Source organism: Zea mays, chromosome 2 (assembly GCF_902167145.1).
Source record: "Zea mays cultivar B73 chromosome 2, Zm-B73-REFERENCE-NAM-5.0, whole genome shotgun sequence".
In the NCBI taxonomy this organism is placed as follows: domain Eukaryota; kingdom Viridiplantae; phylum Streptophyta; class Magnoliopsida; order Poales; family Poaceae; genus Zea; species Zea mays.
The window spans coordinates 25,063,591-25,135,679 of NC_050097.1; the positions used below are offsets into that span (position 1 = coordinate 25,063,591).

Here is a 72,089-nt window from a genome sequence, read left to right on the forward strand (position 1 = left end):
CATGGTTGAACAACTCCTTGAACCCAATAGGATGACTGCCATTTTGAAATTCCGGTATGTGATACCTTTGACCTTTGTATGGTGCTAGATAACCCTTTCGATTTGGATAACCTCAGTCAACAAGATAGTACTTTCCTTGAGGAGGATGTGGAAACTCATCCTTGTACTTGTTCAACAAAGTGTCTCTCCATATGCGTGTGTCATGAGCTGACCCAGGCCATCCCGCCACCACAAATGTGAACCTCATACTGAAATCACAAATAGCCATAACATTCTGACTACAATATCCATGTCGATTCATATGCACTGCCTGCTCTGATGATGGAACAGTGACTCCGATATGGGTACCATCAATGGCGCCTATACAATTTCTGAAATGAGGCCAAGATCTATGCTCTCGATTTTTTTGGATGCACCACAGTGAAGGTGGGATCTTTAGGTTTGATGTTTTGAGCAGCCAAACAGTTCACACATTGTAAAACATCATTGAACCTCCTACTAACAGTTTCTAAAGAATGGCTAAAATGTGTTTTGCTTGGCGAACTGACTGAGGTGCACCGCACATCCATAAAAACATGATGGGTGCTTCTATCGACATCATCTCATCTGAAGATGTTAAGCCATAACTGTTAACCAACACCTCATGCAAATTGTAAAACACTGGCCTTCTCATTCGGAACATATTATAACAACTCTCTAGATCTCTAAGTTGTCGTTGAACCCACTCATAATATGTCTCTTCGGGCACTTTTCTTGGTTTGTTTTGAGATGAAGATGCCCCATAATCAATCATTGCATATGCTGCAATTGCAGCAGCTTCATACATCCAATCACTTGATTCACTTGAACTACTTGCCTCACTTGACTCACTTAAATCCATCTGTCATACATATTACAAAAGCATTACATACACCAAAATTAGGTCAACATTCAAAGTTATTACAACACAAATGATAATCTCAAGTTCCAATGCAAAGTTGTTACAACACACATGATAATTTGGAGATACAATGCAAGAAACAATACAAAGGTAGTATTATCTAGCGGTTCTTCCTCTCTCCCATGTTCTCTTAAGCCATGCAAGGTTTTAAGAGTGACAAACACATCTCTGTACTCCTTTTTGATAAGGAGTTGTGTGGCATAAAAATGTTCATCACTTCCTTCACCTGCCCCAGCCTCAATAACTGATTCCAACATTTCTGCTATTTCTTGCCTAATATAATCATTATGTGAAGAGGTTGCAGAAGACTTGCTTGAACTAGCTTTTTCCACAAATGAATCAACAAAACCTTTGAACGGCAAGTCTCTAAAATTCTTCTTTGTTTTCTTAATTGGGGAATTCTGGGCAGCACCTCTTTTCCTGGAGGGTTTGTCACCCGGACTTGGAAGCACCTCCTCTACATCATTATCATTACCATTGAACTCCTCATTTGCATCTGGAGCCATAGCATATACATTGGTACAGGACGCACCACTAAACATGATTTCAAGGTCTTCTTCATTCTCCAATGGGGCAAGTGAAAGGGAATTAGGCTTACACCTAGTTCCTATATAATTTTGGTGGTTGAATTGCCCAACACAAATAATTGGACTAACTAGTTTGTTCTAGTGTATAAGTTATACAAGTGCAAAAGGTTCACACTTAGCCAATAAAAAGACCAAGAGTTGGATTCAACAAAAGAGCAAAGGGGTCAACCGAAGGCACCTCTGGTCTGGCACACCGGACTGTCCGGTGTGCCACCGGACAATGTCCGGTGCACCACCGGACATGTCCGGTGCACCAGAGGACTTCAACGCAAACTCACCACCTTCGGGAATTTCCAGAGGCCACTCCGCTATAATTCACTGGACTGTCCGGTGTACACCGGACATGTCCGGTGCTCCAAGGAAGAGCGGTCTCAGGAACTCGCCAGCCTCGGGTTTTTCACTTCTGCTGCTCCGCTAAAATTCACCGGACTGTCCGGTGTACACCGGACTGTCCGGTGCAACCTCGGGGCAACGGCTACTTCGCGCCAACGGTCACCTGCAGGCGCATTTAATGCGCGCCAGAAGCGCGCAGTCGTCAGGCACGCGGGAGCAGGCGCACTGGACACTCTACAGTGCATGTCCGGTGCGCCACCGGACATCAAGGCGGGCCCAGAAGTCAGAAGCTCCAACGGTCGGAATCCAACGGAACTGGTGACGTGGCTGGGGCACCGGACTGTTCCGGTGTGCACCGGACTGTCCGGTGCGCCATCGAACAGACGGCCTCCACCAACGGTCAAGTTGGTGGTTGGGGCTATAAATACCCCAACCACCCCACCATTCATTGCATCCAAGTTTTCCAGCTTCCAACCACTATACAAGAGCTAGCATTCATTGCAAAGCACACCAAAAGAGATCAAATCCTCTCCCAACCCCACACAAAGCATTAGTGATTAGAGAGAGTGATTTGTAATGTTCATTTGAGCTCTTGCGCTTGGATCGCTTCTTTTCTTTCGCATTCTTTCTTGTGTTCAACACTCAATTGTAATCAAGGCAAGAGGCACCAATTGTGTGGTGGCCCTTGCGGGGAAGTTTTATTCCCGGCTTTGATTTGAGAAGAGAAGCTCACTCGGTCCGAGGGATCGTTTGAGAGAGGGAAGGGTTGAAAGAGACCCGGCCTTTGTGGCCTCCTCAACGGGGAGTAGGTTTGCGAGAACCGAACCTCGGTAAAACAAATCCGCGTGTCACACTCTTCATTTGCTTGCGATTTGTTTTGCACCCTCTCTCGCGGACTCGTTTACATTTCTAACGCTAACCCGACTTGTAGTTGTGTTTATATTTGTAAATTTCAGTTTCGCCCTATTCACCCCCCTCTAGGCGACTATCAATTGGTATCGGAGCCCGGTGCTTCATTAGAGCATAACCGCTCGAAGTGATGTCGGGAGATCACGCCAAGAAGGAGATGGAGACCGGCGACAAGCCCACTACAAACCAAGGGAGCACTTCATCGGAAGAGTCCCGCACCAAGAGGAAGGAGAAGAAGAAGGACTCCTCCAAACGGAAGGAGAAAAGATCTTCTTCCTCACACCACAAGGAGAAGAAGGAGAAATCTTCTTCCCACAAGTCGCATCGGAAAGGAGACAAGCACAAAAGGATGAGGAAGGTGGTCTACTACGAGACTGACACTTCATCAACATCTACCTCTGACTCTGATGCGCCGTCCGTAACTTCTAAGCGCCAAGAGCGCAAGAAGTTTAGTAAGATTCCCTTACACTATCCCCGTACCACTACAAGAAACTGGTTAAAGAACGTGGGTGAAAAACCGTCGAACTTAATGTAATAGGCCGTCGAACTTACCATAAGAACGTGGGTTTACCCACGAATATAGCCGTCGGCGATTTTTGGACGAACTTAAAGAAGTAAGTTCGACGGCCCCCACGTTCTTAAGGTTAAGAACGTGGGTACCGTCGAACTTAACATTAAGAACGTGGGTACCGTCGAACTTAAGGTTAAGAACGTGGGTTTTTAAGTTCGACGGGGGCCGTCGAATTTTTTCCCATAAGTTCGACGGCACCCACGTTCTTAACCTTAAGTTCGACGGGTGAGAGCACCTAGAGGGGGGGGTGAATAGGTGATCCTGTAAAAACTTCAAACTTAAGCCACAAAAACTTGTTAAGTGTTAGCACAATTATTGCCAAGTGGCTAAGGTGAAGTCTCAACAATCTCAACAAAACACAGTACCACAAGAGAATCAAGCACAGAGTGACACAGTGGTTTTATCCCGTGGTTCGGCCAAGACCAACGCTTGCCTACTCCACGTTGTGGCGTCCCAACGGACGAGGGTTGCAATCAACCCCTCTCAAGCGGTCCAAAGACCCACTTGAATACCACGGTGTTTTGTTTTCCTTTCACTATCCCGTTTGCAAGGAATCTCCACAAATTGGAGTCTCTTGCCCTTACAAGTATATGATCACAAATGAAACACTGAGTAAGGGAGGGAAGCAACACACACAAATCCACAGCAAAAACGCACACACACGGCCAAGAATCGAGCTCACAAGACTATCTCAGAGTTCTCACTTAGAACAGAGCTCGAATCACTTAGAAACACAAACGAATGCGCACAGACTTAGTGTGGATGATCAAGAATGCTCAAAGGTTGCTTGTGTGTCTCCTCCATGCGCCTAGGGGCTCCTTTTATAGCCCCAAGGCAGCTAGGAGCCGTTGAGAGCAAATCCGGAAGGCCATCCTTGCCTTCTGTCGTCGGGGGCACCGGACAGTCCGGTGCACACCGGACACTGTCCGGTGCCCGATTTGTTTCCTTAAACGGCGAAGACGACCGTTGCAGACCGTTGGCAGATCTGGCGCTGTTGGCGCACCGGACATGTCCGGTGCACACCGGACAGTCCGGTGCCGTCTTCCGACCGTTGGCTCGGCCACGTGTCCCGCGCGGATTGCGCGGCCGACCGTTGGCCCTGGCCGACCGTTGGCTCACCGGACAGTCCGGTGCACACCGGACAGTCCGGTGAATTTTAGCCGAAGTCGCCGGCCAATTTCCCGAGAGCGGCCAGTTCGAGTCGCGCCAGCCTGGCGCACCGGACACTGTCCGGTGCACACCGGACAGTCCGGTGCTCCAGACCGAGCTGGGTCTTGGCAGCACACAGCCAAGTCCCTTCTCCTTTTCTCTATTCTTCTTCTTTCTGTTTCTAACACTTAGACAAATATATTAGTACTTAAAACCAATGTACTAAGACTTAGAAACATACCTTTACTTCATGATTTTCACCTTGTTCATCCATGTACATAAATTCCCAATTAAGCACATGTGTTGGCACTCAATCACCAAAATACATAGAAATGGCCCAAGGGCACATTTCCCTTTCAATCTCCCCCTTTTTGGTGATTTATGCCAACACAACATAAAGCAACTAGAACAAGTGCAAAATCACTTTAAATAAAAACTCAAATTGGTTTTATTCAATTTTGGCATATATGGATCATCCTTTGCCACCACTTGGTTTGTTTTTGCAAATCAAACTCAAATCTCTATCTCTAAGTCAAACACACATGTTGAAGTATAAAGAGAGTCATTCCAAAAGAGATTGATCAAAGATTTCAAAAACTCCCCCTATTTCCCATAATCAATACTTCTCCCCACAAGAAGCCAACTTTTGACAAGAGAGACAATAAAAGCTTTTGACACAACAAAAACTCTATTCTACTATTTTCAAAATCTCTCAAGTGGTAGCTGATCCATTTATCGCTTTGGCCTTTATTTTCTCCCCCTTTGGCATCAAGCACCAAAACGGGATCAATCTTGGCCTTTTAACCTCATTGCCTCACCAAAATCTTCACTTAAGAGCAAATGGCAATAAGATTTCATGATATGAACTTGGAATTAGTTACCCTCTCATCGGAGTGCAGTGGAAGTCTTTCATGGTCCAAGCCCACCTTTTCCCTTTCAATCCTCCTTCGAGACTAAATTATCAAACTCAAGCACATGGTTAGTCTCAAAGGGTCAAGTTGTAACACATCTCCCCCTACACATGTGCATCACTTTGCAACGGACTTGTGAGGTCCAGGGAGTGTTTGTACAACTTGAGCACCATAATAAGCAACATAATGCAAAAAGGAACATGATCAAAAGCATAACTACATGTATGCTACAATTCAATCCAGGTTCCGCGAATCTAAGACATTTAGCTCACTACGCAGCCTGCAAAAGGTCTTCTCATCTAGAGGCTTGGTAAAGATATCGGCTAGCTGGTTCTCGGTGCTAACATGAAACACTTCGATATCTCCCTTTTGCTGGTGGTCTCTCAAAAAGTGATGCCGGATGTCTATGTGCTTTGTGCGGCTGTGTTCAACAGGATTTTCCGCCATGCGGATAGCACTCTCATTATCACATAGGAGTGGGACTTTGCTCAGATTGTAGCCAAAGTCCCTGAGGGTTTGCCTCATCCAAAGTAGTTGCGCGCAACACTGTCCTGCGGCAACATACTCGGCCTCAGCGGTGGATAGGGCAACGGAAGTTTGTTTCTTAGAGTTCCATGACACCAGGGACCTTCCTAAGAATTGGCACGTCCCCGATGTACTCTTCCTATCGACCTTACATCCAGCATAGTCGGAGTCTGAGTATCCAACTAAGTCAAAGGTAGACCCCTTTGGATACCAGAGTCCGAAGCAAGGCGTAGCAACTAAATATCTAAGAATTCGCTTCACCGCCACTAGGTGACATTCCTTAGGATCGGATTGAAATCTAGCACACATGCATACGCTAAGCATAATATCCGGTCTACTAGCACATAAGTAAAGCAAAGAACCTATCATTGACCGGTATGCTTTTTGATCAACGGACTTACCTCCTTTGTTGAGGTCGGTGTGTCCGTCGGTCCCCATTGGCGTCTTTGCGGGCTTGGCGTCCTTCATCCCAAACCGCTTTAGCAGATCTTGCGTGTACTTCGTTTGGGAGATGAAGGTGCCTTCCTTGAGTTGCTTCACTTGGAACCCAAGGAAGTAGTTCAACTCGCCCATCATCGACATCTCGAATTTCTGCGTCATCACCCTGCTAAACTCTTCACAAGACTTTTGATTAGTAGAACCAAATATTATGTCATCGACATAAATTTGGCACACAAACAAATCACCATCACATGTCTTTGTAAAAAGAGTTGGATCGGCCTTCCCAACCTTGAAAGCATTAGCAAGTAAAAAGTCTCTAAGGCATTCATACCATACTCTTGGGGCTTGCTTAAGTCCATAGAGCGCCTTAGAGAGCTTACACACGTGGTCGGGGTACCGTTCATCCTCGAAGCCAGGGGGTTGCTCCACGTACACCTCCTCCTTGATTGGCCCGTTGAGGAAGGTGCTCTTCACATCCATTTGAAACAACCGGAAAGAATGGTGAGCGGCATATGCTAGCAAGATACGAATTGATTCTAGCCTAGCCACTGGAGCAAAAGTCTCCTCGAAATCCAAACCTGCGACTTGGGCATAACCTTTTGCCACAAGTCGAGCCTTGTTCCTCGTCACCACCCCGTGCTCGTCCTGTTTGTTGCGGAACACCCACTTGGTTCCCACAACATTTTGCTTCGGACGAGGCACCAGTGTCCAAACTTCATTGCGCTTGAAGTTGTTTAACTCCTCTTGCATGGCCAACACCCAGTCCGGATCTAGCAAGGCCTCTTCTACCCTGAAAGGCTCAATAGAAGAGACAAAGGAGTAATGCTCACAAAAATTAACTAATCGAGATCGAGTAGTTACTCCCTTGCTAATGTCACCCAGAATTTGTTCGACGGGATGATCCCTTTGAATCATCGCTCGAACTTGAGTTGGAGGTGTCGGTTGCGCTTCTTCCTCTATCACTTGATCATCTTGTGCTCCCCCTTGATCAAGCGCCTCCACTTGAGGTACCTGTTCGTCATCTTTGGTTGGGGGTTGCACCATAGTTGAGGAAGAAGGTTGATCTCGTTCATCTTGTTCCTGTGGCCGTACTTCTCCAATCGCCATGGTCCGTATAGCGGCCGTCGGAACATCTTCTTCATCTACATCATCACAATCAACAACTTGCTCTCTTGGAGAGCCATTAGTCTCATCAAATACAACGTCGCTAGAGACTTCAACCAAACCCGATGATTTGTTGAAGACTCTATACGCCTTTGTATTTGAGTCATAACCTAATAAAAACCCTTCTACAGCTTTGGGAGCAAACTTAGAATTTCTACCCTTCTTTACTAGAATGTAGCACTTGCTCCCAAATACACGAAAGTAAGATACATTGGGTTTGTTACCGGTTAGAAGCTCATACGACGTCTTCTTGAGGAGGCGATGAAGGTAGACCCTGTTGATGGCATGGCAAGCAGTGTTCACGGCTTCCGTCCAAAAGCACTCGGGGGTCTTGAATTCTCCTAGCATCGTCCTCGCCATGTCAATGAGCGTCCTGTTCTTCCTCTCTACCACACCATTTTGCTGTGGTGTGTAGGGAGCGGAGAACTCGTGCTTGATCCCTTCTTCTTCAAGGAACTCCTCCACTTGAAGGTTCTTGAATTCGGACCCGTTGTCGCTCCTTATCTTTTTCACTTTGAGCTCAAACTCATTTTGAGCCCTCCTGAGGAAGCGCTTGAGGGTCCCTTGGGTTTCAGACTTATCCTGCAAAAAGAACACCCAAGTGAAGCGGGAAAAATCATCAACAATAACTAAGCCATACTTACTTCCCCCTATGCTTAGGTAGGCGACGGGTCCGAAGAGGTCCATATGCAGTAGCTCCAGGGGTCTTGACGTGGTCATCACATTCTTGTTGTGATGCGCTCCTCCCACCTGTTTACCTGCCTGACAAGCTGCACAAGGTCTATCTTTTTCGAAATGTACATTTGTTAGACCTATCACATGTTCTCCCTTTAGAAGCTTGTGGAGGTTCTTCATCCCCACATGTGCTAAGCGGCGATGCCATAGCCAGCCCATGCAAGTCTTAGCCATTAAGCATGCATCTAGACCGGCCTCTTCTTTTGCAAAATCAACTAAATAAAGTTTGTCGTCTAGTACACCCTTAAAAGCTAGTGAACCATCACATCTTCTAAAGACAGACACATCTACATTTGTAAATAAACAATTATATCCCATTTGACATAATTGACTGACAGATAGCAAATTATATCCAAGACTCTCCACTAAGAATACATTTGATATAGAATGCTCATTTGAAATTGCAATTTTACCTAGCCCTTTTACCTTGCCTTGATTCCCATCACCGAATATAATTGAATCTTGGGAATCCTTATTTTTGACGTAGGAGGTGAACATCTTCTTCTCCCCCGTCATATGGTTTGTGCATCCGCTGTCAATAATCCAGCTTGAACCCCCGGATGCATAAACCTGCAAGGCAAATTTAGGCTTGGGTCTTAGGTACCCAACTCATGTTGGGTCCTGCAAGGTTAGCACAAATGTCCTTAGGGACCCAAATGCAAGTCCTGTCTCCCTTGCATTTTGCCCCTAACTTCCTAGCAACTATTTTCCTATCCTTTCTATAAATAGCAAAGGAAGTGTTTAAAGCACAATAAATTATAGAAGGTTCATTCACTACTTTCCTAGGAGCATGAATAACATTCTTTCTAGGCACATGAGCAATATTTCTCCTAGGCATATCCCTATCATGCTTATAAGAAGAACTAGAGGCAAACATGGCATGAGAATCATAAACATGTGAATCAAAATCATTATAAGCATTTCTAGCATTTCTCCTATCATAATACATAAAAGCATGGTTCTTTTTAACATTACTAGCCATAGGGGCCTTCCCTTTCTCCTTGACGAAGATGGGAGCCTTATGGCTTGTTAAGTTCTTGGCCTCTCTCTTGAAGCCAAGACCATCCTTAATTGAGGGGTGTCTACCAACCGTATAGGCATCCCTTGCAAATTTTATTTTATCAACTTCATTCTTGCTAGTCTTAAGTTGGGCATTAAGACTAGCCACTTCCTTATTTAATTTGGAAATTAAAACTAGATGTTCACTACAGGCATCAACATCGAAATCCTTACACCTAGTGCAAATCTTAACATGTTCTACACAAGAATTAGATTTATTTGCTACTTCTAACTTAGCATTTAAATCATTGTTAAAACCTTGTAAAGTAGAAATGGTTTCATGACAAGTAGATAGTTCATAAGAAAGCATTTCATTTCTTTTTACTTCTAAAGCATATGATTTTTGTGCCTCTACAAATTTATCATGTTCATCATACAATAAATCCTCCTGCTTTTCTAAAAGCCTATCCTTTTCATTCAATGCATCAATCAATTCATTGATTTTATCTATCTTAGATCTATCTAAGCCCTTGAACAAGCATGAATAATCTATGTCATCATCACTAGACTCACTATCACTAGAAGAAGCATAAGTGGAGTCTTGAGTACTCACCTTCTTCTCCCTTGCCATAAGACATGTGAGACGCTCGTTGGGGAAGAGAGCCGATTTGTTGAAGGCAGTGGCGGCGAGTCCTTCGTTGTCGGAGTCGGAGGAGGAGCAATCCGAGTCCCACTCCTTTCCTAGATGCGCCTCGCCCTTTGCCTTCTTGTATTGCTTCTTCTTTTCTCTTTTGTTCCCCTTTTCCTGGTCACTTTCATTATCGGGACAGTTAGCGATAAAATGACCAAGCTTACCGCATTTGAAGCATGAGCGCTTCCCCTTGGTCTTGGTCTTGCTTGGCTGCCCCTTGCGACCATTTAGCGCCGTCTTGAATCTCTTGATGATGAGAGCCATCTCTTCATCGTTGAGTCCGGCCGCCTCAATTTGTGCCACCTTGCTAGGTAGCGCCTCCTTGCTTCGTGTTGCCTTGAGAGCGAGAGGTTGCGGCTCGTTGATCGGACCATTCAAGGCGTCGTCCACATATCTCGCCTCCTTGATCATCATTCGCCCGCTAACAAATTTCCCAAGAACTTCTTCGGGCGACATCTTGGTGTACCTGGGATTTTCACGTATATTGTTCACCAAGTGAGGATCAAGAACGGTAAATGACCTTAGCATTAGGCGGACGACGTCGTGGTCCGTCCATCGCGTGCTCCCGTAGCTTCTTATCTTGTTGATAAGGGTCTTGAGCCGATTGTATGTTTGCGTTGGCTCCTCGCCCCTTATCATTGCGAACCGTCCAAGCTCGCCCTCCACTAACTCCATCTTGGTGAGTAAGGTGACGTCGTTCCCCTCATGAGAAATCTTGAGGGTGTCCCAGATTTGCTTGGCGTTATCCAAGCCGCTCACCTTATGGTATTCATTCCTGCACAAGGAAGCTAGAAGAACAGTAGTAGCTTGTGCATTCTTATGAATTTGTTCATTAATGAACATGGGACTATCTGAACTATCAAAATGCATTCCACTCTCTACAATCTCCCATATACTAGGATGGAGAGAGAATAGGTGACTACGCATTTTGTGGCTCCAAAATCCGTAGTCCTCTCCATCAAAGTGTGGGGGCTTGCCGAGTGGAATGGAGAGCAAATGAGAATGTGAACTTTGCGGAATACGAGAGTAATCAAAAGAAAAGTTCGAATTAACCGGTTTTCTTCTCTCGTAGTCGTTGTGGTCCTCGTCCTTTTGGGAAGAAGTAGACTCGTCGCTGTCGTAGTAGACGATCTCCTTGATGCGCCTGGTCTTCTTCTTCTTCCCTTCCTTCCGTCTTTGGCCCGAGCCGGAGTCGGTAGGCTTATCGTCCTTCGGCTCGTTGACGAAGGATTCCTTCTCTTTGTCGTTGATCACTATACCCTTCCCCTTAGGATCCATCTCTTCGGGCGGTTAGTCCCTTTGTGAAGAGAACGGCTCTGATACCAATTGAGAGCACCTAGAGGGGGGGGGTGAATAGGTGATCCTGTAAAAACTTCAAACTTAAGCCACAAAAACTTGTTAAGTGTTAGCACAATTATTGCCAAGTGGCTAAGGTGAAGTCTCAACAATCTCAACAAAACACAGTACCACAAGAGAATCAAGCACAGAGTGACACAGTGGTTTTATCCCGTGGTTCGGCCAAGACCAACGCTTGCCTACTCCACGTTGTGGCGTCCCAACGGACGAGGGTTGCAATCAACCCCTCTCAAGCGGTCCAAAGACCCACTTGAATACCACGGTGTTTTGTTTTCCTTTCACTATCCCGTTTGCAAGGAATCTCCACAAATTGGAGTCTCTTGCCCTTACAAGTATATGATCACAAATGAAACACAGAGTAAGGGAGGGAAGCAACACACACAAATCCACAGCAAAAACGCACACACACGGCCAAGAATCGAGCTCACAAGACTATCTCAGAGTTCTCACTTAGAACAGAGCTCGAATCACTTAGAAACACAAACGAATGCGCACAGACTTAGTGTGGATGATCAAGAATGCTCAAAGGTTGCTTGTGTGTCTCCTCCATGCGCCTAGGGGCTCCTTTTATAGCCCCAAGGCAGCTAGGAGCCGTTGAGAGCAAATCCGGAAGGCCATCCTTGCCTTCTGTCGTCGGGGGCACCGGACAGTCCGGTGCACACCGGACACTGTCCGGTGCCCGATTTGTTTCCTTAAACGGCGAAGACGACCGTTGCAGACCGTTGGCAGATCTGGCGCTGTTGGCGCACCGGACATGTCCGGTGCACACCGGACAGTCCGGTGCCGTCTTCCGACCGTTGGCTCGGCCACGTGTCCCGCGCGGATTGCGCGGCCGACCGTTGGCCCTGGCCGACCGTTGGCTCACCGGACAGTCCGGTGCACACCGGACAGTCCGGTGAATTTTAGCCGAAGTCGCCGGCCAATTTCCCGAGAGCGGCCAGTTCGAGTCGCGCCAGCCTGGCGCACCGGACACTGTCCGGTGCACACCGGACAGTCCGGTGCTCCAGACCGAGCTGGGTCTTGGCAGCACACAGCCAAGTCCCTTCTCCTTTTCTCTATTCTTCTTCTTTCTGTTTCTAACACTTAGACAAATATATTAGTACTTAAAACCAATGTACTAAGACTTAGAAACATACCTTTACTTCATGATTTTCACCTTGTTCATCCATGTACATAAATTCCCAATTAAGCACATGTGTTGGCACTCAATCACCAAAATACATAGAAATGGCCCAAGGGCACATTTCCCTTTCAACGGGGCCACGTGGCCGTCGAATTTATGGGTCCTACGTGGGTCGGCAAGGGCTGCCCATTAAGTTCGACGGTACCCACGTTCTTAACCTTAAGAACGTGGGTACCCACGTTCTTAACCCTTTTCCAGAAAAAAATAAAAAATACAGAAATGAAAAATTAGACACACATAATAACATATCATGCAACACAGAATATCACATACAATACAGATTTCAAACACATGGATATATATACATATCACAAATTCACACAAGTCCAAATACATAAGTTCACAAATTCACACAAGTCCAAATACATAAGTTCACAAATTCACATAAGTCTAAATACATAAGTTCATATCCATAGTTCTCATTTTTAGTTCACAAGTTCAAACATTAGCTCCATCGCTCACGATCAGGACATCGGATTGTTGTTCGTAGCTCCACCACTAGAATTGAGACATCTGTCCGCAAAGTCAGCGTGAGGGGGAGGAGTCACTTGATGAGAGCCGGAATCCTACAAAATAAACCAAAATTCTCATAAATATACAACTGACATTAAATCACATGTACACCAAGATATAGGAAAGCATGATAAACATAGCATCCTTTTCTAAATAAATATAGGAAAGCATTAAATCACATGTACACCAAAATTCTCATAAACCAAAATGAGCAGCCCTCGGATGCATTCAAAGTGTAGAGCCAAGCTAATGTATGGCTGACATCCTCGACAGTTTTATCGCCTCTTCGCCAACCTGAACATCATGCTGATAATCACCTAATCTATCGCACAGCGGCATCCAAGAACAATAAAGAACAGGGAATGAGCTACTGGGCTTCAGATCTAATGATCCATTAGTACGGACAGTGTTGACTGTTGACAGACAGGAGCAGGACTGAACAAAAAATAAGACAGTACCGTTTTTTTTTGTATCTCAAATGCTGGACCAGGACCATTGTCCGTACTAAGACCAGCATTTGTATCTAAAAAAAGGACTGTTGACAGACAGGAGCAGGACTGAACCATCCAAAACTGATACATGATCAGCAAAACGATCACCAGCATTGCCGGAAAAGAACTACGATAGGACTTTGAGTTGAGTACATTATCTTCTCCTTTTTCTTTTCCTTCAAAAAGGAAAGTCGAAAGAACCTGCTAATCAATAATCGCCTTTACGAGAAGCGTGTAGAATTATAGTTCATGATTTCAGCAGAGCATAGAGTAGAGTAGCAGTCAGCAGGAGCTGGCGTTGACAGCTGGATGCAGAGAAATAGCAGACGTCGGCTGCAGACCACGACGTCTGGACACAGAGAAGCAGCAGCACTACAGCAGACGTCGGCTGGACATAGAGAAGCGGCAGCACTGCAGCAGACCACGTCATCAGAAGATTAAAATGCTACAGTCATCAGAAGATTAAAATGTGAACCTAGACAGAAGCAGGGAAGAAACAAGGACCTTTTCCACACTTGGTAGCCTTTTGCAAACATGGGTAGTTATTATGACGATTGTAATCCCAAACAGACATGGGTAGTTATTATGACGCCCATTGCAAATTGAGCATTCCAAATTGAGCATTGAACTTATGAGAGTGACAGGACGAAGGAGAGATGTCAGCGTGGATCATACCATGGAGCATGTTGGACACGCTTCCCCGGCTGTAGTAATCGTACACGAGCAACTTCTCGTCCTTGAGCCACAGGAGCCATCCTAGAGCTTTGTCCTACTGCTGGAGCCTAAATAAGAAGGCACAAGTGTAGTCAGGAAAAAATATCCACGTGTGCGCAATTAAAGAAAGTTAGGAGGGTAAGTTTATTCCTTGTACAGACAATTGCACGAGGTGGAGCAGTGGTCATCTGTGCCTGTTGGTACTTTAGAATGGTCCAGTTAAAAACATAATCAAACTGAAAACCTGCCCAATGGATAACATAATTCCGATTTAGCATTTTTGCTACACTGAGAAATGCATACATGGTTTATCATTAAATGAAATATTGGGTGTATTAAACCAACCTTCCCGAATATTGGGTGTATTAAATGCAATTTTCCTTTCGCTAATCTTTTCATACTTTTGTTTTTTGTTCCCAGCTTTCAGGCCCTGCCATGGAAGGCTGACAGTAGGCAAACCATGTATTAACCCAGACATATCAGAAAATGAGAGGTGAAATGGTGAATCATGTTACAGTAAACAACCTTCCTCGCAAGAAGTACATCAGTACATATCCAAGAGATTCCATGTCATCCCTCTGGCTTTGTTCTGCGAGAAGACATCAATTATAATATAGAAATGAAATGTCATGGAAAGGTAAGAGAAGTTTTTCAGGAATCCAGAAACAGCATGCCTGGAAACTAGCTACCACCAATTGAATTAAACCTACCAATTCCAAGGTGGGTATTTACACTTGCATATCTTGTTGTTCCAGTCAAGTTCTTGTTCTCTCTACAATTACATGGACAACACTGAAGGTTCAGATATTTTAAATCGAGGTGCTGTCTCAAATCATGCTAAGAGAACATTTTCCAGATATTTGAATTTCTAGTGGTACATGGAACAATATCAAACATGGGCATAATATAATTATGGACCTGGTGTGGCAGCATCAGAAATTACAGAAGTAGAATATATTGTTGGTGACACTACGGACCAAGTACAGTTATTTTACGGTAAAGGCAGAAATAAACAAGACGTTGCACATCAATTTCATTCAAATTTCACACACACAGCATGCTTACCTGTATGGAATGTGCTGGTGTGTTGATGTATCTCTGTACTTCTTTGCAAGTCCAAAATCGATAACATAAACCTATACAGAGATTAAAATCAGTTATTAATGTGTGTACCTACTAATAGACCCATAAATAAATGTAGATTGAGGGAATATAGCTAATCAACCTGGTTTTCTCTTTTCCCGAGACCCATGAGAACAATGCTAATCAATGACATTTGGTGGAAATATAAAATTCAGGAAATAAACTCACTTTCTCAAACACTGCATCTCTGATACGATCCAAAATTGCAGATTTATTCGAAAGTGCACGGCTAAGAAGACTGCGAGTAAAAGCATATCGGCGCTCCTTGGTCACTGTGCAGATGACTAATATGCTGGAGACTTAGGAACAGAGGGAGTACATCACAAGATTTAGTGTTTCCTATAAAAAGAAAGAATCCTCTTATTGACATGCTTCACTAGGATCCCATCATTAGCAATCAAACTGATATTTTGCAGTTGACTTGAAAAGTTTTGGACGATAGTCAAATGAAGAACTTCATACAATGCATAAGAAACTACAGAGCAGAAGCATGGTAAAAATAGCCATAAAAGCTTTCCTGTCTACGGTGCGCTAAGAGTTTAGCATCAAAGAGATGTGTTACGACAAAAGAAACTGACCTGTCATAGCTTCTGTCATAATCAGGATCCTTGCGCTCTAGCTCACGATCTCTGAAAATTGCAAACCTATTGTTCTGCTTGTTTCTATTGACTGCATGCTCCTTATCAATCTTGATTCTATTTGACCTGCTGCTAGCTGAAGTGGTAGTCAGGCTCCTCTCAAGAGTAATTTCGGCCCCTTGACCTATTCTATTGCTTGGGTTCAACTCCAAGGAAGTGGACCTATCCTATTCTGTTGTTAAATATCCGCGCTCGTGCCTTGTTGTATTCCTCTTTTCTTTCTTCGACGCTTTTTTGGAGGTTGTCTCTAGAAGAGTGAGCACTTGAGCTGTTCATGCCATGGAAATTCTTTTGAGGTCTCTGCTTAATAGCTACTTTCGCCACAGAGATGTCTTCTTGTGGCAGATTAACTGGAATATCTGCAAGGCGGACAGCAGGCAGTCGACAGTCGAATGTTGTCTTACGAAGGATGATACGTGAACCAGTTCCATCAGGCAAACTGTTGTCTGGTATGGCAATGGACTGCAGGAAGTAATGTTGCGCCAGGCGATGTGCAGCAAGACGCAGATACGAAGTTGGAAGGCCATTGAATTCATACTCTGTACGACTAGGGTCATGAATGAACTTCAAAATTTCTTGCTCCATTCTTAGCACTGCAGAAAGGAATAGACTGGAGTCAAATACAAGGACTAGGCGTATTTTGTCGATTAATATTAAAGCATTAGGCAATGGAACAGTAAAATGTAAAGTTCCAGTTGGTGATAATTGGGTTAAATAGTAGAACCACGCGACCATCAGATGCACAAGCTGCTTGGAACAAACACTTGCAATTCATAATTTTTCGAACGGGGTTTTACTATCTGATGGCTGTACAAAATCTCTTATCCTATGGGACCAGCATGTTTGCACAAATGAAAAGGACATAAATTGTATGGAAAACACCAGTCACATTTTCCAGATACCTCACTATAGTAGCAAGCCATAAGGGATGAAGTACATAAAAATACCACACAGTATATAAGTAAGACCAAGAATACATGTACCCTATGAATAAAGCAGCTAGCCGCCTGGGCACATCTCAAAACAAGCAAGGAACACTCTGCACGAATTCTAAGCTAACCTTTTTGTCGCCTAATCAAGTTAGTAGAATCACATAACAAACAAATGGAATGGTAAACTAACTGCGGAGGAGGCGTTAATTTTACCAGAAAGCCTCTCCCTTGGCTTCTCGAGGGCCTCTCGTAGGAACTGATCGACCTGGGCTACCAGGCCCTCGCACACATCTGAGGGAGCCGAAGGAGCGCCCTGCGGCTGTAGTGTGGGCGGCGGCTGGGGCGGGTCCTGGCCGTCAGCGAAGTCCGGCGAAGACGACATGCGTCGCGCGGAGAGGATGAGCCGGCTCAAGGGCCCGTCTATGTCGGCCGTCTCCCACGAGTCCGGCACAGCGGCTGCGGCATCCTTGGCTGCGGGCTCCGTGTCTTTACGTGCGCGTGCGATCCGGAGCTAGAGAGCGGAGAAGCTGGAGCTAGAAACGAGGGCGGCCATGGGGCCGGGCCGCCGGGATCTGGAGGAGGAACCGCAGCTAGGGTGGAGGTGGCGGCGCGCGGTCTGGCGGACGCGCGTGGTGGAGGTGGAGGTGGAGGAGTGGGGGCGCGGTGGAGGAGCGGGCTAGCGGCGGGCGCGGTGGAGGAGCGGCTGGCGGCGGGCGCGGTGGAGGAGCGGTGGCGGCGGGAGCGTGGGCTGGCGGCGGCGCTGTGGAGGAGCAGGGACCGGCGGCGCGCGCGTAGGCGGGATAGAAGATAGACGCGTGGGTCGCTAGGGATTTAGTTTGGGTTAAATTCGACGGTGTCGACGTGGCCCACGAACTTAAATTAAGAACGTGGGTACCAACGTTCCTAATACTATAAGTTCGACGGTTTTATCTATGGCGCACGAATTTAAACTAAAAACGTGGGTACTCACGTTTTTCAACAAACCCATGAACTTAACTCAATTAAGAACGTCGGTACCCACGTTCTTAAGTTAACCCACGAACATTTATTAGTTTCTTGTAGTGTACATCTAGACATACTCCATTGCTTTCCGTTCCATTAGGCAAACCGCCAACTTTTGATGGCGAAGATTATGCTAGGTGGAGTGATTTAATGAAATTTCATCTAACCTCACTCCACAAAAGTATATGGAATGTTGTTGAGTTTGGAGCACAGGTACCTTCTGTAGGGGATGAGGATTATGATACGGACGAAGTGGCCCAAATCGAGCACTTCAACTCCCAAGCCACAACCATACTCTTGGCCTCTCTAAATAGAGAGGAATACAACAAGGTGCAAGGGTTGAAGAATGCAAAGGAAATTTGGGACCTCCTCAAGACCGCGCACGAGGGTGATGAACTAACAAAGATCACCAAGCGAGAAACGATCGAGGGGGAGCTCGGTCGCTTTCGACTTCGCCAAGGGGAAGAGCCACAAGACATGTACAACCGGCTCAAGACTTTGGTGAACCAAGTGCGCAACCTCGGGAGCAAGAAGTGGGATGACCACGAGGTGGTTAAGGTTATTCTTAGATCACTCATTTTCCTTAACCCCACTCAAGTTCAATTAATTCGTGGTAATCCTAGATATACTCAAATGACCCCCGAGGAAGTTATCGGGAATTTTGTGAGCTTTGAATGTATGATCAAGGGCTCCAAGAAGATCAACGAGCTTGATGAAACCTCCACGTCCGAAGCACAACCGGTGGCATTTAAGGCGACGGAGGAGAAGAAGGAGGAGTCTACACCGAGTAGACAACCAATTGACGCCTCCAAGCTCGACAATGAGGAGATGGCTTTAATCATCAAAAGCTTTCGCCAAATCCTCAAGCAACGGAAGGGGAAGGATTACAAATCCCGTTCCAAGAAGGTTTGCTACAAGTGTGGTAAGCCCGGTCACTTTATCGCTAAATGTCCATTATCAAGTGACAGTGACAGGGATAACGACAAGAAGGGAAAGAGGAAAGAAAAGAAGAGGTACCACAAGAAGAGGGGCGGCGATGCCCACGTGTGCCGCGAGTGGGACTCCGACGAGAGCTCCACCGACTCCTCCTCTGATGAGGACGCCGCCAACATCGCCGTCACCAAGGGACTCCTCTTCCCAAACGTCGGCCACAAGTGCCTCATGGCAAAGGACGGCAAAAGGAAGAAGGTAAAATCAAGATCCTCCACTAAATATGAAACCTCTAGTGATGAGGATGATGCTAGCAATGAGGAGGATAACTTGCGCGCTCTTTTTGCCAACCTTAACATGGAACAAAAGGAAAAACTAAATGAGCTAATTAGTGCCATCCATGAAAAGGATGACCTCTTGGACTCCCAAGAGGACTTCCTAATCAAGGAAAATAAAAAGCATGTTAAGGTTAAAAATGCTTACGCTCTAGAAGTAGAAAAATGTCAAAAACTATCTAGTGAGCTAAGCACTTGCCATGAGATGATTGACAACCTGAGACATGAAAATGCTAGATTAAATGCTAAGGTTGATTCTCATGTTTGTGATGTTTCAATTCCCAATCCTAGAGATAATAATGATGATTTGCTTGCTAGGATAGAAGAATTAAACATTTCTCTTGCTAGCCTTAGAGTAGAAAATGAAAATTTAATTGCTAAGGCTAAAGAACTAGATGTTTGCAATATTACAATTTCCGATCTTAGAAATAATAATGATATCTTGCGTGCTAAGATCGTTGAACTTAATTCATGCAAACCCTCTACATCTAGTGTTCAACATGTTTCCATTTGTACTAGATGTAGAGATGTTGATATTGATGCTATTCATGATCACATGACTTTGATTAAACAACAAAATGATCATATAGCAATATTAGATGCAAAAATTGCCGAGCATAACTTAGAAAATGAAAAGTTTAAATTTGCTAGAAGTATGCTCTATAATGGGAGACACCCTGGCATTAAGGATGGCATTGGCTACCAAAGGGGAGACAATGTCAAACTTAGTGCCCCTCCTAAAAAATTGTCAAACTTTGTTAAGGGCAAGGCTCCCATGCCTCAGGATAACGAGGGTTACATTTTATACCCTGCCGGTTATCCTGAGAGCAAAATTAGGAGAACTCATTCTAGGAAGTCTCACTCTGGCCCTAATCATGCTTTTATGTATAAGGGTGAGACATCTAGTTCTAGGCAACCAACCCGTGCTAAGTTGCCTAAGAAGAAGACTCCTAATGCATCAAATGATCATGACATTTCATTTAAAACTTTTGATGCATCTTATGTTTTGACTAATAAATCCGGCAAGGTAGTTGCAAAATTTGTTGGGGGCAAACACAAGGGCTCCAAGACTTGTGTTTGGGTACCCAAAGTTCTTGTTTCTAATGCCAAAGGACCCAAAACTGTTTGGGTACCTAAAGTCAAGAACTAAAAGTGTTTTGTAGGTTTATGCATCCGGGGGCTCAAGTTGGATACTCGACAGCGGGTGCACAAACCACATGACAGGGGAGAAAAAGATGTTCTCCTCATATGAGAAAAACCAAGATCCCCAACGAGCTATCACATTCGGGGATGGAAATCAAGGTTTGGTCAAAGGATTGGGTAAAATTGCTATATCACCTGACCATACTATTTCCAATGTTTTTCTTGTAGATTCTTTAGATTACAATTTGCTTTCTGTATCCCAATTATGTCAAATGGGCTACAACTGTCTATTCACTGATGTAGGTGTCACTGTCTTTAGAAGAAGTGATGATTCAATAGCATTTAAGGGAGTGTTAGAGGGTCAGCTATACTTGGTAGATTTTGATAGAGCTGAACTCGACACTTGCTTAATTGCTAAGACTAACTTGGGTTGGCTCTGGCACCGCCGACTAGCTCATGTTGGGATGAAGAATCTTCATAAGCTTCTAAAGGGAGAACACATTTTAGGATTAACAAATGTTCATTTTGAGAAAGACAGGATTTGTAGCGCATGTCAAGCCGGGAAGCAAGTTGGAACCCAACATCCACACAAGAACATCATGACGACCGACAGGCCGCTTGAGCTACTCCACATGGATCTATTCGGCCCGATTGCTTACATAAGCATCGGCGGGAGTAAGTATTGTCTTGTAATAGTGGATGATTATTCTCGCTTCACTTGGGTGTTCTTTTTGCAGGACAAATCTCATACCCAAGAAACCTTAAAGGGATTCTTAAGACGGGCTCAAAATGAGTTCGGCTTAAGGATCAAGAAAATTAGAAGCGACAATGGGACGGAGTTCAAGAACTCTCAAATTGAAGGCTTTCTTGAGGAGGAGGGCATCAAGCATGAGTTCTCTTCTCCCTACACTCCACAACAAAATGGTGTAGTGGAGAGGAAAAATCGAACTCTATTGGACATGGCAAGAACCATGCTTGATGAGTACAAGACACCGAATCGGTTTTGGGCCGAAGCGGTCAACACCGCTTGCTACGCCATCAACCGGTTATACCTTCACCGAATCCTCAAGAAGACATCCTATGAACTCCTAACCGGTAAAAAGCCCAACATTTCATATTTTAGAGTTTTTGGTAGCAAATGCTTTATTCTTGTTAAGAGAGGTAGAAAATCTAAATTTGCTCCTAAAACTGTAGAAGGCTTTTTACTAGGATATGATTCAAACACAAGGGCATATAGAGTCTTTAACAAGTCCTCAGGACTAGTTGAAGTTTCTTGTGACGTTGTGTTTGATGAAACTAACGGCTCTCAAGTAGAGCAAGTTGATCTTGATGAGATAGGTGAAGAACAGGCTCCATGCATAGCGCTAAGAAACATGTCCATTGGGGATGTGTGTCCTAAGGAATCCGAAGAGCCTCCACATACACAAGATCAACCATCCTCCTCCACGCTAGCATCTCCACCGACTCAAAATGAGGATGAAGCTCAAGTTGATGAAGTAGAAGATCAAGCAAATGAGCCACCTCAAGATGACGGCAATGATCAAGGGGGAGATGCAAATGATCAAGACAAGGAGGATGAAGAGCAAAGGCCGCCACACCCAAGAGTGCACCAAGCAATACAACGAGATCACCCCGTCGACACCATCCTCGGCGACATTCATAAGGGGGTAACCACTCGATCTCGGGTTGCACATTTTTGTGAACATTACTCTTTTGTCTCCTCTATTGAGCCACACAGGGTAGAGGAAGCACTCCAAGATGCGGATTGGGTGATGGCGATGCAAGAGGAGCTCAACAACTTCACTAGAAACGAGGTATGGCATTTAGTTCCACGTCCTAATCAAAATGTTGTAGGAACCAAGTGGGTCTTCCGCAACAAGCAAGACGAGCATGGTGTGGTGACAAGGAACAAAGCTCGACTTGTGGCCAAGGGATACTCCCAAGTCGAAGGTTTGGATTTCGGTGAAACCTATGCACCCGTAGCTAGGCTTGAGTCAATTCGCATATTATTAGCCTATGCTACTTACCATGGCTTTAAGCTTTATCAAATGGACGTGAAAAGTGCCTTCCTCAATGGACCAATCAAGGAAGAGGTCTATGTTGAGCAACCTCCCGGCTTTGAAGACAGTGAGTATCCTAACCATGTCTATAAGCTCTCTAAGGCGCTTTATGGGCTCAAGCAAGCCCCAAGAGCATGGTATGAATGCCTTAGAGATTTTCTTATTGCTAATGGATTCAAAGTCGGAAAAGCCGATCCTACACTCTTTACTAAAACTCTTGAAAATGACTTGTTTGTATGCCAAATTTATGTTGATGATATTATATTTGGGTCTACTAACGAGTCTACATGTAAAGAGTTTGGTAGGATTATGACACAGAAAATCGAGATGTCTATGATGGGGGAGTTGAAGTATTTCTTAGGATTCCAAGTAAAGCAACTCCAAGAGGGCACCTTCATTAGCCAAACGAAGTACACTCAAGACATTCTAAACAAGTTTGGGATGAAGGATGCCAAGCCCATCAAGACACCCATGGGAACCAATGGGCATCTCGACCTCGACACGGGAGGTAAGTCCGTGGATCAAAAGGTATACCGGTCGATGATTGGTTCATTGCTTTATTTATGTGCATCTCGACCGGACATTATGTTTTCCGTTTGCATGTGTGCAAGATTCCAAGCCGACCCTAAGGAATCACACCTTACGGCCGTAAAACGAATCTTGAGATATTTGGCTTATACACCTAAGTTTGGGCTTTGGTACCCTCGGGGATCCACATTTGATTTGATTGGTTATTCGGATGCCGATTAGGCAGGGTGTAAGATTATAGAAAGAGCACATCGGGGACTTGCCAGTTCTTGGGAAGATCCTTGGTATCTTGGGCTTCAAAGAAGCAAAATTCGGTCGCTCTTTCTACCGCCGAAGCCGAATATATTGCCGCAGGCCATTGTTGCGCGCAATTGCTTTGGATGAGGCAAACCTTGCGGGACTACGGTTACAAATTAACCAAAGTCCCTTTGCTATGTGATAATGAGGGTGCAATTAAAATGGCCGACAATCCCGTCGAGCATAGCCGCACTAAACACATAGCCATTCGGTATCATTTTCTTAGGGATCACCAGCAAAAGGGGGATATCGAGATTTCATACATTAACACTAAAGATTAATTAGCCGATATCTTTACCAAGCCACTTGATGAACAAACTTTTACCAAACTTAGGCATGAGCTCAATATTCTTGATTCTAGAAATTTCTTTTGCTAACTTCCACACATAGCTCATAAATATACCTTTGATCATATCTATTTTGTATATTGCTATGACTAATGTGTTTTCAAGAGTTTTTCAAACCAAGTCATAGGTATATTGAAAGGGAATTGGAGTCTTCGGCGAAGACAAAGGCTTCCACTACACTCCACTACTCTTCCTTCGCCGTCACTCCAAGCATCTCTCCAACTTTGGTATACTCTTCATTCCTTTATTTTATGACCAAAGGAGGAGAAAATACTTCGATGGGCTCTAATGATTCCGTTTTTGGCGATTCATGCCAAAGGGGGAGAAAGGTTGAGCCCAAAGCAAAAGGACCGCACCACCACCAATTTCAAAAACTTAGTGTTTTCCAAGAGTATTTTTCAATTGGTATCTTATTGAGTTCAAAAGGGGGAGAAAATAGTTTTTTAATTTGAATCATCAAAACCCTCTTGAACACTAAGAGGATGATTTCATTTAGGGGGAGTTTTGTTTAGTCAAAAGAAAGGCATTTGAAACAGGGGGAGAAAATTTCAAAACTTGAAAATGCCTTGCAAACTCTTATTCATTTACCTTTGACTATTTGCAAAAGAACTTTGAAAAGATTTACAAAAGATTTTTGCAAAAACAAAACATGTGGTGCAAACGTGGTCCAAAATGTTAAAAATGAAGAAACAATCCATGCATATCTTGTAAGTATTTATATTGGCTCAATTCCAAGCAACCTTTGCACTTACATCATACAAACTAGTTCAATTATGCACTTCTACATTTGCTTTGGTTTGTGTTGGCATCAATCACCAAAAAGGGGGAGATTGAAAGGGAATTAGGCTTACACCTAGTTCCTATATAATTTTGGTGGTTGAATTGCCCAACACAAATAATTGGACTAACTAGTTTGTTCTAGTGTATAAGTTATACAAGTGCAAAAGGTTCACACTTAGCCAATAAAAGACCAAGAGTTGGATTCAACAAAAGAGCAAAGGGGTCAACCGAAGGCACCTCTGGTCTGGCACACCGGACTGTCCGGTGTGCCACCGGACAATGTCCGGTGCACCAGAGGACTTCAACGTAAACTCACCACCTTCGGGAATTTCCAGAGGCCACTCCGCTATAATTCACCGGACTGTCCGGTGTACACCGGACATGTCCGGTGCTCCAAGGAAGAGCGGTCTCAGGAACTCGCCAGCCTCGGGTTTTTCACTTCTGCTGCTCCGCTAAAATTCACCGGACTGTCCGGTGTACACCGGACTGTCCGGTGCAACCTCGGGGCAACGACTACTTCGCGCCAACGGTCACCTGCAGGCGCATTTAATGCGCGCCAGAAGCGCGCAGTCGTCAGGCACGCGGGAGCAGGCGCACCGGACACTCTACAGTGCATGTCCGGTGCGCCACCGGACATCAAGGCGGGCCCAGAAGTCAGAAGCTCCAACGGTCGGAATCCAACGGAACTGGTGACGTGGCTGGGGCACCGGACTGTCCGGTGTGCACCGGACTGTCCGGTGCGCCATCGAACAGACGGCCTCCACCAACGGTCAAGTTGGTGGTTGGGGCTATAAATACCCCAACCACCCCACCATTCATTGCATCCAAGTTTTCCAGCTTCCAACCACTATACAAGAGCTAGCATTCATTGCAAAGCACACCAAAAGAGATCAAATCCTCTCCCAACCCCACACAAAGCATTAGTGATTAGAGAGAGTGATTTGTAGTGTTCATTTGAGCTCTTGCGCTTGGATCGCTTCTTTTCTTTCGCATTCTTTCTTGTGTTCAACACTCAATTGTAATCAAGGCAAGAGGCACCAATTGTGTGGTGGCCCTTGCGAGGAAGTTTTATTCCCGGCTTTGATTTGAGAAGAGAAGCTCACTCGGTCCGAGGGATCGTTTGAGAGAGGGAAGGGTTGAAAGAGACTCGGCCTTTGTGGCCTCCTCAACGGGGAGTAGGTTTGCAAGAACCGAACCTCGGTAAAACAAATCCGCGTGTCACACTCTTCATTTGCTTGCGATTTGTTTTGCACCCTCTCTCGCGGACTCGTTTACATTTCTAACGCTAACCCGGCTTGTAGTTGTGTTTATATTTGTAAATTTCAGTTTCGCCCTATTCACCCCCCCTCTAGGCGACTATCAGCAAGTCTAAACTTTTTGGCTTGTGGCATAGCCTGCAACACAACAACAATATTAATTCATATAATCATGTGACACATGTTATATATTAGAATCCAATATAAGTTGCATACCTGAATTTTTTTCTTCCCACCATTCATTACTAGCTGCAATTGACCTAGTCCTTGGGTCTCTTCTTAACCTAGATGCACTAAGGAGTAATGTCTTCCATGTTGTAAATTCAGATTTCAGTGCATCCCAACGACTTTTCATTTGAACACGAGTGTAGTTTCTACCTGTCTGTTCATTAAACTTGGTAACAAGATTGGCGTAACTGAAAGTCGCCTAGAGGGGGGTGGATAGGCGGAAACTGGAATTTACAACTTTAAGCACACTACAAGCCGGGGTTAGCGTTAGAACAAATGTCAAGTCCGAAAGATAGGGGAAAACAAATCAACTGAGAAAACAAAGATCACAATGAAAACACAAGAGTAAGGTTGGGGAGCAACACACACAAATCCGCAGCATACACACGCACACAAGCTAAGACTTGAGCTCAAAATAAAGCACAAAGAGTTTATGACTAGAACGGAGCTCAAATCACTAACACGATTGATCAAGTGCGCGGAGACGGAGTGTGGAAGACTTAGAATGCTTAGTGAATGCTTGGGTGACTCCTCCATGCGCCTAGGGGTCCCTTTTATAGCCCCAAGACAGCTAGGAGCCATTGGAGGCCAACAAGGAAGGTTATCCTTGCCTTCTGTCGGGTGGTGCACCGGACAGTCCGGTGCACCACCGGACAATCACTGTAGCATGTCTGGTGCGGATCTCCTTCCTAATTTGGCGCAGATGACAGTTGCAGCGCCATGGCAGTTGGCACACCGGACACTGTCCGGTGCACACCAGACAGTCTGATGCCCCCTACCGACCGTTGGTGCGGGCCACGCGTCGCCCGCGGATTGCGCGACCGACCGCTGCGTTGGCGGCCATTGGCTTACCGGACAGTCCGGTGCACCACCAGACAGTCCGGTGAATTATAGTCGTACGCCGCCAAATTCTCCCGAGAGCGGCCTGTTCACCGGAGTTCAGCCTGGCGCACCGGACACTGTCCGGTGTGCCAGACCGAGCTGGACTATAGCTATACTCAGCCAAATCTTTTGTGCTTTTTCCTTTTCCTGTTTCTAGCACTTCGACACAATATGTTAGTACTCAAAACAATGTACTAAGTCTAGAAACGTACCTTGTTATATGATTTGCATCTTTTGCTTGTTTGGCACATAATATTTCACTCACTATGTGTTGGACACTTAATCACTAAAACATTATAGAAATGGCCCAAGGGCACATTTCCCTTTCACAACTTCTCCAGCATTTTTTCATCACGCACCCCCTGGCGGAAGGCGGTGATGATGGAAGCGTCAGAGATACGGGGTATAGTCCCTCGTACCCTGGTGAAGCGGGAGATGAAGGTCCGGAGAGTTTCCCCGGGCTCCTGCCTCACTGCATGGAGGTGAGCCTCCACACCATGTCGCTGGTAAGCACTGGCGAAGTTTGCTGCGAACCTCGCGCAGAGCCCTTCCCAGGAGTAGATTGATCCTGGGGTAAGGTTCATGAGCCAAGTCCGGGCAGGCCCAGACAAGGCAACATGAAAATATGTTGCCATCACGGTGGTGTCTCCACCTGCTACCGTAATGGCGGTGACGTACACCTACAAGAATTCTGACGAGTTAGACGTATCGTCGTACTTTTTCGGCAGGTGCGGCCGAAACTTGGGGGGGCAGGTTGCCGCGCGGAGATGATCCGCGAGCGCGGCGCAGCCCATGCCGGCCAATGGGACACCCGCCTGGATCCGGGCACCCGCTGGGGTCTGCGGTGCTACCGCAGCAAAATCTTGATCGAGGTTGCGACCCTCGATGTTTCGTCGGCGCTCCCGCGCCCTCTCCAGGGAGACTCGGGCATCCTCTCTTGCACGCCTGCGGTTGAGCTCTACCCAGAGGTCGTCAGTCTGTGCACCCCTCACCGAGGGTGAGCGCATAGATGCTGTCGCCTCATGTTGGCGCCGGGATGACCGCGGCCTCGACCTGGTCGAGCTGGAGTGCGCCATGCCGAGCAGTCGGTCGACGTCGTCATGCCACTGCTTCATGGCCCCTGGTGCGGCCGTGGAGCTTGGGGGGTGGCGCAGCAACTCCCTGGCCGCAGACAACGCCCCCGGAGCCTCCCTTGACGGAGTCCGGGATGTCTGCGCAGCTGTATGCTGCTGCGCAGCGTGCACAGCAGCAGTGCTCGACACTGGGCGGTTGGGAACCTGTGGCGTGGAAGAAGCAGCTTCTTCCTCCACCAGGAAATCTACCGAAGTCTCGGCGCGGTGCTCAACGATTTGCACCATCATGTTGAGCAAGAAAACAAGCAAAAACCTAAAGCCTAAGCCCCTACCTGGCGCGCCAAATGTCGGAGAGGAAATCTCCGGCCGGGTGGCGGAATGCACCCGCCCTAAATCCTAAGATGAGGAGGGGCCTAAGCGTTTTGCCTGTCTTCTAAGTGATGGACGAACACAAGAACACACAAAGGGTTTTGAAAGGGAAATAGGCTTACACCTTTTCCTATATGAATTTTGGTGGTTGAATTGCCCAACACAAATAATTGAACTAACTAGTTTGCTCTAGATTATAAGTTTTACAGGTGCCAAAGGTTCAACACAAACCAATAAAAAGTCCATGAAAGGGTTCAAAGAAAAAGAGCAAAAGACAACCCAAAGGCAGCATTGGTCTGGCGCACCGGACTGTCCGGTGTGCCACCGGACAGTGTCCGGTGCACCAGGTAGTTCCAATCTGAACTTGCCACCTTCGGGAATTTAGGGAGGCCGCTCCGCTATAATTCATCGGACTGTCCGGTGTTGCACCGGACTGTCCGGTGTGCCAGCGGAGCAAGTACTTCGCACAAACGGTCGTCTGCAGAGGAACAGTGAAAGTGAACAGTGCACGCCTGCGCGCAGAAGTCAGAGCAGCGCCAGAAGACGCACCAGACAGTGAATAGTGACTGTCCGGTGGCCCACATGTCAGAAGCTCCAACGGTCGGAACCCAACGGCCTGGTGACGTGGCTGGCGCACCGGACAGTGTCCGGTGGCGTACCGGACTGTCCGGTGCGCCATACGACAGAAGCCCTCACCAACGGTTCTTTTGGTGGTTGGGGGATAGTGGTTGGGGCTATAAATCCCCACAACCACCACACTTCAATGGATCCAAGCTTTCAGCATTCAAACCTCATACAAGAGCTCTAGACTTCATTCCAAGACACAAACAAAGAGATCAAATCCTCTCCCAAGTCCAAAGTTCATTCCAATCAAATAGTGACTAGCAAGAGAGACAATTGTGTTCATTTGAGTTCTTGCACTTGGATTGCTTTTCTTATTCCTTCTTTCTTGTTTCTAACTCAATTATAATCAAGGCAAGAGACACCAATTGTGTGGTGGTCTTGTAGAGACTTAGTGTCCCGATTAATTGAGAAGAGAAGCTCACTCGGTCCAGGTGACGGTTTGAGAGAGGGAAAGGGTTGAAAGAGACCTGGTCTTTGTGACCACCTCAAGTCCTCAACGGGGAGTAGGTTTGCAAGAATCGAACCTCGGTAAAACAAATCACCGTGTCATTCGCCTTATTTGCTTGTGATTTGTTTTCGCCCTCTCTTTCGGACTCGATTATATTTCTAACGCTAATCCCGGCTTGTAGTTGTGCTTAAACTTTATAAATTTCAGATTTGCCTATTCACCCCCCCTCTAGGCGACTTTCAATTGGTATCAGATCCTGGTACTTCATTAGAGCCTAACCACTCGAAGTGATGTCGGGAGCATCCGCCATGAGGGAGATCGGGACCGGCGACAAGTCCGCAAGCTCGGGGAGAACACACTCAAGGGAGTCCGCCCACAAGCACAAGGAGGAATCCTCTTCCTCCATCAAGTCCCAAGGAAGGGTGACAAGAAGAAGAAGATGAAGAAGGTGGTCTACTACGAGACCGACTCTTCGTCACCTTCCTCCTCCGACTCGGAATCGGCATCCGCCACTTCTAAGCGCCATGAGCGCAAGAAGTATAGTAAGATGCCCCTTCGCTACCCTCGTATTTCAAAACGCGCTCCATTACTTTCTGTCCCATTAGGCAAACCACCTATGTTTGAAGTTGAAGATTATTCTATGTGGAGTGATAAAATGAGGCATCATCTAACCTCACTCCACAAAAGCATATGGGATATTGTTGAGTATGGAGCGCAGGTACCAAAGAAAGGGGACAAGGATTATGATTCGGAGGAGGTCGAACAAATCCAACACTTCAACTCCCAAGCCACTACTATACTCCTCGCCTCTCTAAGTCGAGAGGAGAATAAGGTGCAAGGGTTGAAGAGTGCAAAGGAGATTTGGGACGTGCTCAAGACCGCGCACGAAGGAGACGAGGTGACCAAGATCACCAAGCGGGAGACGATCGAGGGGGAGCTCGGTCGCTTCATGCTTCACCAAGGGGAGGAACCACAAGCCATGTACAACCGGCTCAAAACCTTGGTGAACCAAGTGCGCAACCTCGGGAGCACCAAATGGGATGACCATGAAATGGTCAAGGTTATTCTTAGATCACTCGTTTTTCTTAACCCTACACAAGTACAATTAATTCGTGGTGATCCAAGATATAAACTAATGTCTCCCGAGGAAGTAATAGGAAAGTTTGTGAGCTTTGAACTAATGATCAAAGGCTCCAAACAAATCATCGAGCGAGGCGCCACCTCAACACCCGAGGTACAACCCGTCGCATTCAAGGCGACGGAAGAAGAAAAGAAGGACTCTACACCAAGTAGGGTCCCCATCGACACCTCCAAGCTCGACAACGAGGAAATAGCGCTCATCATCAAGAGCTTCCGCCAAATCCTCAAGCAAAGGAGGGGGAAGGATTACAAGCCCCGCTCCAAGAAGGTTTGCTACAAATGTGGTAAGCCCGGTCACTTTATAGCAAAATGTCCTATTTCTAGTGACAGTGACAGGGCGACGACAAGAGGGGAAAGAAGAAGGAGAAGAAGAGATACTACAAGAAGAAGGGCGCGATGCCCATGTTTGCCGGGAGTGGGACTCCGACGAGAGCTCCACCGACTCCTCCTCGGACGAGGACGCCGCCAACATCGCCGTCAACAAAGGACTTCTCTTCTCCAACGTCGGTCACAAGTGCCTTATGGCAAAGGACGGCAAGAAGAAGAAGGTAAAATCTAGATCCTCCACTAAGTATGCAACATTCAGTGATGAGCTAGCTCTAGTGATAATGAGGATGATTTATTTACACTTTTTGCCAACCTAAACATGCAACAAAAGGAGAAATTAAATGAATTAATTAGTGCTATTCATGATAAGGATGAACTCTTGGATAGCCAAGAGAACTTCCTTATTAAAGAAAATAAAAAGCATGTTAAGGTTAAAAATGCTTATGCTCAGGAAGTAGAAAAATGTGAAAAATTAACTAGTGAGCTTAGCATTTGCCATGACACTATCTCCAACCTTAGAATTGAGAATGCCAATTTGATTGCTAAGGTTGAGAAGTCAAATATTTGTGATGATTCAATTACCAATCTTAGAAATGATAATGCTAGTCTAATTGCTAAGATTGAAAAAATGAATGCCTCTCTTTCTAGCCTTAAGATTGAAAATGAAAAATTAATTACTAAGGCTAAAGATTTAGATGTTTGCAATACTTCTATTTCCAATCTTAGAGATGAGAATGTCATTTTACATGCTAAGATTGTTGAATTAAATACTTGCAAACCCTCTACATCTATCGTTGAGCATGTTACTATTTGTACTAGATGTAGAGACATTAATGTTGATGCTATCCATGATCACCTAGTTTAATTAAACAACAAAATGATCACATAGCTCAACTTAGTGCTAAAATCAATGAGTGTGACTTAGAAAATGAAAAAATTAAATTTGCTAGAAGCATGCTCTATAGTGGGAGACGCCCAGGCATTAAGGATGGCATTGGCTTCCAACAAGGAAACAATGTCAAGCTTAATGCCCCTCCTAAAAGATTGTCTAATTTTGTTAAGGGCAAAGCTCCCATGGTTCAGGATAACGAGGGTTACATTTTATACCCTGCCGGTTATCCCGAGCACAAAATGAGGAGAATTCACTCTAGGAAGTCTCACTCTGGCTCTCATCATGCTTTCATGTATAAGAGTGAGGCATCTAGTTCTAGGCAATCAACCCATGCTAAATTGCCTAAGAAGAAAACTCCTATTGCATCAAATGAACCTAACATTTCATTTAAGACTTTTGATGCGTTATATGTTTTAACTAACAAATCAGGCAAAGTAGTTGCCAAATATGTTGGGGGCAAACACAAGGGGTCAAAGACTTGTGTTTGGGTACCCAGGGTGCTTGTTTCTAATGTCAAAGGACCCAAGACCGTTTGGGTACCTAAGAACAAGGACTAAACTTGTTTTGTAGGTTTATGCATCCGGGGGCTCAAGTTGGATCATCGACAGCGGATGCACAAACCACATGACTGGGGAGAAAAGAATGTTCTCCTCCTACGAGAAAAACCAAGATCCCCAAAGAGCTATCACATTCGGGGATGGAAATCAAGGTTTGGTCAAAGGATTGGGTAAAATTGCTATATCACCTGACCATTCCATTTCCAATGTTTTTCTTGTAGATTCTTTAGATTACAATTTGCTTTCTGTTTCTCAATTATGCAAAATGGGTTACAACTGTCTTTTTACGAATATAGGTGTTACTGTCTTTAGAAGAAGTGATGATTCAGTAGCATTTAAGGGAGTGTTAGAGGGTCAACTATACTTAGTTGATTTTAATAGAGCTGAACTCGACACTTGCTTAATTGCTAAGACTAACATGGGTTGGCTCTGGAATCGCCGACTAGCCCACGTTGGGATGAAGAATCTTCACAAGCTTCTAAAGGGAGAGCACATTTTGGGACTAACCAATGTTCATTTTGAGAAAGACAGGGTTTGTAGCGCATGTCAAGCAGGGAAGCAAGTTGGTGTTCATCATCCACACAAGAACATCATGACGACTGACAGGCCACTTGAGCTACTCCACATGGACCTATTCGGCCCGATAGCTTACATAAGCATCGGCGGGAGTAAGTACTGTCTAGTTATTATGGATGATTATTCTCGCTTCACTTGGGTGTTCTTTTTGCAGGAAAAATCACAAACCCAAGATACCTTAAAGGGATTCTTGAGACGAGCTCAAAATGAGTTCGGCTTAAGGATCAAGAAGATAAGAAGCGACAATGGGACGGAGTTCAAGAATTCTCAAATTGAAGGCTTTCTTGAGGAGGAGGGCATCAAGCATGAGTTATCTTCTCCCTACACGCCACAACAAAATGGTGTAGTGGAGAGGAAGAATAGAACTCTATTGGACATGGCAAGGACCATGCTTGATGAGTACAAGACTTCGGATCGGTTTTGGGCCGAGGCGGTCAACACCGCTTGCTACGCCATCAACCAGTTATATCTACACCGAATCCTCAAGAAGACATCATACGAACTCCTCACCGGTAAAAAGCCCAATGTTTCATATTTTAGAGTCTTTGGTAGCAAATGTTTTATTCTTGTTAAAAGAGGTAGAAAATCTAAATTTGCCCCTAAGGCTGTAGAAGGCTTTTTACTAGGATATGATTCAAACACAAGGGCATATAGAGTCTTTAACAAGTCCACTGGACTAGTTGAAATTTCTTGTGACATTGTGTTTGATGAGACTAACGGCTCTCAAGTAGAGCAAGTTGATCTTGATGAGCTAGATGATGAAGAGGCTCTGTGCGTCGCACTAAGGAACATGTCCATTGGGGATGTGTGTCCTAAGGAATCCGAAGAGCCCACTAATGCACAAGATCAACAACCTTCATCTTCCTCCATGCAAGCATCTCCACCAACTCAAGATAAGGATCAAGCTCAAGATGATGATGATGATGAAGATCAAGAGGAGCCACCTCAAGAGGAGGACAATGATCAAGGGGGATATGCCCATGATCAAGACAAGGAAGATGATGATGGTCCAAGACCGCCACACCCAAGAGTCCACCAAGCAATCCAACGAGATCACCCCGTGAACACCATCCTCGGCGATATTCATAAGGGGGTAACCACTTGATCTCGTGTTGCTCATTTTTGTGAACATTACTCTTTTGTTTCCTCTATTGAGCCACACAGGGTAAAGGAAGCACTTCAAGATTCGAATTGGGTGCTGGCGATGCAAGAGGAACTCAACAACTTCACGAGGAATGAGGTATGGCATCTTGTTCCACGTCCTAACCAAAATGTTGTAGAAACCAAATGAGTCTTCCGCAACAAACAAGATGAGCATGGTGTGGTGACAAGGAACAAAGCCCGACTTGTAGCCAAGGGGTATTCACAAGTCGAAGGTTTGGATTTTGGTGAAACCTATGCACCCGTAGCTAGGCTTGAGTCGATTCGTATATTACTTGCCTATGCTACTTACCATGGCTTTAAGCTTTATCAAATGGACGTGAAGAGTGCCTTCCTCAATGGACCAATCAAGGAAGAGGTCTATGTTGAGCAACCTCTCGGCTTTGAAGATAGTGAGTACTCTAACCATGTCTATAAACTCTCTAAGGCGCTTTATGGGCTCAAGCAAGCCCCAAGAGCATGGTATAAATGCCTAAGAGATTTTCTTATAGCTAATGGCTTCAAAGTCGGAAAAGCCGATCCTACTCTCTTTACTAAAACTATTGAAAATGATTTGTTTGTATGCCAAATTTATGTTGATGATATCATATTTGGGTCTACTAACAAATCTACTTGTGAAGAGTTTAGTAGGATAACGGTTCAAAAATTCGAGATGTCAATGATGGGGGAGTTGAAGTATTTCTTAGGATTCCAAGTCAAGCAGCTTCAAGAAGGCACCTTCATTAGCCAAACGAAGTACATTCAAGATATTCTTAGCAAGTTTGGGATGAAGGATGCCAAGCCCATCAAGACACCCATGGGAACAAATGGGCATCTCGACCTCGACACGGGAGGTAAATCCGCAGATCAAAAGGTATACCGGTCAATGATAGGTTCTTTACTCTATTTATATGCTTCACGACCGGACATTATGCTTTCCGTATGCATGTGTGCAAGATTCTAAGACGATCCTAAGGAAGTTCACCTTAGGGTCGTAAAACGAATCTTGAGATATTTAGTTTATACTCCTAAGGGGGATATCGAGATTGCATATGTTAGCACCAAAGATCAATTAGCCGATATCTTTACCAAGCCATTAGATGAGAAAACCTTTACCAAACTTAGGCATGAGCTAAATATTCTTGATTCTAGGAATTTTGATTGATATTTTGCACACATAGCTCATTTATATACCTTTGATCACATCTCTTTCATGTGCTATGACTAATGTGTTTTCAAGTGTATTATATGCTAAGTCATAGATTGAAAGGGAAATGGAGTTCTTCGCCGAAGACAAGGCTTCCACTCCACTCCATCGACTTATTAATCCTTCGCCATCGCTCCACACCGCTCTCCAATTTGGTATAATCTTCACTCCTATATTATTTACCAAAGGGGAGAAAGTTTGAACAAGGGCTTATATTTCACTCACAAGTATCCGTTTTTGGCGATTCATGCCAAAGGGGGAGAAAGTATTAGCCCAAAGCAAAAGGACCGCACCACCACCAATTTCAAAAATGTAGTCTTTCAAATTTGTGTTAAGAGAAGATTTTTCAATTGGTATCTTATTTTTGATATAATTTCAAATTGGTATAACCTCTTCAAAAATTTATATCTAAAAACCCTCTTGAACACTAAGTGGAGAATTTCTTTGAGGGGGAGTTTTGTTTAGTCAAAGGAAAAGCATTTGAAACAGGGGGAGAAAATTTCATATCTTGAAAATGCTTCTCAAAATCTTATTCACATACCTTTGACTATTTGCAAAAAGACTTTGAAAAAGAATTTCCAAAACTTTGCAAAACAAAACAAGTGGTGCAAGCGTGGTCCAAAATTTTAAATAAGAAGAAAACCATCCATGCATATCTAGTAGAAATACTTATTGGTTTCATTCCAAGCAAACTTTGCACTTACCTTATGCAAACTAGTTCAATTCTGCACTTTTATATTTGCTTTGGTTTGTGTTGGCATCAATCACCAAAAAGGGGGAGATTGAAAGGGAAATAGGTTTACACCTTTTCCTATATGAATTTTGGTGGTTGAATTGCCCAACACAAATAATTGAACTAACTAGTTTGCTCTAGATTATAAGTTTTACAGGTGCCAAAGGTTCAACATAAACCAATAAAAAGTCCAAGAAAGAGTTCAAATAAAAAGAGCAAAGGACAACCCAAAGGCAGCCCTGGTCTGGCGCACCGGACTGTCCGGTGCACCAGGGAGTTCCAATCCGAACTTGCCACCTTCGGGAATTTGGGGAGGCCGCTCCGCTATAATTCACCGGACTGTTCGGTGTGCCAGCGGAGCAACGGCTACTTCGCGCCAACGATCGTCTGCAGAGGAACAGTGAAAGTGAACAGTGCGCGCCTGCGCGCGCAGAAGTCAGAGCAGCGCCAGAAGACGCACCGGACTGTCTGGTGGCCCACATGTCAGAAGCTCCAATGGTCGGAACCCAACGACCTGGTGACGTGGCTGGCGCACCGGACAGTGTCCGGTGGCGCAACGGACTGTCCGGTGCGCCATACGACAGAAGCCCTCACCAACGGTTCTTTTGGTGGTTGGGGCTATAAATCCCCCCAACCACCACACTTCAATGGATCCAAGCTTTCAGCATTCAAACCTCATACAAGAGGACTTCATTCTAAGACACAAACAAAGAGATCAAATCCTCTCCCAAGTCCAAAGTCCATTCCAATCAAATAGTGACTAGTGAAAGAGACAATTGTGTTCATTTGAGTTCTTACACTTAGATTGCTTTTCTTCTTCCTTCTTTCTTGTTTCTAACTCAATTGTAATCAAGGCAAGAGACACCAATTGTGTGGTGGTCCTTATAGGGACTTAGTGTCCCGATTAATTGAGAAGAGAAGCTCACTCGGTCTAGGTGACCGTTTGAGAGAGGGAAATGGTTGAAAGAGACCTGGTCTTTGTGACCACCTCAACGGGGAGTAGGTTTGCAAGAACCGAACCTCGGTAAAACAAATCACCGTGTCATTCACCTTATTTGCTTGTGATTTGTTTCGCCCTCTCTTTCGGACTCGATTATATTTCTAACGCTAACCCCGACTTATAGTTGTGCTTAAACTTTATAAATTTCAGATTTGCCTATTCATCCCCCCTCTAGGCGACTTTCAGGTTTAGAGTGGTTCGGGCCGCCGGAGCGTAATACCCTACTCCACTGTGATGTATTGAGCTTGAGAGCTTGTATGAACTTGTGAGCCTGAGCTGGATCTAAGTGAGCTTGTAACGTTGCGTGCCTCCCCTTTTATAGCTCAAGGGGGGCACGTATAAGGGTGCTGAGCCCCGACATGCGGGCCTAGGGACATAACGGATGTAATACTTGGAACAACTAATGCCCGTTGCCAGTGCAATCTTCTTGTGCCCTGATATCCGCGGTCTGCGTAGCATTGGCGTGCAGCGAAAGCTTCCCTAACTACGTACGAGTGATGATGAGCACAGTGTATGCCGCAGCACGAGCGTACTGTCCGCCACCGGAGTGGACGGGCACGTCGCCTGCAGGATGGCCTGGACGCCACCCGTCAACAGAGAGGATAGGGCTCATTTAATGCTGAGGCGGCACATCGCTTGTCAGTGGAGTAGACGGGGCACATTTAATGCTGAGGCGGCATATCACCTGCCAGTTTGACAGGCGACGCGCCTCACCCGTAATAAATGCCGAATTTTTTGTATTTTGTCTCTTTCTCTGAAAAAAATTCACGTTTAGACCTTAAAAAAATTTAATGTCATTTTTGGACCCTTTGCTCGGCGCCATACGCTATGGCGCCGAGGTAACACATCTCGGCGCCATAGGCTATGGCGCCGAGGTACGTGCTGCGCTGGCACAACCCAGACAACGTGGCGCTGACGTGGCACCGAGCTCGGCGCCAAGATCTATGACGCCGAGCTCGGATGTATAACAGTAAAGCTTGTCTAGCTTAGTTGGTAGAGTGCAACACTTTTAACCTTGAGGTTGTGGGTTCGAGTCCATGGTGGACGTTCAATATTTTTGTCTTTGTCAATAATTTGTTTTTTTGTTGTCCATATTTTTCGTTTTTGTTGTCTTTGTCACTGGTAATGTAAGATTAACACAGTCATTTGTTTATGATATAAATATTTTTAACATTTTAAATGGTGTACTTCAGTTTTTAGTATATTATTTAATGTTTAAAATCACTTGTAATTAGCGAGAGGACGGAATCACCTAATTGACACTGTACACAGCTTTTGTTTCGTTTGAGAGGACGGAATCACCAAGAATGTAGTTGATGTATGCTTCAGAGTTCATCATGTGAAGGTCCAGCACTTAGCGCTCTAGAAAGTCTCCTTGTTGTAGATTAGCAGTAATTGTCTTACCTTGCCTGAATTCGCTGATTTACGCCCGCATTCGGTCATGGACTGTGACTGACAGACTGATGCGGTCTGTGATTTGCGCCAGCCTGAAGATGATGCATCTGTTAATTTCCAAGATCTTTTATAGATATATGTACTTGCTCCGACGTTATGAAAAAAAACTTCTTTTGGCCTGGGCAGGGCAGAGTCAGTACCAGTATTACGAATCACGAATCATATCTAAAAGCGAAGCATGCAAAGACCAAGCCGCGTCCTGGTGCAGTGTTTTATTTTAAGCCAAACCTGACGCTTTGCCTGGCAAGTAGATCGGCGAATCGGATCTCTGTATCGGTAGCGTGCCGTGAACGGTGGCATGCTGCCAGAAACGTTTAATTTCTCCAAAACTGAGAATAAGACTCTATTTAATTAACGGAGATGAAATATGAGCGGTAGTCTTCTAGTCTGACCAAAAGAAAAGTCTGCTTTTGCCCGCGTCAAGTTATGTTAACCAATGGATTTAATGACGAGATAGGTGGAGAGATTATTATGAGTCTAAAATACTAATCCCACCACAACCTACTATGCGTACTTCTACGGAGTTAGTAGAAAAATCAGTCACAAAAACCCAGCATTTGTTTTTGTCCAAATAAACAAAAAAATCTAGATGATAAATAAATCTGGATGGACAAAACACCGACATAAACGAAAAATCTGGCAAAAAAATAAATTAGTGACAGACAAAAAATATTAATTAAAACCCCGACATGGGGCTCGAACCCACAACCACAAGTTTAAAAGCCTTACACTCTACCGACTAAGCTAGACAGCATTTGTGATTGCACAGCCAAGCTCGGCGCCAAGATCTATGGCGCCGAGCTTGGTGCCACGTCGACGCCACAACGTTCGGGTTGCGCCAGCGCAGCACGTACCTCGGCGTCATAGCCTATGGCGCCGAGCTGTGTTACCTCGGCGCTATGGGTTATGGCGCCGAGCAAAGGGTCCAAAAATGACATTAAAATTTTCTAGGGTCCGAACGTGATTTTTCTTTCGAGAAAGGGTCAGAATGAAAAAAATTCGGTAATAAATGCGGGCGGCCCAGAGGCCTTACGTCCAGCTCCGCCCGTTGGCTTACGTCACAGACGGCTGGCCACGTGGCAGCGTCGGGTCTCCGCCTGAGCGGGGAGCAGGAACGTACGCAATATGGTCCGGACACGTGTTGGCTCCGGACCCCCGCCTGGCCTTGAACAAGGTCCGGGTACTCCTTCTCTTAGAATCCCGGGACCTTGTTGTGAGCGGCCTAGGCCCCACACAGGGAGGTCCGGGACCCGTCTTGGGGGTCCGGTCTGTACTTCACGGAGGTCCTGGACTCTGCCCGGAGGTTCAGGCTGTGTATCCAGGGGTCTGGCACTTTCCCGTGGGGTTCGGACCCACTGTTGACGCTATGGAGTATATTGTCTTTCTTGGCCACGTGGCGGCCCTGGAGCTGTCCACGTGGTGAGGCAGGTACTGTTCGCCACGCGACTAAGGATAGTCGCATGGACACCACACCTTCATACTGTAGTAACGGGCACCCCTATTCCAGGGTTCTGACAAGGCCCTACAACCAAAAAAACGAAACTACCAAACAAGATTACGATAGGTCTTGAGCTTTCAGAAGTCAAAATATTGATTCTGTCCCTTAAAATATCTCAGCTAAAAAGCCAGATAAATCTCTTTTTCATGCCTATATTTTATAAACTATTGGTAGGACTTTTCATCTGTTTTTATATCATAGCTTGTGAATATTTTTAATTTTTTTTTCAAATTTAAGGCTTATTCTTGTTTTTAACTTAACCTTTAAATATAAGATTTACTTTGTACTTTAGTGTATGTATACCAAATCATGTTTGAAATATAAACATATTATTGAACTATCAAAATTGTTTGATCCAAATACTTTGATCAAACACTATATATGTAAATTTTAGATGACATACCCTATAGTCAAAGCCATTGATCGAAGAGTCAGCGCATATATATAAGAGTCATGGTTAGACTCGTTAGCTTCTTGGAGACGAGTAGGTCGAGGAAAAGAATTCATGGGGGTAAATGATGATGAACTCGCCACGTTTCTGATTACCACATAAAAATATATACGATTCTGTGAGCACTTGATAAATCCAATATAGGTTTAAACTATATTCTAGTCTATCTGTGAACAAGAACACCTATCCGATTACAACTCCTCATCTTATGAGATATCTTTTAACAACTGCCACTGGAATGCAAATGATATTTTGTTTGCACATTGATATGTGAACAAGCGAACATTGTAGGTTGCTACTGAGTTGTTGATACTGATATTAGAACGTATGACTAGCTGCAAGTGTTTTATGCACGGTTCTGACGTGTTCTTGCATATAACATAGGTTGCCGGCTTGGTCTCCTTCGTGCTGAATAGACTGAGGCTATCTCTAGCAGGTCCTCTATCCCATCTCCTATCTTATTTCCTATTTAAAACTTTTTTATGTAAACAGTGTCAAACAATGTAATTTACAGTTCCGCGTCCCCTATTTTGCACGCCCTATTGCAGACAGTCTTTTCGCTTCTTGGTCGTGCAACTGGAATTGTCAGAAACAATTGAGAAAGACAAGAAACTTGGTCAAGAGGTAGAGGAAGAGGAATATGTGTTGCTACTTGCTAGAGTTGGGCGACTGTATTTACTCAGACATATCATCAGTCATCAGGTGCTCCGTTTGTACTCTCTGTAAGTTGGTTCTTCTCCGGTCTACATCTCTGCAATTAACTTGTTATGTCGTACATCCAGAATTTTTGTTCACCGCCTTTATGTTAGGCTATTAAATTGTGAAAAACATTTTTTCAGGGTTTGGATACACCGACGCCTACCTTGATATTAGGCAATGGTCTGATGATTAAGTCATGTTCTGGTAATGTTCTCTGTTCTCTGTATAGTGTGTATCGTGTCTTTGGTTATTTGTGGCCTATGGGTTGTAGCAGGTGGTGTAGATCCTTTGTAACTAGCTGCAAAGACTGTTCTCTTTTTTCTCAATTTCATGAACACGCAGTCTATGTAATTCTCTCATCTAATTTTCTAAGATCCAAACTTTAGATCAAGTCTTTGTTACACACACCAGTTTGATTGTGTTGCCACTCTTCAAGATCAAATCAAGTACTTGTTTGAGCTGAATTGTTGGTGATATCAAGTACATATTTGTCAAAAAATCTTAACTGCACCTTGTGCCTTTGAAAACTTTAACAGGACAAGATGGAAAGAAGATGGATGTGGCACCCACAAGTGATTATAGTTCGTTTAGTACCGCACATGCATTAAGTGTTGATCAGCTATTTCGTTGCCGATGACAGCAGCTGCTTATTTTGTCGCACTGCACTTGTAGCCTTTCAGTTATGCTGACAACTTTCTTCTTTGTAAAAAGAGGGGAAAAAACTTGAAACTTCCCAATTTGAATGTTTGATGTTTCAGGCTCTAACCCGCTTACAAAGTGTGCTAGCGCTAGTGTTAATGCCTTGTTTGATGGTGTTAGGGGGTGGCAGCCCAGGGCATGAAGGCCACAGGGATAGGTTCAAGATTAGAATTAGTGGATAAATATTAGATTAGCTAAGATTGAGTTAGTTATTTAGGGGGCAAGTCTTCCTACCTATATAAAAATGTGTTGTACCTCTTTAAAGGGATCAATGAATGAATCAATGGAGAAGAATTAGTCTCATATCTCTCTAATAGTCTAGTCCCCGAAGCCAAGTCCATTCGGCTATCTTTCTGGTGCTGTTTATCCTCCTATGAACTAAGATCCATAACAGCTGACATATTAGAGAATATGTAGAACTGTTGCCACATGTTATATATTCTCTTAAAGTGGTAAGCAACATTGAAAATCCCCTCCCTCTCCATATCTTACGTTTTGCAGATATTCTGTGCAGCTTGTTAAATTTTCTTGAAGTGAATTTGTTGCTGTGTTGGTGATGCTGTTTCCCGAAGATTTTCAAATGACCCTTTCATATGAGATGGCATCTTTTGCACTCTAGAACACCCATTCTATTACTGAATCCATTCACAAGAGTAGGATTGAACCAGTGGATGTAATTTTTTCTTGTGGTTGTACTGACTGTCAGCCATGCTATAATCAATTCAACCCATTCTTTTTTAGGGAACCTCGTGTGTGCAGAGTCTGTAAACCTCCATTGTTTGACTTGATTCAGTTTCTTTTTTTATACCTATGTGTAGATCCATTCACTGTTTCTCCTCTTCTGTCAGAAGCTCAACCAAAACCTCTTTAGTAATGGGACGACACCTTCTGTTGAAAATACGGACGACCCAACCAGCAGCACTAAGGAAGCTAAGCTCCTTCAGAAGAGGTGAACCATTTTGCAAACGTCCAAAAGATCCTCAGATTCCGGCCAGTCAACGCAGAGTGTCCGCAGCATTTGGCGTACGTATCAGCACGAGGGCAAGGAAGCACCTTTATAAGCCATCTTGTTCATCAATCAAGGCCTTCAGTGTATAGTAAGCCAGTCAGGCAATTGACCCTGCAAACTTGCCGAGTCCGCGTAGCAGCCCCTTGCAGCCTTGCTCGATCTGATCACGCTATTATATTTGTCTGTTGGTCTTGTTGTTTCTCTCTAGAGAACATATCTGGTGCACATGAAACATTGGTACACATGGTGCACATATTAAATCATCATCACTTATTTTAGATTTAACGTTTCTAGCTGTTTGATATATTTTGCTAAGGACACCCTCCAACATGGTGGTGCGTAATGGTAGAAGATGTTATTTGTAAATTGAATGATCAACTAGAGGCATTAGATCTAAAATGAGTGGTGATGATTTAATATGTGTACCATATGCACCAATTTTCCATGTGCACCATATATGTCTTTTCTCTCTAAGCATTCCTTGTGTGTTACTCCCTTTGCCCCTAAATTAAATTTTGTTTTATCTTATTAATATATTCATAAATTAATTAATGTATATGTTTGATTTATTATTATTTATTTAAATATAGATATAAAAATTGAGGTCTAAAACGAATACTATTTTAGAATGGATGGATTATTTTTTAATCTATGCAATATGGAAGGCACGGAGATTCGTGTAAGACTGCTGGAACAAGTTAGGCCTAAAGGCCCGGCCCTGTAGGCAGTAGTACCTTCTACTCTCTGCAATGCGCCAATGCCATCCTGTACTTGGGTTGAAAGGCATGGCCATGCCTGACCTCCAAAGCTTTGGTGCCACTAGCTATTAGTCTAAATTGTCCTCGTGAAGCGGAATCAAACAGATCTCAAACTCTGAGTTCGCAAGTCGCTAGCTGTACCCGTGCCACTTGCAGCATAGAATTATGTACGAAGAAAAAGATGACGGCCTGCCGTGAACGTGGAGGCGACTCTAAAATAAGCCCCAGACTAGAGGTGCTTGAGTAAACCATTTCTTCTTGTGCCAAGAATCGAACCACGGCGGTGCGAGCGCTAAAAGGCCACATTTGGAGGAGCCCTCGGGCCAGATCTGCATATGCAGGTCGCAACGCGGTAGTAGTAGCTACCACCAGCCGCCGCAGTTGTTGGCGAGCAAGGAGGCCGGAGGTGGCGGCGGGGTGGAGATTATGGAGTCGGTGAAGATGAGGACGGCAATGGCGACGAAGCGGGAGTACAGGAGGATGGAGGCGGGCGAGGAGGGGGAGGAGCTGGGGGAGGCGGAGTGGGCGCGCCGCGCCGAGGCGCAGAGGCAGCGGCGCAGGCGAGGCCAGCGCTACGCCTTCAGCTGCGCGCTCTTCGCGTCCCTGAACGCCATCCTCCTCGGTTACGGTCAGTCCATATGCTTCTTCCTCCTCTGCGTGCTCCTCACAGCTTCCCTGCCTCGCTCTCCTCCTGCCAAACTGCCACCGTTTCCTTTCCGTTTCTATCCCGGGCCATGGGGAGTGGAGCGAAGGAGGGACGACGTTCATTTTTCTTTTTTCGCGCGCTGGGATCCAACGAATAGATCATGGAATAGGATGATCCTCTTGCTTCTTACCTGCAAACCAATTAACCCATTCGAATGAAACCATCCATTTCTGATTTCTGGTGTGATGATCGGTGACTTGATGACCTCTTGAGTCGGTTTGGACACCCGACTCGTCAAAAAGGAGCCACATTGGCCGATTGGCGCATAGGGAGGGGTCCAATCCAAACAACAAGCTCCAAAGTCCAAACAGGCTAGCTGCCGTGTGTTTGACCCGTTCGCTGCCTCCAGCTGCTATTAACCTTGCGCTAGCGCTAACAACTAGACTAGTAGCTTCACCAGACTGCTTTTGACGTACTGCAGCCAGCTGTGTTCGGCAAATTCCGCGAGAGGCGAAGTTTCTGACAACGATGCGCTGAATCGTACAGTATTATGGAACGGGAAGTTTGGCGACATCTACTGCCATGACGTGGACCAGGGAGCTTTCTGATTTTTTTTTTTGCCGTTCGTACTTGAGGATTGATTAGTCCAAACCACCATGTCTTTGCTTAGACTTGGAATGAAAGCGACGTCATCAGGAGACAACTGCAAAAAATTATATTAGCGGTTGTCATGTTCTATCAGGGAAAACCACAAATACACAAACCCAAGTTACTGGTACACAATACACTATCTATCTGATCTGTCTCTCTTGCGTTGCCATCCGGTAGATCTTAAGCCGCTAAACCATCTCGTTTTCCAGAATCAAGCATCGTCATTTATCCCTTGATAACAATTTTGCCCATGCGGCAGTGAAGGACGACGGGGGAGGTGGTAACACGGCACCTGGTCCAAGTGGACCAAGTCGTGCTTCCAACATTTTTCTACGTCAAAACCGAGTATGAGCCAGACAAAATCACCCAATGCCGACGTTAACCTCGTAAAGATCTCCAAATTCAAGCTTGGTCCCTGCTACTCTGCTGTATCGTGCAAAAAAAAAAGGTATAGCAATGTTTTACGCGTCTATAAATGAAAACGATGACCTTTTTCTGAAAAAATAAAATAACACCTACCCCTAACGCAAACGCGAGAGCGAAACGGAACACCATTGTTGGAAATAAAATAAAAGAACACCACATCGACATCCTCTCACCTCCCTCGCACTCCATTGGATTTGGGGGAGCTCGGGGGGCGCGGGCCACTGATGATCCCCGGAACGAGCACCGATCCGTGGCGAGGAAACTCCACCGGGTAGCCGGCCCGGGAGCGCGGGGCACGGCGATGGCGGGCGCCGGGGCAGCGGCCAATGGCGGCAGGAACAAGTACGCGGTTCTCGATCGGAGCGAGGAGCGACAGACGGACGCTAGGACGGAGCGGCGGAGGAGGCCGTTGGCGCCCGAGAGCGAGAGGGGGAGAAGGGAGCGGTTCGTGTACGCCTGCGCGGTCTTCGCCTCCCTCAACGCCGTCCTGCTCGGCTACGGTGAGTTCGCGGCGCGCGCCACGGGCATCCAAGCTTCCGGTTAAAAATGGCACCTTTTTTTCTTCTTGGCAATTAATTTATTTTCACCTAGCCCGTGGAATCGTAGCGTGATTCTGAGTTTCGGACAGCGATAGCAATTTGCTGCCTGGTCTGATGGAAACGCCTTTCATGCCTTCCACGGAGGCAGCAGCTAGATTCGTTCTTACGCTGCTAGCAACTATAGGTGGCGCTTTTGGAGATTGCAAGCAACAACCTTTCACATAACCTCCTGAGCTTGTCCTTTCCTCTATGTTTCACAAGCGCTGTAGGATCTTGGCTTCTCCGAGTTCTGGACTTGTGGTTGTGCAAACCAGCTTTTGAAACCACGCTAACTGAGTTTTCCATGACTTGCTGACAATCTGGACGCTTAGAAATCAATTCTTCTCGCCGTGTCACGTTTTGGTGATCAACGATTCGTGTTTTTGTCTGCAGATGTTGGCGTAATGAGTGGCGCGATCATCTACATGCAGAAAGACCTCCACATAACCGAGTTTCAGCAAGAAATCCTAGTAGGCTGTCTGAGCGTGGTCTCACTCTTGGGAAGCCTATCAGGGGGGCGAACATCTGACGCAATTGGCAGAAAATGGACAATGGGCCTCGGTGCAATTGTGTTCCAGATAGGCGCGACCATCATGACGTTTGCTCCATCATTCACTGTGCTTATGATAGGGAGGCTCCTTGCTGGGGTTGGCATTGGCTTTGGTGCCATGGTATCTGGAGTGTACATTGCTGAGATCTCCCCCGCAGGTGCCCGAGGGACGCTCACATCCCTTCCTGAGATCTGCATCAATTTTGGGATCCTTCTTGGCTACGTTTCCAATTATGCCTTCTCAGGCCTTTCTGAGCACATCAATTGGAGGATTATGCTTGGTGTCGGTATCCTCCCATCAGTCTTCATTGGCTTTGCGCTTTTCGTGATCCCGGAGTCCCCTAGGTGGTTGATGATGGAGAAGAGAGTTTCAGAAGCAAGGGCAGTGCTGCTGCAGATTAGCGAGTCTGAAGCTGAAGCTGAAGAACGGCTGGCTGAGATCGAGGAAGCCGCAGGTCTGATGAAATCAATGAAATCTGAGGACAAAGAAGTGTGGAGGGAACTTTTGAACCCGTCTCCCGCCGTCCGTCGGATGCTGTACGCTGGTTGCGGTATTCAGTTGTTCCAACAGATCACAGGAATTGATGCTACTGTCTATTACAGCCCAACAATTTTCAAAGATGCTGGCATCAAGTCTGATCAGGAGCTTCTCGCTGCAACTGTTGCTGTGGGTTTCACTAAGACAGTGTTCATCTTGGTTGCAATTTTCCTAATTGATAGAGTTGGACGGAAGCCACTTCTTTATGTGAGCACCATTGGCATGACCATCTGCTTATTTCTCTTGGGGGTTGCACTTACACTGCAAAACCATGCGGTGGGGCTTATGTCTCCACGTGTTGGTATCGACCTAGCAATTTTCGCAGTTTGTGGCAACGTGGCATTCTTTTCAATTGGCATGGGACCAATATGTTGGGTCTTGTCCTCAGAGGTATTTCCTTTAAGATTACGAGCTCAAGGGTCAGCGCTTGGTCAAGTAGGTGGTAGAGTGAGCAGTGGTTTGGTTTCCATGTCATTCCTTTCTATGGCCCGTGCTATATCAGTGGCAGGAATGTTCTTCGTCTTTGCTGCAATATCCACTATCTCTGTACTGTTTGTGTACTTTTGTGTGCCAGAAACAAAAGGGAAAACACTGGAGCAGATCGAAATGATGTTTGAAAGTGGGGACGAATGGGGAGGAGGTGAAATTGAGCTTGAGGATACACAGCATTTAATACCGAGTATCAAGAAGTCTGTGCCTCTTGGTTGATATTTGTAGCATCAATAAAATTCTTATTAGCTCCATGTTTCAATGACGAGCCAACCAAACCAGCTGGATTCTGAACTTTGGTTTCGAGTGATCTGGCCACACTGAGCCACGACCGATCTGATAAAAGATAAGCTTGATAGACATAGGTGCAACGTAGAAGATTAATTGTGATGTTAGTTCAAAATGTCAATGATTTTACTGGGAGGCGGTCTGTAATGTATGATCTTACATCTCTTGTACCTTCTTACATCTCTCGTACCTCCCAGCGGAAGAATATACTCGCAGAAAAGTTTTCTACTGTGCATTTTTTTATAACACTAAAATGAGTATTAGATGCTATTTGGAGAATGATGTTTGCATGGTATCTGATGTTCCAAGCTTCCAACCCATCTGTAACGAAAATAGACCTTATGAGACATTAACTTTGAATTTTGGTGTTTGGTGTTGACATTACCATTTGTACTAATATTGTTTGCTATAATACAAGATATAATAAAATGAATGTAAGTTGGACATGATGCAATAATATAATAAACTGCAATAAAAATAGTTATATAATAAGCTGCAATAAAAAAATAGTTATATAATAAACTGCAATAGAAAATAGTCGTATAACTTTCTCACCGACCTTGTTGAAGATCACTTTGAAATAGTTATATGACTTTCTCACCGGCATGGCTTAATGCATATGCTCATAATAAGAATGGACATGATGCAATCTATACTATTATATTAAAAATCTAATGTGGGTACATGGTGTTACCATGGTTTCACCATCTCCACACCCAATGCTTGCAAAAAATAGTGCACGCACTCGAACTCACACTCCCCTACTGCCGGGGACCATAATTAGGGGTACCCTCAAGGCTCCTAATTCTCAGCTGGTAACCCCCATCAGCATAAAGCTGCAAAGGCCTGATGGGTGCGATCAAGTCAGGGATCAGTCCATTCGAGGGACTCGATCACGCCTCGCCCGAGCCTAGCCTCGGACAAGGGCAGCCGACCCCGGAGGATCTCCGCCTCGCCCGAGGCCCCCCTCCAGCGGCGAACACGTTCCCGGCTCGCCCGAGGCCCTGTCTTCGCCGAGAAGCAACCTCGACCAAATCGCAGGAGCATTTAATGCAAAGGTGGCCTGACACCTTTATCCTGACGCGCGTCACTCAGCTGATAGAGCCGAAGTGACCGTCGTCACTTCGCCGCTCCACTGACCGGTCTGACAGAAAGACAGCGCCGCCTGCGCCGCTCCAACTGCGGTGCCACTTGACAGAGTGAGGCTGACAGGCAGTCAGACCCGGCCGCACGCACCATAGGAAACTCCGCTCCGCCCGACCCAGGGCTCGGACTCGGGCTAAGCCCCGGAAGACGGCGAACTCCGCTCCGCCCGACCCAGGGCTCGGACTCGGGCTAAGCCCCGGAAGACGGCAAACTCCGCTCCGCCCGACCCAGGGCTCGGATTCGGGCTAAGCCCCGGAAGACGGCGAACTCCGCTCCGCCCGACCCAGGGCTCGGACTTGGGCTCAGCCCCGGAAGACGGCGAACTCCGCTCCGCCCGACCCAGGGCTCGCACTTGGGCTCAGCCCCAGAACGAACTCCGCTTCGCCCGACCCCAGGACTCAAATTCCGCCCTGGCCTCAGCCAACGGCCTCCGCCTCGCCTGACCTAGGGGCTCGGACTCGGCCTCGGCCACGGAAGACGGACTCGACCTCGACCTCGGAGGAGCCTCCACATCGCCCAACCTAGGGCGCGGACCGGCCACGTCAACAGGAGGCGCCATCATTACCCTACTCCAAGCTGACTCAGGCTACGGGAAACAAGACCGGCGTCCCATCTGGCTCGCTCCGCCAGATAGGTGATGATGGCGCCCCGCACGCTCCCTGACGATGGCGGCTCTCGGCCCCCTTATGGAAGCAAGAGGACGTCAGCAAGGACTCGACGGCCCCGACAGCTGTCCCTCCGCCAGGCTCCAGCGCTCCTCCGACGGCCACGACATCACACAAACCGGGCGCCAAAATCTCTCCGGCCACCACGATGGCGTGTACTTAGGGCGCTAGCTCTCCTCCGCTAGACACGTAGCACTCTGCTACACCCCCCATTGTACACCTGGATCCTCTCCTTGCGCCTATAGAAGGAAGGACCAGGGCCCTCTTAGAGGGGGTTGGCCGCACGGGGACAAGGACGAGACGGGCGCTCGCGTGAGGCCGCTCGCTCCCTCCCCCGTGTGGACGGTTGTAACCCCCTACTGCAAGCGCACCCGACCTGGGCGCGGGACGAACACGAAGGCCGCGGGATTTCCACCTCTCTCACGCCCATCTCCGGCCACCTCACTTCCCCCCTTCGCGCTCGGCCTCGCGTCGACCCATCTGGGCTGGGGCACGCGGCGACACTTCACTCGTCGGCTCAGGGACCCCCCGGTCTCGAAACGCCGACAGTTGGCGCGCCAGGTAGGGGCCTGCTGCGTGTTGACGAACAGCTTCCCGTCAAGCTCCAGATGGGTAGTCTCCAGCAACCTCTCCGGCCCGGGACGGTGCTCCGTTTCGGGAGCCTTGAGTTCATGTCCCTCGACGGCAGCTACGACATGATACTCTTTCCACCGCCGGGCGACAGCGACAATGGCGGCCGACAGTCCGCCCGCCGACGGCGGGATCGACGACGTCTTCCCCGCGTGGTAGAAGAACAACCTTCGAGCTCGCCCCGTCCTCTTCCCTGTCGACAGAGGAGGAGGAGGCGGGGCAACCAAGGCCAAGCAGGAGGAGGCGCCTCGTCGGCTGTCGAGCGAGTCGACAACGCCAGCACTCCAACGGGGGGGGGGGCGCCGGGCATCGGCCTCGCGCTTGAGACGAAGACGAGCGTTGTCTCCCCGCGACACGTCAATCCCGAGCAAACGGACGACGCCAGCACGCTCGCGAAAGGCTTGCTGGGTGTCACCCTCGTACCTGAGACGACGGTGCAGTCAGTCCCCGACGTGACCTCATCACCGCCCGTCGACCAAGAGGTACCGACCGATTCCCATCCCACGCCTTTCGGATTTAGCCTCGACCCGCCTAGCGGCTCCGCTTTGGCGGACGCTTTTGTAGAGGCGAACCCGAACCCTCTGGGGTCTCGTATGCGGTCTTGGGACCAGCTGACGGACGTCTCGACCTACGGACCCTCTGGGTCCGAGGAAGACGACGAGCCCAACTTCTGTTGGGATTTCTCCGGACTTGGCGACCCCAGTGCCATGCGGGACTTCATGATCGGATGCGACTACTGCCTTTCCGACTGTTCCGACAGTAGCCGCAGCCTCGGCGACGAGGACTGCGGCCCGAGCCGCGAATGTTTCCACGTCGATCTAGGGGGTCCCTCTGAAGGCAACCATCTCGGCATGCCGGAGGACGGTGATCTCCCTAGGCCGGTGCCTCGCGTTGACATCCCGCGGGAGCTAGCTGTGGTCCCCGTTCCGGCGGGGGGTCACGACCCACAACTCGAGCAAATCCGCGGGGTGCAGGCCAGGCTCGACGAGGGAGCAGGAGCGCTTGAGCCAATCCGCCGGGACGTCGGGCAGGCATGGGCGGGCCAACCTCCGGCCGGAGAAATGCGTCATCTACCCCAGGGCTTCCAGCACCGCATCGCCGACGATGTCAGGGTCAGGCCGCCACCCGCATCCAGTGGGGTCGGCCAGAACCTGGCTGCAGCAGCAATGCTCCTCCGCGCGATGCCAGAGCCATCAACCACCGAGGGCGGCGAATCCAGGGAGAGCTCAAGGATCTCCTGGAAGGCGCCGCAGTCCGGCGGGCCGAGAGCTCCGCCTCCCGAAGGCAGGGGTACCCCTCGGAACATCATGTCGCGACTTCCCGATTCATGCGGGAAGCCTCGGTCTACACCGGGTGCACGCGCAACACAGCGCCTGTGGCCCCGGGTCGCCTCGGCAACGAGCACCATCACCGCGATCGTCGGGCCCACCTCGACGAGAGGGTGCGCCGAGGCTACCACCCCAGGCGTGGGGGACGCTACGACAGCGGGGAGGATCAGAGTCCCTCGCCCGAACCACCCAGTCCGCAGGCCTTCAGCCGGGCCATACGACGGGTGCCACACCCGGTTTCAGAAGGCAAACCGAATGCGAACCATGTACGTGCCAGGATCAGTTATTCACGTACACAGCAGTTACATAACATGGACATCATCACACAGTGCTCAAAATAGTATTAAGAAGGGAAATAGTCGATTACATCATACGTCTGAGACGTCCATATAGTCCTTACAATAAATCAAAGTGCGGAAAAGAAACGTAGATAAACGCGGCCTTCACAGGCAGCCGACTGGGGGTTGCCGCTAACCCACTCCTAGAACTCGTCGTAGTCTTGGAACTCCTGGAAGTCTCCTTCCACAGCTTCATCTTCGCCTGAGCAGTGGTTGCAATGCTGACAACCTGGGGGGGGGGGGGTTTGGTGTGTAGAGCAAGGGTGAGTACACATCAACATACTCAGCAAGTATCCTGTTTGGCTGTAGTGGACTAGCTTTATGTGGGGATAAGTCAAGCAGTTGCTTTTAGTTGGTCAGATTATTACTTACTAGTAGAAAGCCAAGTTTTAGCATTAACCCAAGTTATTAACCCGATGTACCCTTTCCAAACGGAAAGAATACCACTTACCAGCACCATAGTCATAACCAAAACCATCGATCTCATAACCACCTGTACCAAAGTATCTCTAATCAAGTACCACTAATCACTGGAGCTCCCTTGGCCGCTCATAACCGTGAGCACGGCTGATATATCAGTTTTCAAACACTCTGCAGAGGTTGTGCACTTTACCCACAAGCCGTGATTCCCATTCTGCCCGGAGATCATGACTCTCCATTGATCACTACCAAGGTGACCCAGCAGGGCATCACTACGTAGCCTTTACAAAGATTCCCCGGGGCTGTAGCCACCCGTTAGGTTTCCTAAATGTACCGCACTCCTCCCCAAGGGACAAATCAACCTTGGCAGAGCGAGCCGCATACACCGAGCCCCATTGACGGCACGACGGCTAAGTGAACTACACCCCGGATCCTCTAATTATTCAGCTAAGGGCACCCCATTCTACCCTCATGGTTGCACTGTTTTCCCGGGCGGTCATCCATAGAACAGGTCCTTACGGAGAGGCACTCGAGAAACCGCTCGAGCCCCCTTGAAGGTCACAAGTACAACATCATAATCAGATTATTATTTACTAATAGAAAGCCAAGTTTTAGCATTAACCCAAGTTATTAACCCGATGTACCCTTTCCAAACGGAAAGAATACCACTTACCAGCACCATAGTCATAACCAAAACCATCAATCTCATTGCCACCTGTAAACCAAAAGGTCTCTTATCAAGTACCACTAATCACTGGAGCTCCCTTGGCCGCTCATAACCGCGAGCACGACTGATATATCAGTTTTCAAACACTCTGCAGAGGTTGTGCACTTTACCCACAAGTCGTGATTCCCTCTTGCCTCGGGCCGATCAAACCCTTAAACACTACCAAGGTGAATAGGCAGGGTTTCACTACGTAGCCTTTACAAAGATTCCTCGGGGCTGTAGCCGCCCGTTAGGTTTCCTAAATGCACCGCACTCCTCCCCAAGGGGCGAACCCAAACTTGGCAGAGCGAGCCGCATACACCGAGCCCCATTGACGGCACGACGGCTAAGCGAACTACACCCCGGTTCCTCTAATTATTCAGCTAAGGGCACCCCATTCCACCCTCATGGTTGCACTGTTTTCCCGGGCGGTCATCCATAGAACAGGTCCTTACGGAGAGGCACTCGAGAAACCGCTCGAGCCCCCTTAAAGCCACAAGTACAACATCATAATAAGAGAAGGGAAAACAGTGTATCATAGATAATCTCATCATGTTCATTGATTAGAGTTAAGCAATAGCATAAAGCTAACAATAATAATCCAACCCAAATAGGTAAACAAGGACATGGATAACAAAAGCTAGTCAATCCTTAGGTATAAAGGTGTAATGCGGGAGGTGAATTAAGTAATGAATAGGACAGAGATAGGTCAAAGGACACTTGCCTCCACCAACCGACTGCTGCTCAGGGGCTTCTCCTGTGAGTTCCTCGGGCTCTTCGACCGGATCGTTCTCTATGCGAGCGCAAACATACATACATTCATCCATTCAAATTGGGAAACAAACAGTACATCATACAAGGGAACAAATAAAGTGACCATGCATCAAGTATGACATTCGATATCGCATTCATTATGGTTAGAAAGAAACGGGAAAAGGTCTCGCGAGGGGGGGTTAAAGCTTATGCACTAATGATTAGTTACATTTGGTTCTAACAAAAGAATTTAGTTATATGCACTAATGGAAACCTAGTCATTTTTAGTTGACCAACATTGAACTGGATAAACAATTAATTATATGAACTAACTAGTGTAATAGAATTCTAAATTAAGTTTCCTACTTCAATAATCATGATCAATGATTAACCTGCCTAAAATAAAATATATAACAGTAATGAAAGAAAATAAAATAAAATAAAATAAATAAAAAAAGGGGGCGGTTGAACCGGCCCAGGGGCGGTTGAACCGGCCAGGGGGCGGTTGAACCGGCCTGGACAGGGGCGGGGGCGGCCGAGCTGGCGGGGGGGTAGGCGGCCGAACTGGCGGGGCGCAGGGGCAGGGGGCGGCCGAGCCGGCCAGGGGGCGGGGCAGGGCGCGCAGGGGCGGCGGCGGCCGAGCCGGCCATGGGCGGCCGAGCTGGGCGGCGGGCGGCCGGACCGGGGCGCAGGGGCGGCCGAGCGGCGGGGCCGAGCCGGGTAGGGGGAAGGGGAGGGGGGATGGGGGAGGGAGGAGAGGGGGAGGGGTACCTCACCGGGGACGGGGACGGGGCGGCCGAGCTGCAGGGGGCGGCGGCTGGGGTGGGGAAGAGGGAGAATGAGAGGGAGGGAGAGGGATTGGGGGAATTGGGGGGGAAAAGGGAGGGGCGGCTGGGCCAATGGGCCCAAAGGGGGGCGCGGGGGGGCGGCTGGGCCGGCCGGGGCGGCCCACGGCGCGGGCGCGGGAGGGAGAAAAAGGGAGAAGAGAGAGAAAGAAAAAGAAAAAGAAAAAGAAAGAAAAGATTTTTTTCTCCTTTTCGAAATCCGATCTTTCTAGATGAATGCACTTACATCTCTAAGCAATCAAAGAATTCATAGTTCGGCATGGTGCATCAAACAACATAAAGTACTTTGGGGTTTTTCTTTACACGGGAAATCCAAGCCGAACTCCGCTATAACTTTGGAAAGATCAAGGTTTAGCGAGGGAACGAGAAAAGAAAAGGGTAACGCCTGAATTTGGTAAGAGAAAAGAAGAAAAAATTCTACCCCCAAATTCAGGGCGTTACAAACCTATCCCCCTTAAAAGAATCTCGCCCTCGAGATTCAGGGTTGGCTAGCAAAGAGCTCAGGGTATTTAGCCATCAGATCATCTTCACGCTCCCAGGTTGCTTCTTCCTCAGAGTGATGATTCCATTTGACCTTGCACATTCGGATGGTCTTCCTTCGGGTGAATCTGTCTGCAACCTCAAGGATTTGCACTGGCTTCTCAACGTAGGTCAAGTCCTCTTGGACCTCAAGATCTTCCACTGGCAACTGCTCTTCTGGCACACACAAGCACTTCTTCAACTGAGACACATGAAAGACATCGTGCACAACAGACAAATTCTCTGGCAAACTGAGCTGATAGGCCACTTCTCCACGTCTTGCAAGAATCTGATACGGACCAATGTAGCGGGGTGCTAGCTTGCCTCTCACTCTGAATCTTCTGACTCCTCTGATCGGTGACACCTTCAGATAGACAAAGTTTCCGACTTCGAAACTCAGCTCTCTTCTTCTTGTGTCTGCATAGCTTCGCTGCCTCGATTGCGCTATCTTTAGATTCTCTCGGACCATCTTGATGTTCTCTTCGGCTTCAAGCAGAATGTCTGGCCCAAACACTTGCTTCTCTTCAGGCTGATCCCATTGCAACGGAGTTCTACAACTCCTTCCATAGAGCGCCTGAAATGGTGACATCTTCAAACTGGCCTGGTAACTGTTGTTATAGGAAAACTCTGCATAAGGCAATCTCTTGTCCCATCCGGACTGATCTTGCAACGCACAGGCTCTCAACATGTCTTCAAGAATTTGATTGGTCCTTTCGGTCTGGCCATCTGTCTGCGGGTGATAAGCTGAACTGAAATTCAGATGGGTGCCCAAAGCTTCATGCAACTGCTGCCAGAAATGAGAGGTGAACTGCGTTCCTCTGTCTGACACTATCTTCTTTGGCACACCATGAAGACAAACGATCCGAGACATATACAGTTCTGCCAACACTGCACTGTTGTAGTTGGTCTTGACAGGTATGAAGTGGGCTGACCTGGTTAAGCGGTCCACTACTACCCAGATGGAATCGTAGCCGGCTCGAGTGCGAGGCAATCCGACTATGAAATCCATACCAATTTCATCCCATTTCCACTGAGGGATCTGCAATGGTTGCAACAATCCAGCAGGTCTCTGGTGCTCTGCCTTAATTCTTCGACAACTATCGCACATAGCCACATGCTCTGCGATTTCCCTTTTCATTCCGTACCACCAGAATTTCTTCTTCAGATCCTGATACATCTTCTCACTGCCAGGGTGAATCGAATAAGCTGTCTCATGAGCTTCCTTGAGAATCAACTCCCGAATAGACTGGACATTGGGAACACATAAGCGGTCTTTGAACCATATCACGCCTTCTGCATCTTCTCGAAAGTCTTTGCCTCTGCCATCTAGAATCAGTCGCCGGATCTCATTGATTTTCTCATCATTCTTCTGCGCTTCTTTGATTTCGCGCTCTAAGGTAGGCTCCAACTCAACTGTGACTCCTCGCGAATTATTCAGAAATCCGAGACTCAACCTGTCAAACTCCTTGGCCAACTCATAAGGCATCGGACGAGCAACCATCAGATTGACTTGACTCTTTCTGCTCAAAGCATCTGCCACTACGTTTGCTTTGCCTGGATGGTAATGAATCTCCAACTCGTAGTCTTTGATCAACTCTAACCATCTTCGTTGCCTCATGTTCAACTCTGACTGAGTAAATATGTACTTCAGACTCTTGTGATCTGTGTAAACATCGCATTTCTGTCCATACAGATAGTGCCTCCATGACTTCAGTGCATGAACCACTGCTGCCAACTCCAGGTCATGGATTGGGTAGTTCTTCTCATGAACCTTCAACTGTCGGGACGAGTAAGCCACAACTCTTCCCTCTTGCATCAACACACATCCCAAACCTGTGTAACAAGCATCGCAATACACAGAGAAGGGCTTGTGCACATCAGGCAAGACTAGGACAGGCGCTGTAGTCAACTTCTCTTTCAGCGCTTCAAAGGCCTCTTGGCATTTCTGGGTCCACTTGAACTCAACTTTGTTGCCTAGCAACGCTGTCATTGGTTTCGCAATCTTCGAAAACCCTTCAATGAATCGCCGATAATATCCGGCCATTCCAATGAAGCTCTTGATTCCTCGAGCATCTGTTGGCGCTTTCCAGTTCAGAATATCTGCCACTTTCTTCGGATCCACAGCCAATCCTTCTTTGTTGATTATGTGACCCAAGAACAGGACTTCACTGATCCAGAACTCACACTTGCTCAACTTTGCATACAACTGGTGCTCTCGCAATCTCTGCAATACCATCTTCAAATGATCCGCGTGCTCTTCTTCGCTTTGAGAATAAACCAGAATGTCATCAATGAATACCACCACAAACTTATCAAGGTAATCCATGAATACACTGTTCATCAAGTTCATGAAGAACGCTGGTGCATTGGTCAAACCAAAAGACATCATAGTGAACTCATACAAACCATACTTGGAAATGAAGGCCGTCTTCGGAATGTCCGAAGGTCGGATCCTGAGCTGATGATAACCTGACCTCAGATCAATCTTGGAGAACACACAGGCTCCTCTCAACTGGTCGAACAGATCTTCAATCCTGGGCAAAGGATACTTGTTCTTGATCGTGACCTCATTCAAAGCTCGGTAATCGATACACATCCTCTTGGTGCCATCTTTCTTCTCCACAAATAAGACAGGGGCGGCCCAAGGCGAGGTGCTTGGCCGAATGTAACCTTTCTCTGACAGCTCATCAATCTGCTTCTTAAGTTCAACCAACTCTGGTCCAGATATTCTGTAAGCTCTCTTGAAGATAGGGGCGGTTCCAGGAAGAAGCTCTATAGCAAACTCAACTTTCTGCTCGGGTGGCATACCCGGTAAGTCCTTTGCAAACACATCTGGGAACTCGGACACAACCTTGATACTCTCGATTGGGTCTGCTTCACTGCTATCAACAGCTATCTGATAACAACTTCCTTTCTTTGGCTCAGGCGGGACTAACTCGGTCACCACTTCCTCTCCTAGTGGGGACACCAACTTGATGGTCCTTTTATCACAACTGATAACTGCCTGATACTTATCTAGCCAATTCATCCCTAGGATGACATCTATTCCCTGAGTACCCATTACTATAAGGTTGGCGGGAAACGCTATCCCCCTTATTTTCACACTTATATTCAAACAAATGCCATCGGCTCGAATTCTACCACCGGCTGAGTCAATTTGAATGGGGGTTGACATGGTAGTACTTGGAAGATTATGTGCTTCTACCCATGATGCAGTAATGAAAGAATGCGTTGCTCCAGTATCAAATAACACTTCTGCAATATGGGAGTCGACTGGGAACATACCTACTATCATGCCGGGGGTCTCCTGAACTGCTTCAGCCTCCAAGTGATTCAGCCTTCCATGATTATAGCGCGGCTGAGAGCGATTGCCTGCTCCAGGCTGAGGCACATTCTGCTTTGCTGGGGCATTGGGGCCTGACTGCTGCTGGGCTGCCTTCTTCGGACATTGCATCACCCAGTGGCCTTGCTCTCCACAGTGGAAACATGCCCTGTTTCCAACCTGAGCTGGTGTTGCCTGACTGTTCTGCTGGGCTGCTGGGGCAGGAAGACGAGGTGCCTGCTGATTCTGCCTCTGAAACTGACCTCCTGACTGATTGCTCTGACGGTTCTGGTACTGAGGCTGAGGATACTGCCTTTGGAACTGCTGATGCTGCTGAGGTGGACGCTGATTCTGCCTGAACTGCTGAGGTTGACTGCCTGAGAAACGAGGACGATTGCTGCTTCCAGGCTGGGGTCCACTGATCTTGCGCTTACGATCCTCCATCTCCTTACGCTTCCTCTCTGTCATGATTGCTCTGTCAATCAGGTGCTGGAATGTCGGGAAGGTGTGATTCATCAGCTGGTAATGCAGAGGGTCAACCAAGCCTCTCAGGAAACGGTACTGTCGCTTGGCGTCGGTGTTGACATCTTCAGGAGCATAACGAGACAGCTGCAGAAATCTGTCTCGGTATTCACTGACAGACAATGGCCCTTGCTTGAGAGCCAGGAACTCCTCCTTCTTTACTGTCATCAGACCTGCAGGGACATGGTACTGACGAAAGCTACCTCTAAACTCTTCCCAGGTGATGGTGTCAGGGTGGGCATGGGTGGCGAGGTAAGACTCCCACCATGACTGGGCTGCTCCTCTCAACAGACGGGGACCATACAGGACTTTCTCCCTGTCATCGCACTGAGCGGTATGCAACTCGCGCTCCACAGTGCGCAGCCAGTCTTCAGCATCCATGGGGTCAGAAGAATGAGCGAACGTTGGTGGATGACCTCTCATGAATTCAGCACGCTTGTCCCTAGGCATCTGAGGCTGAGGCTGAGGTGGGGCCTGCTGCTGTTGTTGCTGCTGCTGCTGAATGGCGGCCAAAGTCTGACCGATGGCTTGAACTGTCTGAGTCTGCATCAGAAACATCTGCTCGATGGACATCGGGGGCGGGGGCGGCAGGTGCTGCTGCTGGGGCACCTCATCCTGCGGAGCGGCTCGCTCCTGCTGAGCACGCCTTCCTCCTCTGCGCCTGTTCTCTGACATCTGCAGAATGCAACCACACATCAGAACTGATCTGGCAAGTCTTGCAGCATAAGAAAAGAGTATAGAGTTCTTCAACAGCACTGAACAGATGAGCATCTTCACTGATCCCCAACACAGACCACACAGCTTCTCAGATAAAGAGGAAAGTGGAATAAAAGGTTTCCCAACTATATAACTAACTTTATTAACATAATAGGTAAACCAAAATGCAGAGGATACCTACATTCTGGTGACAGTCATTACAAAGATCCAAACCAAACATAGTTCATCAGGACAAACATAGGTGCACAGGGTATAGCAAACTACCCTGTCTAACTAAGACTAACTAAGAGCGAGACTAACGCTAAGACTGAAGCTTCTATGTATGTATTTTGTATTAATTACAAGATCCAACTCTAACGATCTATGGTTCTAGAGTTATCTTGGTCTTGCAGTCGGGATTGCCATAAGACTGGGATCCACGCCGAGGTGAGTGGTACAGGTGCTGAGTCCCGACGGGAGCGGGGGAACCATCCTCCAGGTGACGACGTTCTGCGCGCTCAGCCCGCAGCAGGGCGATCTCAGCACGAGCCCTACTCAGCTCGTCTAATGCATGGTCCAGCTCCGTGTTTAGCACGGCGGCTAGGTTGACTGTGCTGCTCAACCTAGGATTGCCCTCACCGACAGGTGAGACAACCACGCCTCCTGTGCTGCCAGATGGACGGCGGGGGTAATACTTTAGGTCAAGATCGTCAGCTGCCCCACCGAAAACCGAGCAGTAGTGCGAAAGCGCACGTCGTGCAGCATCTTGCATGGCTGCCTCAGCTGAGTCCCGTTCAGAGATAGAATAGTGCTCTGAGCAGGCCTCTGCACCCTGAAGACTGTTCTCCGGACGGCGCACCAAGCAAGTCGCCTCCCAGCGGTCCGGGTAGACCCCGCGACTATGCTGGTAGACTACACAGCGATACTCGACGGACCAAGTATGCCGGTCAAATGCCCGACGTAGCAGGGTGTCGAGCGCATCGTGGAAGTGACACCCGCGAGCAGCGTCGCGAGTGATGGATCGAGCGAACCATCCTTCCAGCTCAGGGTTAGCAGAGAAGTCGGTGTCGTGGCTCGAGCTGTCGTCGCCACCTCCGTCGTCTGGGTCTCCTCCAGCAGCTACTCCAGAGGCTGGGACGCCCAGTGGTGGTGCAGGGGGCGCCTCCAGGGGAAGCACGGGGGAGCAGCTCCTCACAGACTCTATCTCCTGTTGGAGCGAGAAGGAAGAGCCCTGCTGCTCCTGTCGTCGACGTTCCTACTCCTCATGCAGGCGGTGGTGCAGTCTCTCCAAGTGGCTGGACTGTCCGGCCACGGGACGATGAAGCGGACGCTCAGCAAGGCGGGAGGGTAAGAAGGGGATGACTGACTTTCGTGCAGTGTGTCTAAGTCGAGCCATCTACAGAAGACATCGCAAGCAAAAGGGTAAGAACAGAATTAATATGACCAGCAAATAATGAATCATAAGTAAATGAAGGATTAGAATAAAACATGATTTTCAGCAAGGTATAATATATATAGTAGAACATAGGTTTGGTCGGTATGACCAACTTTTGAAGGGATATCAAAGTCAAGGCAGAGACAGAGGTCCATAGTCCTTAGAACGACCATTCTACTCTAGGTTAGCGGTCCTACAGTCAGCACGGCTCTGATACCACTTATGTCACACCCGGTTTCAGAAGGCAAACCGAATGCGAACCATGTACGTGCCAGGATCAGTTATTCACGTACACAGCAGTTACATAACATGGACATCATCACACAGTGCTCAAAATAGTATTAAGAAGGGAAATAGTCGATTACATCATACGTCTGAGACGTCCATATAGTCCTTACAATAAATCAAAGTGCGGAAAAGAAACGTAGATAAACGCGGCCTTCACAGGCAGCCGACTGGGGGTTGCCGCTAACCCACTCCTAGAACTCGTCGTAGTCTTGGAACTCCTGGAAGTCTCCTTCCACAGCTTCATCTTCGCCTGAGCAGTGGTTGCAATGCTGACAACCTGGGGGGGGTTTGGTGTGTAGAGCAAGGGTGAGTACACATCAACATACTCAGCAAGTATCCTGTTTGGCTGTAGTGGACTAGCTTTATGTGGGGATAAGTCAAGCAGTTGCTTTTAGTTGGTCAGATTATTATTTACTAATAGAAAGCCAAGTTTTAGCATTAACCCAAGTTATTAACCCGATGTACCCTTTCCAAACGGAAAGAATACCACTTACCAGCACCATAGTCATAACCAAAACCATCAATCTCATTGCCACCTGTAAACCAAAAGGTCTCTTATCAAGTACCACTAATCACTGGAGCTCCCTTGGCCGCTCATAACCGCGAGCACGGCTGATATATCAGTTTTCAAACACTCTGCAGAGGTTGTGCACTTTACCCACAAGCCGTGATTCCCTCTTGCCTCGGGCCGATCAAACCCTTAAACACTACCAAGGTGAATAGGCAGGGTTTCACTACGTAGCCTTTACAAAGATTCCTCGGGGCTGTAGCCACCCGTTAGGTTTCCTAAATGCACCGCACTCCTCCCCAAGGGGCGAACCCAAACTTGGCAGAGCGAGCCGCATACACCGAGCCCCATTGACGGCACGACGGCTAAGCGAACTACACCCCGGTTCCTCTAATTATTCAGCTAAGGGCACCCCATTCCACCCTCATGGTTGCACTGTTTTCCCGGGCGGTCATCCATAGAACAGGTCCTTACGGAGAGGCACTCGAGAAACCGCTCGAGCCCCCTTAAAGCCACAAGTACAACATCATAATAAGAGAAGGGAAAACAGCGTATCATAGATAATCTCATCATGTTCATTGATTAGAGTTAAGCAATAGCATAAAGCTAACAATAATAATCCAACCCAAATAGGTAAACAAGGACATGGATAACAAAAGCTAGTCAATCCTTAGGTATAAAGGTGTAATGCGGGAGGTGAATTAAGTAATGAATAGGACAGAGATAGGTCAAAGGACACTTGCCTCCACCAACCGACTGCTGCTCAGGGGCTTCTCCTGTGAGTTCCTCGGGCTCTTCGACCGGATCGTTCTCTATGCGAGCGCAAACATACATACATTCATCCATTCAAATTGGGAAACAAACAGTACATCATACAAGGGAACAAATAAAGTGACCATGCATCAAGTATGACATTCGATATCGCATTCATTATGGTTAGAAAGAAACGGGAAAAGGTCTCGCGAGGGGGGGTTAAACTTATGCACTAATGATTAGTTACATTTGGTTCTAACAAAATAATTTAGTTATATGCACTAATGGAAACCTAGTCATTTTTAGTTGATCAACATTGAACTGGATAAACAATTAATTATATGAACTAACTAGCGTAACGAAATTCTAAATTAAGTTTCCTACTTCAATAATCATGATCAATGATTAACCTGCCTAAAATAAAATATATAACAGTAATGAAAGAAAATAAAATAAAATAAAATAAATAAAAAAGGGGGGCGGTTGAACCGGCCCAGGGGCGGTTGAACCGGCCAGGGGGCGGTTGAACCGGCCTGGACAGGGGCGGGGGCGGCCGAGCTGGCGGCGGGCGGCCGAGCTGGCGGGGGGGCAGGCGGCCGAACTGGCGGGGCGCAGGGGCAGGGGGCGGCCGAGCCGGCCAGGGGGCGGGGCAGGGCGCGCAGGGGCGGCGGCGGCCGAGCCGGCCATGGGCGGCCGAGCTGGGCGGCGGGCGGCCGGACCGGGGCGCAGGGGCGGCCGAGCAGCGGGGCCGAGCCGGGTAGGGGGAAGGGGAGGGGGGGATGGGGGAGGGAGGAGAGGGGGAGGGGGACCTCACCGGGGACGGGGACGGGGCGGCCGAGCTGCAGGGGGCGGCCGAGCTGCAGGGGGCGGCGGCTGGGGTGGGGAAGAGGGAGAATGAGAGGGAGGGAGAGGGATTGGGGGAATTGGGGGGGGAAGGGAGGGGGCGGCTGGGCAATGGGCCCAAAGGGGGGCGCGGAGGGGGGCGGCTGGGCCGGCCGGGGCGGCCCACGGCGCGGGCGCGGGAGGGAGGAAAAGGGAGAAGAGAGAGAAAGAAAAAGAAAAAGAAAGAAAAGGTTTTTTTTCTCCTTTTCGAAATCCGATCTTTCTAGATGAATGCACTTACATCTCTAAGCAATCAAAGAATGCATAGTTCAGCATGGTGCATCAAACAACATAAAGTACTTTGGGGTTTTTCTTTACACGGGAAATCCAAGCCGAACTCCGCTATAACTTTGGAAAGATCAAGGTTTAGCGAGGGAACGAGAAAAGAAAAGGGTAACGCCTGAATTTGGTAAGAGAAAAGAAGAAAAAATTCTACCCCCAAATTCAGGGCGTTACAACGGGCGCCGTTCCCGACCCGGTTCCGACCCCCGACTACTATCACAAAGTACTCGGGGGAGACGAGACCGGAACTGTGGCTCGCGGACTACCGTCTGGCCTGCCAACTGGGTGGAACGGACGATGACAACCTCATCATCCGCAACCTCCCCCTGTTCCTCTCCGACACCGCTCGCGCCTGGTTGGAGCACCTGCCTCCGGGGCAGATCTCCAACTGGGACGACCTAGTCCAAGCTGTCGCCGGCAATTTCCAGGGCACGTACGTGCGCCTCGGGAATTCCTGGGACCTCCGAAGCTGCCGACAGCAGCCAGGAGAGTCTCTCCAGGACTACATCCGGCGATTCTCGAAGCAGCGCACCGAGCTGCCCAACATCACCGACTCGGATGTCATTGGCGCGTTCCTCGCCGGCACCACCTGCCACGACCTGGTGAGCAAGCTGGGTCGCAAGACCTCCACCAGGGCGAGCGAGCTGATGGACATCGCCACCAAGTTCGCCTCCGGCCAGGAGGCGGTCGAGGCTATCTTCCGGAAGGACAAGCAGCCCCAGGGCCGCCCATCGGAAGATGCCCCCGAGGCGTCAGCTCAGCGCGGCACCAGGAAGAAGGGCAAGAAGAAGTCGCAAGCGAAACGCGACGCCGCCGACGCGGACCTTGTCGCCGCCGCCGAGTACAAGAACCCTTGGAAACCCCCCGGAGGTCCCAACCTCTTCGACAAGATGCTCAAGGAGCCGTGCCCCTATCACCAGGGGCCCGTCAAGCACACCCTTGAGGAGTGCGTCATGCTTCGGCGCCACTTCCACAGGGCCGGGCCACCCGCGGAGGGTGGCAGGGCCCGCGACGACGACAAGAAGGAAGATCACCAGGCAGGAGAGTTCCCCGAGGTCCGCGACTGCTTCATGATCTACGGCGGGCAAGCGGCGAACGCCTCGGCTCGGCACCGCAAGCAAGAGCGCCGGGAGGTCTGTTCGGTGAAGGTGGCAGCGCCAGTCTACCTAGACTGGTCCGACAAGCCCATCACCTTCGACCAAGCCGACCACCCCGACCATGTGCCGAGCCCGGGGAAATACCCGCTCGTCGTCGACCCCGTCATCGGCAACGTCAGGCTCACCAAGGTCCTCATGGACGGAGGCAGCAGCCTCAACATCATCTACACCGAGACCCTCAGGCTTCTGCGTATCGATCTGTCCTCGGTCCGGGCGGGCGCTGCGCCTTTCCATGGGATCATCCCCGGGAAGCGCGTCCAGCCCCTCGGACAACTCGATCTTCCCGTCTGCTTCGGAACACCCTCCAACTTCCGAAGGGAGACCCTGACGTTCGAGGTGGTCGGGTTCCAAGGAACCTACCACGCGGTATTGAGGAGGCCCTGCTACGCGAAGTTCATGGCCGTCCCCAACTACACCTACCTCAAGCTCAAGATGTCGGGCCCCAACGGGGTCATCACCGTCGGCCCCACGTACAAACACGCGTTCGAATGCGACGTGGAGTGCGTGGAGTACGCCGAGGCCCTCGCCGAGTCCGAGGCCCTCATCGCCGACCTGGAGAGCCTCTCTAAGGAGGTGCCAGACGTGAAGCGTCATGCCGGCAACTTCAAGCCAGCGGAGACGGTTAAGTCCGTCCCCCTCGACCCCAGCAGCGACACCTCCAAGCAAGTCCGGATCGACTCCGGGCTTGATCCCAAATAGGAAGCAGTGCTCGTCGACTTTCTCCGCGCGAACGCCGACGTCTTCGCGTGGAGTCCCTCGGACATGCCCGGCATACCGAGGGATGTCGCCTAGCACTCGCTGGACATCCGAGCCAGAGCCCGACCCGTCAAGCAGCCTCTGCGCCGATTCGATGAGGAGAAGCGCAGAGCCATAGGCGAGGAGGACCACGAGCTAATGGCGGCAGGGTTCATCAAAGAGGCGAAAGGCGTTAAGCCCAATCCCGAAAAGTATGTCTTCGGGGTGCCCCGAGGCATGCTCTTGGGGTTCATCGTCTCCAAGCGGGGCATCGAAGCCAACCTGGAGAAGATCGCAGCCATCACCAGCATAGGGCCCATCAAGGACTTGAAAGGCGTACAGAGAGTCATGGGATGTCTTGCGGCCCTCAACCTTTTCATCCCACACCTCGGCAAAAGGGGCCTGCCTCTGTACCGCCTCGGGGCGAATAACGTTTCCCCCGGAGGCCTGCTCCCGAGACCTGCATCAACCCTCCGTCAAAATCGACGGCACGCCCGAGCCCGAGGCACCCTCGGCTCAGTCCGAGGCATCATCGGCACGGCCAGAGGCACCCTCAGCTCGGCCCGGAGCACCTTCGGCACCCGAGGGTGAGGCCCTGCGCGTCGAGGAGGAGCGAGGCGGGGTCACGCCTAATCGAAGCTGGCAGACCCCGTACCTGCGATATCTCCGCCGAGGAGAGCTACCCCTCGACAGAGCCAAGGCTCGGTGGTTGGCGCGGCGCGCCAAGTCGTTCGTCTTGCTGGACGATGGGAAGGAGCTCCACCACCGCACCCCGAGCCCTCGTTGGAGACACCCGGGGGCTACATGCACCCCTGGGAAGGGCCGCTTGTCATCACCAAAGTTCTGAAACCCAGAACATACAAGTTGGCCAACAGTCAAGGCGAGGTCTACAGCAACGCTTGGAACATCCAACAGCTACGTCGCTTCTACCCTTAAGATGTTTTCAAGTTGTTCATATACCTCGCTCTCACACAAAGTTTAGTCGTCAAGGAAGGGTCAGCCTTGCCTCGGCAAAGCCCGACCCTCCCTCGGGGGCTAAAAGGGGGGAACCCCCTCTGCGTCGAAATTTTCCTCGAAAAAAGATCTTTTCTGCCGGAATGTCTTTCGTGCTTTTCGACTACTTCGAAAGTGGATCCTGAAAACGATGGAGTACACGTAAGCAGCCAAGGCTGACCGAGCCGAGGGACTCCTACGCCTCCGGGATACGGATACCTCACTCATCACCTTCTGCCATAAGTAACTCACGTTCGGATAAGTGATTCCACGGACCGAACAAGTCTTCACGTTCGGAAGCTTTTCTGCCAGAGCGATTCTTCGAGCCTTCTCGACTGCGTCGGTGACAGAACCCCATGGACGGGTAAGAGTGCGCGTAAGCGGCAAGGCCGACCGAGCCGAGGGACTCCTACGCCTCCGGGATACGGATACTGATAGTCGCCTAGAGGGGGGGTGAATAGGGCGAAACTGAAATTTACAAATATAAACACAACTACAAGCCGGGTTAGCATTAGAAATGTAAACGAGTCCGCGAGAGAGGGCGCAAAACAAATCGCAAGCAAATGAAGAGTGTGACACGCGGATTTGTTTTACCGAGGTTCGGTTCTCGCAAACCTACTCCCCGTTGAGGAGGCCACAAAGGCCGGGTCTCTTTCAACCCTTCCCTCTCTCAAACGGTCCCTCGGACCGAGTGAGCTTCTCTTCTCAAATCAAAGCCGGGAATAAAACTTCCCCGCAAGGGCCACCACACGATTGGTTCCTCTTGCCTTGATTACAATTGAGTGTTGATCACAAGAGCAAGTGAGAAAGAAAAGAAGCAATCCAAGCGCAAGAGCTCAAAAGAACACGACAAATCTCTCTCACTAATCACTAAAGCCTTTTATGGAATTGGAGAGGATTTGATCTCTTTGGTGTGTCTAGAATTGAATCCCTAGCTCTTGTAAGTGGTTGAGAAGTGGAAAACTTGGATGCAATGAATGGTGGGGTGGTTGGGGTATTTATAGCCCCAACCACCAAACTTGACCGTTGGTGGAGGCTGTCTGTTCGATGGTGCACCGGACAGTCCGGTGCACACCGGACATGTCCGGTGCCCCAGCCACATCACCAATGCCGTTGGATTCTGACCGTTGGAGCTCCTGACTTGTGGGCCCGCCTGGATGTCCGGTGCACACCGGACATGTACTGTTCCATGTCCGGTGCGCCAGTATGGGCGCGCCTGCCTTCTGCGCGCGCTGCGCGCGCATTAAATGCATCGCAGGTAGCCGTTGGCGCTGAAATAGCCGTTGCTCCGAGGATGCATCGGACAGTCCGGTGCACACCGGACATGTCCGGTGAATTATAGCGGAGCGGCTGCTGCGCGTTCCCGAGGCTGGCGAGTTCCGGAGGCCGCGCTTCCTTGGAGCACCGGACACTGTCCGGTGTACACCGGACATTCCGGTGAATTATAGCGCGCCGACCTGAGAAATTCCCGAAGGTAGCGAGTTCGAGTTGAAGTCCTCTGGTGCACCGGACAGTCCGGTGCCCCCAGACCAGAGGTGCCTTCGGTTGCCTCTTTGCTCCTTTGTTGAATCCAAAAAACTTGATCTTTTTATTGGCTAAGTGTGAACCTTTTACACCTGTATAATCTATACACTTGAGCAAACTAGTTAGTCCAATTATTTGTGTTGGGCAATTCAACCACCAAAATTAATTAGGGACTAGGTGTAAGCCTAATTCCCTTTCAATCTCCCCCTTTTTGGTGATTGATGCCAACACAAACCAGAGCAAATATAGAAGTGCATAACTGAACTAGTTTGCATAATGTAAGTGTAAATGTTGCTTGAAATTGAGCCAATCTAAATACTTACAAGATATGCATGGATCGTTTCTTTCTTATTTAACATTTTGGACCACGCTTGCACCACATGTTTTGTTTTTGCAAACTCTTTTGTAAATCCTTTTCAAAGTTCTTTTGCAAACAGTCAAGGGCAAATGAATAAGATTTTGAGAAACATTTTCAAGATTTGAAATTTTCTCACCCTGTTCCAAATGCTTTTCCTTTGACTAAACAAAAACTCCCCCTAAATGAGATCCTCCTCTTAGTGTTCAAGAGGGTTTTGATATATCCTGTTTGAAATACTACTTTCTCCCCCTTTTGAACACAATAGGATACTTATTGATAATATTCTTGGAAACACGAAGTTTTGGAAATTGGTGGTGGTGCGGTCCTTTTGCTTTGGGCTCATACTTTCTCCCCCTTTGGCATGAATCGCCAAAAACGGAAGCATTAGAGCCCTCGAAGTGCTATCTTCCCCTTTGGTCATAAATAAATGAGTTAAGATTATACCAAAGACGAAGTCCTTTTATTCTCTCCCCCAAAGATGGAGAGTCTCTTGGAGCGACGGTGAAGGATGAGTTATGGAGTGGAAGCCTTTGTCTTCGCCGAAGACTCCAATTCCCTTTCAATACACCTATGACTTGGTTTGAAATAGACTTGAAAAATACATTAGTCATAGCATATGAAAGAGACATGATCAAAGGTATATAGAAGAGCAATGTGTGCAATTCAACAAAAGAAGTTCCTAGAATCAAGAATATTGAGCTCATGCCTAAGTTTGGTAAAAGATTGTTCATCAAGAGGCTTGGTAAAGATATCGGCTAATTGATCTTTAGTATTAATGTATGAAATCTCGATATCTCCCTTTTGTTGGTGATCCCTAAGAAAATGATACCGAATGGCTATGTGTTTAGTGCGACTATGCTCGATGGGATTATCCGCCATCTTGATTGCACTCTCATTATCACATAGCAAAGGGACTTTGGTTAATTTGTAACCGTAGTCCCGCAGGGTTTGCCTCATCCAAAGCAATTGCGCGCAACAATGTCCTGCGGCAATGTACTCGGCTTCGGCGGTGGAAAGAGCGACCGAATTTTGCTTCTTTGAAGCCCAAGACACCAAAGATCTTCCCAAGAACTGGCAAGTCCCCGATGTGCTCTTCCTATTGATTTTGCACCCCGCCCAATCGGCATCCGAATAACCAATCAAGTCAAATGTGGATCCCCTAGGATACCAAAGCCCAAACTTAGGAGTATAAGCCAAATATCTCAAGATTCGTTTTACGGCCGTAAGGTGAGCTTCCTTAGGGTCGGCTTGGAATCTTGCACACATGCACACGGAAAGCATAATATCCGGTCGAGAAGCACATAAATAGAGTAAAGAACCTATCATCGACCGGTATACCTTTTGATCCACGGACTTACCTCCCGTGTCGAGGTCGAGATGCCCATTAGTTCCCATGGGTGTCTTGATGGGCTTGGCATCCTTCATTCCAAACTTGGTTAGAATGTCTTGAGTATACTTCGTTTGACAAATGAAGGTGCCTTCTTGGAGTTGCTTGACTTGGAATCCTAGAAAATACTTCAACTCCCCCATCATAGACATCTCGAATTTCTGTGTCATGATCCTACTAAACTCTTCACATGTAGACTTGTTAGTAGACCCAAATATAATATCATCAACATAAATTTGGCATACAAATAAGTCATTTTCAAGAGTTTTAGTAAAGAGTGTAGGATCGGCCTTTCCGACTTTGAAGCCATTAGCAATAAGAAAATCTCTAAGGCATTCATACCATGCTCTTGGGGCTTGTTTGAGCCCATAAAGCACCTTAGAGAGCTTATAGACATGGTTAGGATACTCACTGTCTTCAAAGCCAGGAGGTTGCTCAACATAGACCTCTTCCTTGATTGGTCCATTGAGGAAGGCACTTTTCACGTCCATTTGATAAAGCTTAAAGCCATGGTAAGTAGCATAGGCCAATAATATGCGAATTGACTCAAGCCTAGCTACGGGTGCATAGGTTTCACCGAAATCCAAACCTTCAACTTGGGAGTATCCCTTGGCCACAAGTCGAGCTTTGTTCCTTGTCACCACACCATGCTCATCTTTCTTGTTGCGGAAGACCCATTTGGTTCCTACAACATTTTGGTTAGGACATGGAACTAAATGTCATACCTCATTTCTAGTGAAGTTGTTGAGCTCCTCTTGCATCGCCACCACCCAATCCGAATCTTGAAGTGCTTCCTCTATCCTGTGTGGCTCAATAGAGGAAACAAAAGAGTAATGTTCACAAAAATGTGCAACCCGAGATCGAGTAGTTACCCCCTTATGAATGTCGCCGAGGATGGTGTCGACGGGGTGATCTCGTTGGATTTCTTGGTGGACTCTTGGGTGTGGCGGCCTTTGCTCTTCATCCTCCTTGTCTTGATCATTTGCATCTCCCCCTTGATCATTGCCGTCATCTTGAGGTGGCTCATTTGCTTGATCTTCTACTTCATCAACTTGAGCTTCATCCTCATTTTGAGTCGGTGGAGATGCTAGCGTGGAGGAGGATGGTTGATCTTGTGCATGTGGAGGCTCTTCGGATTCCTTAGGACACACATCCCCAATGGACATGTTCCTTAGCGCTATGCATGGAGCCTGCTCTTCACCTATCTCATCAAGATCAACTTGCTCTACTTGAGAGCCGTTAGTCTCGTCAAACACAACGTCACAAGAAACTTCAACAAGTCCCGAGGACTTGTTAAAGACTCTATATGCCCTTGTGTTTGAGTCATATCCTAGTAAAAAGCCTTCTACAGTTTTAGGAGCAAATTTAGATTTTCTACCTCTCTTAACAAGAATAAAGCATTTGCTACCAAAAACTCTAAAATATGAAATATTTGGCTTTTTACCGGTTAGGAGTTCATAGGATGTCTTCTTGAGGATTCGGTGAAGGTATAACCGGTTGATGGCGTAGCAAGCGGTGTTGACTGCTTCGGCCCAAAACCGATCCGGTGTCTTGTACTCATCAAGCATGGTTCTTGCCATGTCCAATAGAGTCCGATTCTTCCTCTCCACTACACCATTTTGTTGTGGAGTGTAGGGAGAAGAGAACTCATGCTTGATGCCCTCCTCCTCAAGGAAGCCTTCTATCTGTGAGTTCTTGAACTCCGTCCCGTTGTCGCTTCTAATTTTCTTGATCCTTAAGCCGAACTCATTTTGAGCCCGTCTCAAGAATCCCTTTAAGGTCTCTTGGGTTTGAGATTTTTCCTGCAAAAAGAACACCCAAGTGAAGCGAGAATAATCATCCACTATTACAAGACAATACTTACTCTCGCCGATGCTTATGTAAGCAATCGGGCCGAATAGATCCATGTGGAGTAGCTCAAGCGGCCTATCGGTCGTCATGATGTTCTTGTGTGGATGTTGGGTTCCAACTTGCTTCCCGGCTTGGCACGCGCTACAAATCCTGTCTTTCTCAAAATGAACATTTGTTAATCCTAAAATGTGTTCTCCCTTTAGAAGCTTATGAAGATTCTTCATCCCAACATGGGCTAGTCGGCGGTGCCAGAGCCAACCCATGTTAGTCTTAGCAATTAAGCAAGTGTCAAGTTCAGCTCTATCAAAATCTACCAAGTATAGCTGACCCTCTAACACTCCCTTAAATGCTATTGAATCGCCACTTCTTCTAAAGACAGTGACACCTACATCAGTGAATAGACAGTTGTAGCCCATTTGACATAATTGGGATACGGAAAGCAAATTGTAATCTAATGAATCAACAAGAAAAACATTTGAAATGGAATGGTCAGGAGATATAGCAATTTTACC

The 72,089-nt window shown here is 47.6% G+C and overlaps 2 protein-coding genes and 2 pseudogenes across 3 annotated transcripts; 1 reads left to right on the forward strand and 3 right to left on the reverse strand.

Annotated features, from left to right (window-relative positions):
• Positions 1-1,070: 1,070 nt before the first annotated feature.
• LOC111590844 (uncharacterized) lies at positions 1,071-25,958 on the reverse strand (annotated as a pseudogene).
• LOC103648486 (casein kinase 1-like protein 1) lies at positions 13,746-15,467 on the reverse strand. The gene is made up of 8 exons (XM_020548805.1): positions 15,438-15,467; positions 15,278-15,348; positions 14,923-14,984; positions 14,738-14,801; positions 14,558-14,655; positions 14,374-14,456; positions 14,218-14,280; positions 13,746-13,943 (listed from the first exon to the last, which is right to left on the reverse strand). The coding sequence occupies exons 1-8, from the start codon at positions 15,462-15,464 to the stop codon at positions 13,746-13,748; spliced, it is 666 nt and encodes a 221-aa protein (XP_020404394.1). The 5' UTR covers positions 15,465-15,467.
• LOC103648487 (R3H domain-containing protein 1-like) lies at positions 15,653-17,913 on the reverse strand (annotated as a pseudogene).
• Positions 25,959-43,635: 17,677 nt separating the features above from the next.
• Positions 43,636-47,804, forward strand: LOC100282697 (arabinose-proton symporter). 2 transcript variants are annotated; one of them, NM_001414626.1, is made up of 2 exons: positions 43,636-43,996; positions 46,063-47,804. In NM_001414626.1, the coding sequence occupies exons 1-2, from the start codon at positions 43,795-43,797 to the stop codon at positions 47,463-47,465; spliced, it is 1,605 nt and encodes a 534-aa protein (NP_001401555.1). In that variant the 5' UTR covers positions 43,636-43,794; the 3' UTR covers positions 47,466-47,804. The 2 variants fall into 2 exon arrangements, with proteins under 2 accessions (NP_001401555.1, NP_001149076.1); NM_001155604.2 differs by lacking the exon at positions 43,636-43,996 and adding an exon at positions 45,281-45,591.
• The last annotated feature ends 24,285 nt before the right edge of the window (positions 47,805-72,089 follow it).

Coding starts and splice junctions, on each gene's coding strand:
- LOC103648486 (XM_020548805.1), bottom strand. CDS start 15,464: ATGGGTCTCGGGAAAAGAGAAAACCAG. Junction 15,349..15,437: donor TCGGGAAAAGAGAAAACCAG/GTTGATTAGCTA, acceptor ATCTCTGTATAG/GTTTATGTTATCGATTTTGG. Junction 14,656..14,737: donor ATGTACTTCTTGCGAGGAAG/GTTGTTTACTGT, acceptor GCCTACTGTCAG/CCTTCCATGGCAGGGCCTGA.
- LOC100282697 (NM_001414626.1), top strand. CDS start 43,795: ATGGAGTCGGTGAAGATGAGGACGGCAATGGCGACGAAGCGGGAGTAC. Junction 43,997..46,062: donor CGCCATCCTCCTCGGTTACG/GTCAGTCCATAT, acceptor TTTTGTCTGCAG/ATGTTGGCGTAATGAGTGGC.